Source organism: Peromyscus leucopus, chromosome X (assembly GCF_004664715.2).
Source record: "Peromyscus leucopus breed LL Stock chromosome X, UCI_PerLeu_2.1, whole genome shotgun sequence".
NCBI lineage: Eukaryota > Metazoa > Chordata > Mammalia > Rodentia > Cricetidae > Peromyscus > Peromyscus leucopus.
Window position 1 is genome coordinate 41893365 of NC_051083.1, and position 72089 is coordinate 41965453.

Genomic DNA, 72089 nt, shown 5'->3' on the forward strand with positions numbered 1-72089 from the left:
TCTCATTTGTATATATTTTTCTCAACTTCTAAACTTCTTTTTTATTTATCTTATATTTTAAACATTTTGTATAATTACTTTTTTCCTTTTTATTAGCATATGTTGTACAAAATAATGGATTTTTGTTATGACATTTTCTTGCATGTATATGATGTACTTTGATAATACCTCTCATTCACCTTGTCCCACTAGCTATACATATTTGAAGAAAACAACTCATCACCCCAGTCACTTTCCCATTTACTACACTCACTCTTCAAGAAAGCTAGTCACAGTGGTTCTCAACAGGGATTCAGACTACACAACTGTCTATATCTCAAACTATAATGCTGAAACCTCAGCTATGTGCAATGATTTTTTAAAGGATAAACTGAAATCATATACCATTTGTGTTTTCTTTCTTTACTAAATGGGCTGAAGAATGACTTACACAGACAGTGTCATTGAATAGCTTTCCCTCAGTGTAGTACAAAGGTGATTCCATTGACATTTTAAATTAAGAGAATTGGACTCAATAATTTTTGCTACTAGCATAAGAATCACTGAATCAGAGTCTGTGTAAAATGAGACCAAGTATCTCCATGATGAACTATTGTCCTTGATTTGCTTGGGAAGTTTAGAAAACATAATTATATATGATTGTTGAATCCTATCACATGAGCTTCTCTCTCTGATAAAGCAGAGTCTTAAACTTTAATTTGTACAAAAGCATTTAAATCTCTCCTTTTTGTGATTCTTCCCAAATATTAGAAAGCACTATGGTAACAATGGTAGTTAATACCTTCAGAGTTTAATTGGTGGCAATCTACATTGACAAGGAAGGCAAGAGATACTGATGAATGTGAAACTTCATGAGGTACTTTGAGAAGTACTGATTTAATTAGTATTTATTACATTTGAGAAGACCAACTAGAATTCATCCTCTTAGGCCTAAGAAAGAATTAGGTCTTAGATCGAATTCCAGATTCTAAACTCAGTACACTACAACATGTTGTTGCAGACGAAAATGTGTTGCTATTTTCTTCAGTGATGTGTGCCCATCTTTACACAGTAGATGTCCTCAATCAACTTGCTGAGCTAATAAATGATTTCATTATTTGAAGTAAGCCTCTTAATCTTGCAGTCACATATCTTCTAACACAGTGAAACAACAAGAAGGAATATGTAAAAATTTACACTTGGAGAGTAAGACATTTGTGATAGAATTAAGAGGGATAATATGAGCAGCTCTGAAACACAGTGGAACATGGTGGGAGGAAAAAGAAAGTTCTAATAAAGAGGGTACAAGACAGAAAGTCTCTGTGTATCCCCCTTCTGCTGACTATTGCAATTATGAGCAACCACATGGGAAACCCAGAGTTTGAAGTGAGGGAGTGAATGAGAATATAAATATAAATGAAGCAGGATTATAGCTTATTCCTTTCTCACACTGTTATCTGCACTTCCCCTAAGCACATGTGAATGTATAATCTCACATTGTCTGAAGACAGAGAGGGGACCATAGCATCAAATTTTGTTATGTTAGATCATTTCAGCTGTGCATGGAATTCTGTGCCCCTTCATATAGTTCAAGTGTTCCTTTGCACTTATGTTTTGGAAAAAAGACCTTCTGTGCAACCTCAACAGCTGGAAGAAAAGCCTGCCTGTAGTATGTGGTGTTGCTTTCTGTATGGGCTGCTGCCATCAACAAATGCTTTCAAGGGGGAAGAGTTGTTGCCTGAAGAGATACCATCTGTTCTGCCCTTCCCTCTAGAGAGCAAGATTTGTTATGTGGACATCACAATGGCTCCTCTCAGCTGCTTCTGGATCTTTGCCTGTATCTTATGGAAACAGATATTTTCAGAGACAATGCTTATAAAATGGATTTGGGGGTCATTCAAGATAGGAAAAACTTTTTTTCCATAATCACTAAGTCCTGTGTGAAAGATAGGGGGATGTAATGATTCACTTCATTCATTTACAATGAATCATATTCATGTAACATCATTCGGAATGTGCTATCCCTCAGAAAAGTTAAGTAGGTGTTAGTTCTTATGTATTTCCCACTATAGAAACATTAGCTGCAATCAGAATATATAACATGTCAGAGGAAATTACTTCCACCATACAAAGATCTGCACTGTATGGGACCCTACTCAGGTCATAACGATTCATGTTAAACCTGAGTGTACCATTTCATTTATAACTGTTCAAAGTGTTTTTGAGTGGCAAAGGAAACAGGCGGTACTCCTGCTTTTCAGAAAACAGTTTGCAGTGATTTTTGTGGTTGATATGTAGCCAGCAGTAACTGTTTAGAACATCTACTGTATTTAGAAGCCTTAACAGTTTACTAGGCATCTTCACATGTTCTATGATTTAATTCACACAGTGAAATGGAGTGACTGGGCACATTTTCTGCTTTTTTGTAAGATGTACGAGGTTTGACACCTTTACAAAATTGTCAAGACAACCCTACCATTGAGTGGCAAAGAAGACACCACATCTCTTTTTTTCAAGTTATACATTTCTCACAAGAACAGCATGTGATTTACAGAATGGAGGGAAAGAAAGTCCCACTATTTTCAACAGGATGCTTCAGTGTTCTGAAGTCTTGTTCCCACTGGTCTTTGTTAATAGTTTCTCAATTGATTTGATTCAAAGCAGTGCTTCTCAAAATGTGGTCTCTTAAACAGCAGCAGCAGCAGCAGCAGCAACCTTATATTATTAAAAGTGCAGCATTAGACCTTTTCCAGACTGATGTCCAAGGTTCTCTGTTTCAACAATACTAAAGGTGATTAAGAAACTCTAATTTAAAAGATATAGTCTTGTGAATTCTCTCCATTCCTTTAAACAGTCATCCTCAAATATAGACTTTAGTTTGAAATCATTTTTTTGATACATCTTAATCATTTTCTTGTCATTTGGTGCATAAAGAATTTTTCTATGTGAAATTTGATTTAAAAAATCAGGCAAAAATGCAGTGAGATTTTATTGGATGAGAAAGGTGTTGGAAAAAGTGTTATTGGAGAGTGATACTAATCTATGAGACTGCTGAGGACCTAAAGTCTTAGTATTCATGGCTGGGAAGGAAAAAAAAAAACAACCCAAGGAAGTGAAGAAATGATTGAATTCTAATTTACACTTCCCAGTTGTCTCTAAGACTAATTATATCATGTCAGTTATTTTTTTTCAAAACAAATAAGCCTTCTTTAAAATTTTGTGATAATTGCAGCATTCTGGTTTAACAAATTAATTGATTCACTCTAGTAAAACAAAACAAGAAAAAAGATAATGAACAAATTCTAGAGAAGACACCATTTATGTTAAGAATTAGATACTGTTTTTAGCTGTGTACAGAAGTCAGATGTAATGGTCTGATGGAGGCTCTAGTATGTTTCTAAATCAGTTTCCACAATGCCTACAAAAGTAGAACTTGGGGTTTTGTCTGGGTTTGGAGAAAATAATAGTGGGAAGCAATCCAAGAACTGTTTGATTTTCAAGAGCCCAATTTGTACAGAAGGCACCTTCTTTCTGAGTATTTTCTAGTCATCCACTCATTTCAGTAGTACTCATCATAAAATATAATAGCACCTACCAAAAGCTTTGTTCTTTATAAAAATCTATATCATTATTTTTTTCATCCAAGAAACAAAACCAGAAACATTGCATTACTATGCAGCACTGAAATCCCTTTTGCTGTATACTATGGTTCACCTTTTGGGCAAAATTTGAGTTTAGCTGTCAGAGGACATTTACTACAAACAGAAGAGCTCTATCTATTCCAGACTCTTACTTTTCTAATGCTGAAGAGGAGTCATTTAATGAGTAAGTTGTGTCTGATAGTACAGGTCACTCTGTTTTGCTTGTTCACAAGGAAACTAAATCTTTGTACTGTTTCCAATTCCAAGTAGATGAATTGTAATAGAATTCTGATACCAACATCCTGGACATAGCGACATGGTCTGTCAGAGACAAGGACAGAATCTCTAGTTAGTGGAAAAATACAGACCCCCATAAGACAGGGAACTAGATCATCTTACAGTCAGGTTGCCTAGCAACAGGACATTGAGTCAGAGCCCTTGACCCTTTCTCCCTGTAAACATCATATACAAACATCCTGTTAGCTTGCCCCACCTTATGCAGATGACAGCTTCTTGCTCCCCCCACCCTGCAGGAACTATATAAACCTTTCTGGAAGGAAATAAAGTTGCACCTTGATCAGAATCTAGACTTGGTGTGTTTTCCTTTGTATCTCCTGTCCCTACATTCCCTCCTTAGTGTGATCGAGAACCCGTTGGAGCCCTGCAGGTGGGGCAACTGGTGCCCAACGTGGATGAAACCACCCCTTGAGGATTCGGATCGTTGTCTCCTGGAGGAAGACCAAGGCCTTGGTGAAGTTGTTGGATCCCCCTGAAATCCCCCTGTTCAGGACACAATCCTGGAGGAGAGTGGAGATGACACAGGTAAGAAAGTGCCGAGCCATGGGACAAGCAACATTGTCACAAGATTTATTCATTTCTGGCCTAAATGAGTCCCTCAAGATACAAGGAACTAGGGTAAAAAAAAAGACCTTAAAGCCTTTTTTTATAAATTACATTCTTAGGGTCTATAAACATTCCCCTGACATACAAGAACTTATTAATATAGGATAAAAAATCTTTAAAAAAGCCTTTCACTCCCCCTCTACCTGCCCTAAGATCCCCCGAGCGCTTTCTCGAGCGCCTTCAGTCTGTCCCTCAGATCACGACCTTCGCTCTATGGAAGAGGGGACGTTCATGACTTTTAAACCTAGAAATCCTCAGGAGTCTGCTCCTGTACATCTTTATCCATCTCTTAACAATTTTACCTCTAACTTCCCTCTAGACCCTGGCGAGAAGGCCTCTCTAGAGGGTTGGTCCGAGGGTAGTGGTGTTTAAAATTAATTGATCACAACCAGTTGCAGATTTCTTTGTTCCTTCTCCACTCCCACTACTTCACTTGAACAGCTGTCCTTAAAAACTTGGACGCTAAAGAAACAACTCCTCGGCACCCCCCTTTATGATACAAATGCAGCACAGGTGAAATTCCCTCCTGGCCTCCTGGCCCAGATTAAAAATGTGGGGGTCTGGGCCTGGAAATGCCTGCCCCAAAAGGGTTCAGCTACCACCTCATTAGCAAAGATTCCTCAAGGCCCTGGTGAATCTTTTAGTGACTTTGTTTCTCGCTTAAATGATGTAGCTGAGAGACTTTTTGGGCCGAATGAACATGAAAGCACCTTTGTTGAACACTTGACCTTTGAAAATGCAAACTCTGCCTGCCAGGAAGTCCTCTGCACTCATCAAAACAGAGTGGACCTGTCTGAATATGTCAGACTCTGTTCAGGTATTGGTGCCCCCCATGCCATGGGATTAGCCATAGGTGCTGTCCTGAGGTCTTCACAACAGCCTGGGGCCTGCACCTGTTATTTTTGTAAACAATCAGGACATTTTGCTAGGGAATGGCTCCAGACAGGTCACAGCCTCAAGCCCTTAGCCCAGCTGGCCTTGGAGGTGGTTCCTGGGACTGGGGTGCTGGAGGGGCCGGATGCTTGCTGTTGTGGAGGGTCGGACCTTAGTGGCACTAGGGGGAGGTGAGCTTGTGGGGCCTTGGAGGGGGCAGGGGAGGGCCTTTCCACCTTGGCGCCTGCTGGCTCCTTCATTCATGGGGAGAGAGTCACAGGGGCCTATGGGGGGGGAGGAGCCTGGGGGGAAGCAGCCTTCTGATTCTCATAATGTGAGGTAGGAGAACATTCAGCATTAACACCATTGCTGATCATCACAGAAAGACTAAATCCTGTTAATGGTGCCATAAAAGAGATACACTCTGCTCCCAGATGTTTGCTGGAAGGCCTGTTTAGAGCTATAAATATACCTGATCTGCCCAGGAGAGATAGCCCCTCTACTGAGGAAACTTCTTCTGTTTTAAATGCTGTCCCTCCAGGAAGCAATCCAGGCTATTGTCCTCACCCACAGCAACCCCCACCAGCCCTTTAGCTCTGTTATCACTATGCTCAGAGTTCCTGTGGGGGGACAGTGGGAACTTCACAGCAAACTGTGTTTGAGACCTTTCACACAGTATCCAAGTTCCATAGTCAATCACATTCTGGACTGAGCAGGGACACTGCTTGTCACAAATCCAGTCTGATAGCAGGGGTCATGTTTCCAAAGGCAGTGCTGAACTTTCATCCAAAGTGTCAGAAATGCTTGTTGGACTTGCTGACCTTGGTGCCACAGGTGGTCATAGCCATGTTGGGCAAGATTGACATAGCCTGTGGTATTGGGGAAATTATAAAGGCCACTCCACGTAGTTAAAGGAAGATTTATTTAGTGGATGACTTACAAATGAAGGAATAGATAGGTTGCAGGGGTCTGGGAAAGGTGTATCGCAGTCCAGCGGTGTTCTCTGGAGCTCTGCTCAGTCAACCTCCACCATCCAGGGTCCAGGAACAGAGAGAGCGCTTGCCCATCCAGGTCTCGGGTCTCCAGATGCCTCCCTTGGCCCCGCCTCGTAGGCGTGACAGTTGCCAGAGTCTCAATGGGGGTTGGAACTTCTAGAACCAAGGTGGAATAGCTACCCACTACATCTCCCCCTTTTTGTCTAAATAAGAAGGTTCTAAACTAGTACAAGACTATATACAAAGGAATGGTTATCAAATATTGTCCAGGAATAATGAGGGATAATGACCTAGATAAGATGGAACTACAACCAATGCAAACAATATCAAGCAAGAAACACATACTAAAATCCAGAGAAGTATAGAGCATAGGTAAATGGCATGTTATAAAGATCATTCCAAAAGGTGTCCTATCCTAAATAACCTGAATCTAATACTTAATATGTTCTATCTAAGATATTATATATACTAAGTTGTAACTATAACTGCTAGTCTTCAATCCCATCAAAGACCTGAGAAGGAACATAATGGTACCTGAGAAATGGAAGATGGATTCAAGCAACTTTCGGGAGTCTTGCAAGAGTAGACAGAGACAGCTGGCAGCCTGGACAGTCACCTAATGTTTCTCAGCATTGTTGGTGCATTCAAATTGGCTACAGGCCTAGAGTATCTGACAGACCATCTTCAGAAGCAGGAATTCTGAAAGACCATCTTACCCTGTCTTGGCAGAGTACAGTGGTCGCTTTCCTTGTGTCCTGCATGTCCAGGAAGGACAGCATTTCATTCGTACTGTCAGCCATCAAGGCAAGGGCAGTTCTTTGCCCAGTAGGCCATTTTGTGCCACGAAGACAAATTTCCAAATGGAAATGTCTTAGAAGCCCAATATTTTCTCTGAATCAAATTAGCGCAGCCAAGAGCAATTGTGTCTCATGTCAACAGAATTCTAAGTTATTTAAATGCCATATTCTCTAGGTCTATGAAGTGTTTGAAGATTACCTGTCCATCTGACCTATGTATCTGTAAATCTGGCTAACCTAACTAATGTAACTATAGAGATGACAGGCATAGGTGACTATAAATCTATAAGTCTTATCTACTGAAATAACCTAAGGACTAAGGCTTCATGTAAACAAGGTAAACAGTCTATAAGCAAATGTATGGTGAAGAAAGATGACTTCAAAATTGTGACAATACACAAGATATTTATAACAGAGGTATGAATATATAGTGCAATATGCAATATGACAATAATCTTAAATATATATCAATATACCGAATATCCTAAACAGAAGTAGAACATACATAAAGTATGACAGATATAAATTTACATTTGTATCAATATAGAAATATTTCAAATAAGAGTAGAAATATATGTACATTATAACAAATATAGTTCTGTATTTGTATCAATATACAAATTATCTTAAACAGGAATATAAAAATACTTTACATTTGTATCAACATATAAGAATCCATAACAGTACAAGTTACAGTGAAAATTATCTAAGGTTGCTATTTTACTAAATTTGTTTACTAGTATATACAATGATCTACCATAATATCTTATACCTATCCATTCCATTTTTTTCCTTTTTTTTTTTAAGGAGAATACTGAGTTTAATATTTTCTTCCACCCCCAACCCTATAACCATCATCCACAACCCTGAGAAATATGAAACCTAAGGGAGAAGGGGCATCGTTTTCTTAGAATTGCTTCCTGCTGTTTAGGGGGTGATGTTATCTCTGCTGGGTAGTGTGTGAAAGCTCAGATAGTTAAATCTCAGTTAAACTAACTCTAGGTTCTGCAGCAAGTCTTAGAGTAATGGGTATGATTGTCTGAAATTCTGACAAGAAGTGTAGTATGATGATGATTACCATGGCATCATTCTGGATTGGGTAGAGTTGTTGTTGTTGGGGCCCCATCTTCCTTCTGGAGACTTCTGAGATTGCTATTGGAAAAACTTATTTGTTATCAAAAATGGAAGGTTTGGATTTAAAGAGGACATAGCATGTAAGAAAGGATTCTGAGAAATCAAGAGTAAGCATGGAGAGAATTAGAATTTAGAAGACAATGGTTCCTTTTTATTGGTTTCCTTCTCTCCCACACGAGAGGGCTCTTCTGATACGGGACTGAGGAATCTCTCAAACTTTTCTTTAGCAATATGCTTGTGTTTAGAGAAGGAGTGAGCCAATTCCATCTCCAAAGCCAGCTTGGCTTATAATTGAATTGGAACCACAATTTTACTATATTGATAGAGGGATAGATGTTAGACAGTGAGATTTTACCATGTGTAGATTGGTACCAATAGATTCTTTCCTTCTGCAGTAAACATCTGGATATCTAAGGCCTTATGATTTTTGGAAGATGGGTATTTCCGTTATCCTTGAAAGACTAAAACAGAACCCAACCCCAATCTTTGATTGTTAAATTTTTCTTACAACTTGTAGAGATGTCACATTGGTGGATGATCTTTTACTTCTCTTCATCAAGGTGTTTTTCCTGTTCAAATCGAATTTTTATTAATTTTGTTGGTATCCATAGCTTTTCTTCTCCTTCAGAAACAAAGGAAAAACCCCTTCCCCAATGTGGAGCATATCCAGGTTTCCATTCTGAGGTCAGCACATCCTTGAAATAAACTGGTTGGTTTAGCTCAGGAGTTTTGTCTGTTGTCCAATGTCTCTCTGCAGCTGTTGTTCCTTTCTCATCAGCATTGAGAAAATTCAAGGTTAATAAAGCACTATGCAGTCTATTTCTAGGAGTCATTGTTACCTGGTGCTGTTTATTTAGCATATCCTTTAAGGTTTGATTGGAATTTTCTATGACTGCTTGGCCTGTGGGATTGTGTGGTATACCTGTAACGTGCTTTATATTGTAATAAGCAAAGAATTGTCTCATTTTATTGGAGACATATGCTGGGGCATTGTCTGTCTTAATTTGTACAGGTATTCCCATGATGGCCATAACTTCTAATAGGTGTGTGATCACAGAATCAGCCTTTTCAGAACTCATAGGAGTTGCCCATTGAAATCCAGAATAGGTGTCAATGGTGTGATGTACATTCTTTAATCTTCCAAATTCTGCAAAATGAAACACATCCATCTGCCAAATTTCATTTCTTTGTATACCTTTTGGATTGCTCCCTGCAGGTAATGGAGTTTGGTTATAGATAGAACAAGTAGGACATTTTTTCACAATATCCTTAGCCTGTTGCCAAGTGATGGAGAAATCCTTCTTCAAACCTTTGCTATTTATATGGTATTTCTTATGAAATTCTGAGGCTTCTAGCACATTACCTATTAGTAACTGATCAATCTCATCATTACCTTGTGCTAGAGGTCCTGTCAGACCTGTATGGGATCTGATATGTGATATATATATATATATATATATATATATATATATATATATATATATGATCCCTTTTTCTGATGATTTCCTGCAATTGTATGAATAATGATGTTAATTCTGTATTATCAGGAATAAATTCAGCAGTTTCAATATGTAAAACAACTCTCACTGCATATTGAGAGTCAGTGACTATATTGAGGGGTTCTGTGAAGTCCATCAGTACCATAAGAATGGCATACAGTTCTGCCTTTTGTACAGAGTTGTATGGACTTTGTACCACTTTACTTAAGTCTCCTGATTTATATCCTGCTTTCCCTGATTTACTTGCATCAGTATGAAATGTGAAGACTCCAGAAATTGGCTTTTGTCGTACAATGTGAGGAAGGACCCATTCATTCTTCTTTATGAATTCTATTCTCTTACTTTTGGGATAGTGGTTGGTAATCTCTCCCAAAAAGTTACTGCAGGCTCTCTGCCAGTATTCATTATCTTTCCATAGTGATGAAATTTCCTCATTAGTTAAAGGTACTACAATTTCTGGTGGGTCCATTCCTGTCAACTGGCGAAGTCTTAATTTAGCTTTTTGCATCAAATCAGAGATCTTTTTTATATAAGTCTTTAATTTCTTATTTGGTTTACATGGTAGGAATATCCATTCCAATATAATATCTTCCCTCTTCATCAAAATACCTGTTTGGGGAATGTCTGGAGGGGAATATGACAAGAATGCATTTAAGTTCTGGATCCACCTGATCCACATGTGCTTCTCGAATTGTCTTTTCTACTAGAGCCAATTCCTTCTCAGCTTTGGCTGATAATTCTCTTGGACTATTTAATTCTTTGTCTCCTTCTAGAGTATTAGCCAAATTTTGTAGTCCATCTTTGGGTATTCCCATGATACCCAGTAAGTTGGAAATGCTTCCTAATAACTTTTGAAAATCATTTAGAGTCTTCAATCGATCTCTCCTTAGTTGTACCTTTTGGGGTCTAATTTTTTGTAGCTCTATCTTATATCCTAAGTAATTAATAGAATCTCCTCTTTGTATTTTTTCAGGAGCAATTTGCAGTCCCCAGCGAGGCAAAACTGTTTTCACTTCTTCAAACATGCTTTCTAATGTATCTAACTTTGGATCAGCTAATAGGATATCATCCATATAGTGATAAATTATGGATTGTGGAAACTTTATACGAATTGTCTTCAATGGTTTCTGCACAAAGTATTAGCACAAAGTAGGACTGTTTAACATTCCCTGTGGGAGGACCTTCCATTGATATCTCTTGACTGGCTGAGAATTATAACTAGGTACTGTGAAGGCAAATTTTTCTCTATCATTTTCTTGTAAAGGTATGGAAAAGAAGCAGTCTTTTAAGTCAATAACTATTATAGGCCATTCTTTGGGTAGCAGAGAGGGCAAGGGCATCCCAGTCTGTAGAGATCCCATTGGCTGAATTATTTTATTAATAGCTCTCAGATCTGTCAGCATTCTCCAATTACCAGATTTTTTTAAATAACAAATACAGGAGAATTCCAAGGGCTGGTAGATTCTTCAATGTGTTGAGCATTTAACTGCTCTTGAACCAGCTGTTCTAAAGCTTGTAGCTTCTTTTTTGTCAAGGGCCATTGTCCAACCTAGACAGGTTTATTAATTAGCCATTTTAAAGGTAAGGCAGTTGGTACTTCTGAGAGTTCAGCAGCAGTTGTGCTCTGTTTGTATATAGCCTGAATGGTTGGTGACTGTTTTTTATAGCATGCTATGATATTATTCCTAGGAACATGCATTGGTCTGTATTCCTTTTCTGAGAGTGTAGGAATTTTAATCTGGGTATTCCACTGTCGTAACAGATCTCGGCCCCAAAGATTTACTGCTATATTTGCTACATATGGCTTCAGCTTTCCTCTCTGTCCTTCTGGCCCTATGTATTCAACCCATTTCGAACTCTGTTTTATCTGAGATAGGGTGCCAATCCCTAACAGTTGGACATCTACCTGTTGAAGAGGCCAATTCGGATGCCATGATTTTGGTGTAATTATAGTCACATCTGCACCTGTGTCTACCAGGCCCTCCAGAACCAGGCCATTAATTCGAATTCTAAGCTTTGGTCTTTGTTCATTTATGGAAGTTTGCCAAAATATTTGTTTTATAGTGTTCTTTGTAAACTGTGATCCATCTATTAGAGCTATTTTATCATCCACAGCAATATAGGTTTTTACCTTATGCTTTGGTTTATTCAGTTGTCCTGGAGAGGAATTTCTTCCACAGTGGCTGGGAATGTTCATACTACATTTGATTTGGGGGCCTGCAAGAGGCCCCTGAGGTGTTTCCCACCAGTAAAGGGTTGCCTCGTATATCTATTTTTGATCTGCACTCATTGGTCCAATGTAGGCCTTTGCCACACCTTCCACATAATCCAGGAGGTGGTTGGGGTCTCCTGTTTAGGCTATTCCTAAAAGGAGTATTACTTCTAGGAGTACCCCACGTACAATTTTTACTTATATGACCTGGTATACCACACTTAAAACATTTGGTAACACGGGGCCTTCTTTCACCTCTGGGATTTGTCTCTCCTATCCAAGCCTCATTATTGTAGTTAAGAGACTCAACACCATTAGTGTACTGAATCCATTCTTCCAAAGGAGCTGATCTGATCTTTAGTGGTGTAAGTATTCTTCTGCACTCTGCATTAGCATTGTCGAATGCCAAGGATTCAGTTAATACTTTTCTTATTTCTTTATCTGATACAGCTTTTGTTATAGCTGTGTTCAGCCTTTGTAAAAAATCAATGAAGGATTCGTGCAGTCCCTGAAATATCTTTGTGTATACCTCAGTTGGTTTTCCAGGTTCTGGAATTTTTTCCCAAGCATTTAGAGCTGCTGAAAGGCATAGGGATATTGTATGCTCATCATAAGTGGCTTGTACATTCCTGTCAGCAAAACATCCCTCACCAAGTATTTGATCTTGGGAGATCACAAAACCTCTGAGTTTACCTTGTTGTTCTAAATTTTTTGCCTCTTCTCTCAACCAGCTCTTCCACTGCAGCTGCTGGCTATATTCTAGAACAGCTGAAATTAACTGATGCCAGTCATCTGGGATGATTCTATGTGATGTATACCATGAATTTAACATCTGTCTTACGTATGTGGAATGTATCCCATACGTAACTACTGCTTCCTTTATATTTTTAAAGTCTCTTGTTGAAATTGGTTATAATGTATATGTCATATATGGCTCGGGGTGTGTGTCATCTGCTGGCATCTCATGGACAATAACAGGATAAGCCATTGTATGAGAGCCATTTGGAGATGTTACAACCTCTATGGTCTTGACCTTCTGCTTATTAGTTCCCTTGTCATGTTTACTGAGAGTTTCTTCTAGGGCTTGCAAACGAGCACCTAGGGTCTTTTCTAGGGAGTGAACCTCCTCTCTTGCAAGGGACTCCAGATTTCTCATGGAATCATAGACATTTTTATTTTCCTCAGAAGCACATGATTCCATGGACCTTATCTTATCAATTAATGATAATCTTTCTTCCTTATGTAGTGTCTGAGTAGCCATAACTTCACTCTGGAGAGTTAGTGTTCTATCCATTAGATATTCATATTTATTATCAATAAAATCAATTTTGGGTACAAGCCTGTTTCATAAATCCTGATTAGCAGATTCTAGAGAAAGAATCTAAGAATCTTTTCCTGTAAGTCTTCATTACTATCTTTTTTTTTTTTTTTTTTTTGGTTTTCAAGACAGGGTTTCTCTGTGTAGCTTTGTGCCTTTCCTGGGACTCACTTGGTAGCCCAGGCTGGCCTCGAACTCACAGAGATCCGCCTGGCTCTCCCTCTCGAGTGCTGGGATTAAAGGTGTGCACCACCACCGCCCGGGTTTTTTTAATTTTTTTTTTTTTTGGTTCTTCATTGCTATCTTTTGAAGAAGATTCCAGAAAGAGAATCTTTTTCTGTAAGCGTTCATTGCTATCTTTGAAAGCAGATTCCAGAAAGAGATTCTTCTTCTGTAAGCCTTCATTACTATCTTTTAAAGCCTGTATCAGTCACAATGACTCATCTTTCTTCTTATTATTAAACCAGTGTTTGAACACTGTGTGAATTATTACGATGAATTCCAAAATGGTACAGGCCAAATATGCCTGAGGAAGGTCATATATTTCCAGGATAATGTAATTCATCATACAGGCAAAAAGGTTTTTAAATTCTTGTGAGGTAATGTTTTCGGCCAAATTACAAGAATTACTCAAAATTTGTTAGTCAATTTTAAGATGTAAAATTATCAAGTACTTTTACTTGAAATAAAACGCTGGTTTGCTTATCTTACCTTTTCATGGTATGGGGGGTGTAGTAGCGCTTCTCAACCAGCAGGCGGCGCTGGTACAGATCCAAAGCAGGGCCTGCTAGCAACCTTGGCTGGCAGCAGCTGGAGGCAGTTGGCGGGATGGCTGGGAGCCAGGAGCTGGATACCTCACTCGCAGCGGTTTTTCACTGGTCTCGGGGCTAAACTAGGGAGCTGAGACCGGACTAGCTGCTCCCCTTTTCGGGAATGGAACTGTGTAGGCGTTCCCTGGTTATATGGAACTTTGCAGGCCGGTTTAGGTACCCGCCAGTCAGGGAGGAGGCTGAGGGCAGGAGCCGCCCAGGCCTTTGGAATTTGACCCACGTGGGTGCCAGATATTGGGGAAATTATAAAGGCCACTCCACGTAGTTAAAGGAAGATTTATTTAGTGGATGACTTACAAACAGGGGTCTGGGGAAGGTGTATCGCAGTCCAGTGGTGTTCTCTGGAGCTCTGCTCAGTCAACCTCCACCTTCCAGGGTCCAGGAACAGAGAGAGAGCTTGTCCATCCAGGTCTCGGGTCTCCAGATGCCTCCCTTGGCCCCCGCCTCGTAGGCATGACAGTTGCCAGAGTCTCAATGGGGGTTGGAACTTCCAGAACCAAGCTGTAATAGCTACCCACTACACTGTGCCTGGCAGGTAGCACAGCAAACAGGGTAGCACCAGAGATGCCACTCAGGGCACTTAGGTCGCTTCCAACTAGACTAACCTATTATTCCTCAGATCAATTCCTAGATCTCTAGGAAGAGAAACTTCACTGAGACGACTGCTGTGATGGGAGCCTGTTACTGCCATCACCTTAGCAGTCCTTCTTGGGGTTGGAGCAGCAGAAACAGGCACAGAAATTGCCTCTCTGGTCCTGTTCAACGAACATTACTCTGAGCTTCACTCGTCTGTACATGAGGATATTGCCCAATTTCAACAGGGAATTTCTGCCCTCGAGTCATCCCTTTCCTCCCTTGCTGAGATAGCTTTACAGAAGAAGAGAGGCCTGGATCTCCTCCTTTTACAACAGGGTGGCCTTTGTACTGTGCTCAAAGAGGAATGTTGCTTCTTTACAGACCACACCGGGGTAGTCAGAGATAGTATGGTAAAGGTTAGAAAAGGACTAGAAGAAGAGAAAAAGAAAAGGAGAACAAAATCTTGGGTGTTTCTAGAATTGGTTTTCCAACTCCCCTTGACTAATGACCCTTCTTTCCTCCCTCCTACGACCTGTTGTAGGCCTGCTCCTGGTCCTTGCCTTTGGGCCATGGGCACTTTCCTGGCTCACTTGGTTCATCCGAAGCCAAATAACAGACCTGCTGACCAGGCAGATTCAGGTTCATTACCACTGCTTTGATATGCAAGACTCCAGGGTTGAAATTTCCCATGATGAGAGATGCCCCACACAGACCCCTTCACTCAGGGGAGGCTGCACCTGTGTGGGAAAAAGGCTCACTCAAGGCATGATTGGAATGCAGCTGGGATGCACAGGCTGGGGACCATGGTAACCCCAAATCCCGAGAGCCTGGATTATATGCCCTGTAGCATAGTGGTTGTGCAGTAACAGCCTTGAGCTTACTCATTTTTGCTCCCCCAAAAAACTGCACGGTCCATTGATTCCCACACTATGGGGACGCCTGTGGCTCTGGAGAGACATTCCCTCTTGGACCTTTTTTCGCAACTTTTAGAGGGATAGAGCCTCTGTAATCCTCCATGCAAAGCCTCTTTCAGAGCCCTCCTTTTAGACCATTCGAACCTGGTTTAGGTTGGCCCTTAGATTTATTACTAAGAAGGGAGAGATGTCAGAGACAAGGACAGAATCTCTAGTTAGTGGAAAAATACAGACCCCCATAAGACAGGGAACTAGATCATCTTACAGTCAGGTTGTCTAGTAACAGGACATTGAATCAGAGCCCTTGACCCTCTCACCCTGTAAACATCCTATACAAACATCCTGTTAGCTTGCCCCACCTTATGCAGATGACAGCTTCTTGCTCTCCCCACCCTGCAGGAAATACATAAACCTTTCTGGAAGGAAATAAAGTTGCACCTTGATCAGAATCTAGACTTGGTGTCTTTCCTTTGTATCTCCTGTCCCTACATTCCCTCCTTAGGGTGGTTGAGAACCCGTTGGAGCCCTGCAGGTGGGGCAATGGTCCACAGATTTAAGGGGTCAGACCCTCTTAAACATCTCTTATTTCAAACATCAATGGCAGGTGTCAAGGTCTCAAGGCCCACCCTTCTGCTGAGTAACCATTTATGAACTTGAGAATTCCCCTGACACTCAAAGTTACAGTTTTAGAGATTCAGTAGGATGACTCGTAGAGCTCTTGAGAGCTCTGAAATAACAATCACAACTTTATTTAAAGTGGAAATACAGGACAAGATGTGGAAGTGTTCTGATTTACAAAGCCTTCTTGAATAGTCAATGGCTATCAGGATCCATATACATCAGTATATGTGTTAACCAGGAAACTCCTCTGAAACTCAGTATCTAGGGATTTCATTTGAGTTTCATTACCTAAGCAGTTGGTTTAATCATTGGCACATGTCTAAAAGCAATTTCTAGCCTCTCCTTTCCAAACACTTTAATCATTTAGCTAGCCTTATCTTGATATTATATAGGCATCTACCATGAAATATCTGTCTCATTAATAAAAGGAAAAAAATACCTGTTAATCAAGGAATTCTAGAGGATTTGAAGTTCAATTGCAAGATCTGGAGAAAAAATCGCAGGCATATTCTTGTTATAATAAGCTTACTTTTTGAAGACAAGCATACAACATTTAGGGAAAATAACTTTATTCAAACAACATATCTTTAGAATCAGAGACAAAAATTTATTTATTGAACAAATTGATATAATCTCAAATTACTCAGAATAAAGTTGAGACAGTGACAGACAAGGGCTCTTATTTCATGAGCTTGAGCTTGACATTTTTTTTTTTTGTTATTTTTTTTTTGAGACAGGTTTTCTCTGTGTAGCTTTGGAGCCTATTCTGGAACTTGCTCTGTAGACCAGTCTGGCCTCAAATTCACAGAGATTCACCTGCCTCTGCTTCCTGAGTGCTGGGATTAAAGGTGTATGCCACCAATGCCAGGCCTGGAGCTTGACTTTTTTTATTGCAAAAGGGAGCGGTAGAAAATGAAAAGAGTAAACAAAGGTAACAAACAAGCTAATTCCAGAAACTAATGGGTGTCAAAAAAAGATCAAAATAATGTGGAAAAATAATGAGTAATTGGACTTGAGTTTTCACAGATTTTACTGATACTATTTGAAATGTCTTTAAAATTAGTAATCAATGGCTTGTATGCTATGTATATATAACTATGTTAGTTTTTAGTCTATTTCCATAGAATCATTAAAAATCATTTAAGGGCAATAATCTGTATTATACTATTTAATATTTTAGTATGTAATAAGAAATTGTCTCCATTGGTATCCTATTATTATTGTCTCCATTGGTATCCAATTATTATTATTTCTGTTCAGCAATAGATTATTTGTTAATTGGAAAATTTAAGGTTTTAATGTTGTTGAATAAATTTGTATTTTCCATTGTTCTTCATTCTGCCTTTACTTAAATGAGGACAGGAGGTATAGAGAAGCCAAGACCTTGTATTTAGAGCAGTGAGCCAGTTTAAGACTATGGCTACTACTTGTCTTCTGCTACTTATTAAGAATTCTTAATAATGTCATACCTACCTTACACAGAAATTTGAGGTGATATGTTTACTGAAATGCCTACAGGGTTAAGTTTCATCTACTTTCTCATAAATATGATATGTGTAGCACAATATTATGCATGACTTCTAATTTGCCATTGGTAGTAAGGACACAGGGGAAGAGACCAACATTCCTTTACCTATTGCTATTTGGGAAATAGCCTAATATTTGAGTATAATCAAATTGCTCTTTTTCAGCTGCAAGTGTTTTTTAAAGAGATTGGATTAAAAGCTAATTTTAAACGGAATAAGTAGGTTAACATATTTATTTAATTAAATTCCATTTGGTAACATAAAAATAGTGTGCTGTTCAAGAATAAGGGTGAGTTGTAAATTTTGAGTTATGAAATTTTACTATATATATATATAACTCTACCCAGTTTTTAAATACAAATTGGTTGAAAGATATTAAGATAATGGGAAGATTCATGGTATGCTAAGAATTATCCTACCTCCTTTGAATTATTCTTCTTGTTACTATCTTCTGATTTTGATCAAATTTTTGAATCTAGACTGTCATTTTTTCCATTAATTTTTAGCTTCCAGGAACTTAATTTATTCATATAATAAGATAGGTATCTGCAGTACAGACAAAACTGTACTTTCATACAATTATAGGCATCACAGTCAATAGACTATGAAGTGATTGAAGAGTTTGTGCTGGAATGTCAGTAGGAAAACTGGTACAGTATAACCTAGGTATTTGGAGATAGCACATAGAATGAACTGACTTAGTTAATGTCATGAGCAGATATTCTTCAGTGACTTTAAGTGATTAAAAACACTTTATGTAACCCAATCATAACAAGAAAACATAGTTCAGATGCAATTATAATAGGCTTACTTACATAGTACACAATTCATAGTTGCTTGATTACTTGGTGTGCCACTGCTGATACAAAGATGGCTATATATGGCTTAAGGGAGTATCCACTAAAAAAGAAAGAGCTCTTTCTACTTACTGTATATGCTAATACAAAATTTGTAAACTTTCAGACTTTCAGTTAAGTGACTTCTGTATCATTCTGTATTTAGTATTATTTAAAATGAATTAATTTAACTATAACGTTTCTGAAATAGATGAGCATTAAAAGTAAAATAATGAATATATTGAAAAGTATATTTTACCATTTATATTCTAAAAAGTTATTAAATTGTAGAAATTGTATAAATAAGTAAAAGAGGAATTATTTTATTTATAAGTCATACTTTCTACAGTACAGTTAACTTTTTCCTAACTTACAATTATAAAGTTCATATTAATGTAGATTAGAATTCAAAAGTAAAAAGAGAAGTGATATGTAAGCTTTTTTCCTTCAATATCTTTCTAATTATTACTTCAAAAAAGGCTCACATAGGCCCAGCCTGGGCATAAGTGAAGTAAATACTGATGATAATATATAACATGCGTTAGCCAATGCCAGTCAGAGTACTCACCAAAATATGAATGATGAAGAGGATATGTAGAGAATACAGAGTACAAGTATAAAATTTAGTGATGTGCAAAATGTATTTTGTATGAATAAATTTTAATGAAATTAAAATGATTGACTTTGACCAACAGAGGATCAAATCAGTTTCTCCTATTTGACTTCATTAAAACAACATACCATGAGGGGTGCTTTGAAAGTCATAGTGTATGAAGTTACTTAGTTTTCAGTTTTTGATGACTTTAAAAACTGATGAGGTGGCTTAGCATGTGGAGGTGCCTGCTTCACAGACTGACAATATGTATTTTATTCCCCAGGAGAGAACTGACTCCTGAAGTTTGTCCTCTGACTTTCACATGCAAGCCATGGTATACATGTGCACACAGACAGACAGACAGACACATACACACACACACACACACACACACACACACACACACACACACACAGAGGGACACACACGTGTGTGCAAAAAAAATAAATGTAATACATTTAAATTATGCTTAAAACTTTATGAAACAGACAAGATAGTATTTTAAACTATCAGAACAGTTTTCAAAAATACCACAGAAAAACCTGTTGTACACTTGTGTACACAGTGATATCATCTCATATAAATATGGTATGACTGTTAAACTAAGAAACTTATGGATATCCAATATTGGCTACAAAAATGAGAAACCTTGTGGTATTAGTAAATATTTTGAGTAAAAAAAAATAAGAGTATAAAATTCTTTTTTTTGCTTAAAATTTATGCAATAGTTTTAGCACTAACATCATACTAATAAATCAATCAATGACTGAATGAATAAAAATTATGACAATTATTGACTGAGTCTAACATTTTTGTTATATTTTTCTATTTTATTTTTTGTGTCAGTGTTTTCTCTGCATGTAGGTATGTGCACTACATGTGTTCCTGGTACTTGTCCCTGCATAGCTCAAAAGAGGGAACTAGATCACATAGAACAGTGTGTGTGTGTGTGTGTGTGTGTGTGTGTGTGTGTGTGTGTGTGTGTGTTTAGGGGGTTGAGAGAGGGAGAAAGGGGAAGAGTGAAGTTCAAACACACATACAAACACACAAACACACATATACAGAGAGAAATAGACAGATGGATAGACAGACAGACAGAGACAGTGTTAGAGAGAGACAAGAGATATTACACAGATTGGCTCACACTGTTGTAGAGCCCCACAGGCTCAAGATCTGTAACCAGAGATGAAATAAACATTAGAGCAGAAATTTTAAGATGGAAATAGAAAAACTAAAAGAAATTAAAGCATATATTGGTCTTTTGAAAGTATGAAAGAAGTAACAAACTTTTAACTAATATTCACCAGTAGAAGAGAAAAAAGTGCAAATTATTAATTATTCCCCAAAACAGAAAGAGAAAGAACATTAATCAATTTGTTTTTTGAGGCCACAGTTACCCTGACACCCAAACTGCATGACTCCCCATCAAACAGAGAGAATTACAGACAAATATCTCTTATGGACATAGATATAAAATTCTCAATAAAATACCTGCAGACATAATCCAAGAACACATCAAAGAAATCATCTACCATGACCAAATTGGCTTCATCCTAGAGATGCAGGGATGGTTCAACATATGTAAATTCATAAATGTAACCTACCATATAAACAGACAGAAAGACAAAAAATATATGATCATCTCATTAGATGCAGAAATGACCTTTGATAAAATCCAACACCCCCTTCATAATAAAAGTCCTAGAGAGATCAGGGATACAAAGGACATACCTCAACATAATAAAAGAAGTTTATAGCAAGCAAGTAGCCAATATCAACTTAAACTCAAATCATTTTAATTAACATCAATAACAAGACAACATTGTCCATGCTCTCCATAGCTATTCAATATAGTACTTGAAGTCTTAGCCTAGAGCAATAAGACAACATAAGGAGATTAAGGGAATACAAATTGGAAAGGAAGAAATCAAGGTATCTTTATTTTTACATGACATGATAGCATATATAAGTGACCCTAAAAATTCCACCAGGAAATACTTACATTTGATTTGATAAACACTTTCAGCAAAGTAGCTGAATACAAGATTAATTCAAAAAATCAGTAGCCTTCATATATACAAATGACTTGCAGACTAAGAAAGAAATCAAGGAAATAACACCTTTCACAATAGCCTCCAATAATATGAAATATCTTGGGATGTCTCTACCCAAAAAGGTGAAAAACATGTATGAAAAAAATTCAAGATATTAAAGAAAGACATTGAAAAGGATATCAGAAGACAGAAAGATCTCTCATGCCATGATCTGTAGGATTAATACAGTAGAAGTGACCAACCTATGAAAAGCAATCTAGAGATTCAGTGAAACCCCCATCAAAATTTCACCAAATATTTCATGGATCTTGAAAGCATGTCATTTTTTTCTTTATATGGAAGCACAAAAATTCCAAGAGAACTGAAACCTAAATAATAAAGGAACTGCGAAAGGTTTCACTACCCTAGATTTTGTGTTGTCTGACAAAGCTACTGTAATGAAAACAGCATGGTATTGGCATAAAACAGACATGTTCATCAATGGAACTGAAGTCCTAGGCATAAATCTCCACACCCAGGGACACCTGAGTTTTTATAAATAAGCCCAAAGCAAGCATCTTCAACAAATTATGCTAATCAAACTGGATGGTTGAATGTAGATTACAAATAGATCCATATTTATCACCCTGCTCAAAAGTCAGTTCCAAATGGATGAAAAACTTCAACATAAATCCAAATATGCTTAACATAATAGCAAAGAAAGTGGGGAATAGCACTGAATTCTTTGGCACAGGGAAGACTTTCTGAACAGAACTCCATTACCTCTAGCAATATCAAAAATTAATAAATAGGACCTGATGAAACTAAGAAGCTTCTGCATGGCAAAGGACACCATCATTCAGACAAATCAGTTGCCTACAGAAAGGGGAATTTTTTTTATCAACTCTACATTTGATACAGGGATAATATCAAAAATATGTAAAGAACTAAAGAAGCTGTATATCAAGTTAAAAAAAAAAAAACACAATAAAAATCTAGGCAGTGGTACCGGGTCTTGGGCTCATTGCATGAGTTAGCTGTTTGAAACCTGGGACTTATGCAGGGACGCTTGGCTCAATCTGGGAGGAGGGCACTGGACCTGCCTGGACTGAGTCTATCAGGTCCATCTCAGTCCTCGGGGGAGGCCTTGCTCTGGAGGTGGTGGGAATGGGGGGTAGGCTGGGGGGAAGGGGAGGGGGGCAGGAAGGGGGAGAACAAGGGAATCTGTGGCTGTTATATAGAACTGAATACTATTGTAAAATAAAATAAAATAAAATAATAATAATAAATAAATAAATAAATAAATAAATAAATAAAAAGAAAGGAACGAAAGAAAGAGAAAAGAAAACAAATTGAGTTATATCTAATTGAATTGTTGGCTAAACAGGTTTCCATGGAAATTCCCAAACAACTCAAGTTGTAAGTTGCTTTCCTCAAACGGAGAGCCAGGCCCCATTGCTGAAGACAATATCTGCACTACTCCTTGAACATAGAGAAGTAGTGGTGGAGTTTATGTAGAGTCTTTACCCCTATATTCTAGCATTTTGGGCATAGGAAGAAAATCCACAGTTTACCAAAGAGACAAGTAAACCCTAAGCCATCCTCAAATGCTTTGAGCTACATTAGTGTCCTGCCTGAAAGTTATGCTAATACAAACAGAGGCGCAAAACTTGTGGGATTAATCAACCAACTTCTTAATTGATTTAAGTCCTACACCATGAAATTGAACCCATACCTGACACTGCTTGGGTGACTAAGAACCAGAGACTAGATAGCATAGGTACCTAGTGTATAACCAAATACTAATGTTCTATAAACCAAACAAGCAAACAAGCAAAAAAATAAAATGCAATAACATGACTCCTAACAATATTCTGCTTTACTCATAGGCTAGTGATTTGCTCAGAAATCATCATAGAAGCTTCTTTGTACAGCAAATGGAAACAAATACATAGATGCACAGCCAAACAATATGGAAAAAATAGGAGACCTTGGAACAGACAGCCCTATATTGGAGGTCTCCATCAAATCCCTCCCCTTAGGGCTTAAAGAACCACATGGAAGAGGAGGCAAAAAGGGTATAAGAGACAAAGGGGAAGGGCATTGAGGACACCAGGAAAATGAGACACTCTAAATCATTATGGTCAAAGGGCATATGAACTCACAGAGACTAAAGCGTCATGAATTGGGCTTGCATGGGACTGAACCAAGTCCTATGCATGTATATTTTTTCTTCTATTTGGTGATGTTATGGGAATCCTGAGTGTGAGAACAGGTGGGTGCCTTCTCTTAGTGTCTTTTCCTTCTGTTTGTCTTACGATAGTTTTTGTTGTATCATATTATATTTTTATTATTATCCCTTAGAATCCTATTTATTTTCTAATGAGAGAGAATGGGTGAGTAACTGTAAGTTGTAGAGGAATGGGAAACTATAATTAGGATTTATTCTATAAGAAAAAAATCTATTTTCAATTATAGAGAAAAATAAAACTAATGCTAGGATACATTATGTGAGAAAAAAATCGATTTTCAATCATAGGAAAAAATAAAACTAATACACATTTTATCAATATAACTACCCAATATAAATTATAACATACTCTTGAAAAATATTTAAGCATACAAAGTCAATATTCAAAATAAGTTCTAATTCTACATTCTAGCAAATGACAGTATAGAAGTACAAATAGACAAACCCACAGTCAATATGATCAAGAAGAATAAAATACATGATAACATGATTAAGAAAATGTTTAAGATCTGCATTATGTAATCTATAAAATGCTGCAGAAAGAACTTAATTATCTGAATAAAAGTACATATCCCAATCTCAAATATCACAAGAATTAGTAATGTTAGTGTGGCAAAATATCTCAAAATTATTGTGATGAACTCACAATTCTGTTAAAATAACAATTGTATTTCATTGGCAAAGTTGATAAACTAATACTAAAATTCATATGAAAACAGAAGTAAAAATAAACTGAATTTCATCTGTATAAGAAAATAAATTAGAAAATCTGTAGGAAAATGGATGGATCTGGAAAGCATTCTATTAAATGAGTGGACCAAATCAGAAAGACAAAATTGAATGTTCTCTCTCATATGTGGTTCTTAGTTTATAATGTATGTGTGTATATGTGCATATAAATAGGAGTGCTGTGAGCAAAGGCTTAGAAAGGAGACTAAGATGGGGTAAAATAAGGATGCAGAGCAAAGCAGCAGGTACGAAGGGAGGCAGGAGGACACATGAGACATGAAAACATAACAGAAAATGGATATGTGATGATGTAAGAGGAGCCATGGAATAGGAAAAAATGGGTAAGAGTCAACTAAAATAATTGCTTCAAATTTCCTATAGCAACACATAGTATACTTTGTTAAGTTAAATAAATAATTAAAGATCACATATTAATGACCCGCATTTCTAATTTCCTATACTCCTTATAAAAGTATAAATATCAATAGTGTGTCATCAGCATAAAGACAGACAGATGTATGAATATAATGGGGACTCAATAAATAAGTTCTGAAATATATGCCCAATTGATCTTTTGCAATATTTGAACATATTTTGAAATATTTATGATATACTCCAATGTGAGAAGATAATTTGGTTTTCAATAGATGAAGATAGGCAGAAACAAATGACTATATTTTGGCACACTTGTCTCATACTACACACAAAAATTAACTCAAAATTGACAAGAGACCTAAATGTAAGCAGCTAGGTCTAAAATTAGATGTCTATGACCTATACAAAAAATATGAGTAATATATGTCATGTGATCTTTCAGCCATTATTTCTCTTAGATGTAGTACCAAAAAGAGGTAGTAAGATAATCAATTTTTAAGATGGAACACATACAATCTTAAATTAAAATATAAAACTTACTATAAAGGAAGAGAAAAGTCATAGTATAGGTCTTGTTTATGCTACTACATTGTTGAGTTTTTATAAGTACAGCTTCCCTGACATTTATAGATGACACTAACAGATGTTCTGTTTCTCTGGCTGTTACAATCATTTCACTATCTACCATTTTGCTATGTTCTCTGGACATGTTGCAGGGGTTGTGTTGTAAATATATCAACTTGGTTTGGCCACCCTACCATCAATTCTCTGTATTTTGATCTGAAAAGGGCTTCTGTTATGGTCTCTGCCTGCTGCAAAAAGAAGTTTCTTTGCTGAGGAAAGGTACACTTATCTATGGGTATAAGAGTAAGTATTCAGAATGCTGGTGGAAATTATACTTTTTTTTAGGAAAGTGGAAGAAGTAGGCACTGCCCTAAGAACTATGACCACACCAGCCACAAGTAATTGGTTGAGTTTTCAGTACCAGGTATAAATTTCTTCTTATTGAGTTAGCCTTAAGTTCAGCTAGATGACTATTGGTTACCCCAAAGATGTAGATGGCACATTGACACACTGGGGGATATTGTGCCATGCTGGTCATTGTTTTTTTTTTTTTTTTTTTTTTTTTTTTTTTTTTTTTTTTTTTAAACATTACAGCTAGATAGGACTAATGATTGTTTTTATCCTTTGGTAGCTTCTGACTTAGCAACTTCTTTTGCTTTGAAGAGACACCATAAACAATGTAATTTATGAATAAACACTTCAGGGCCTGCTTACAATTTCAGAGGGCAAGTCCGTGACCATCACGGTACAGAGTATGGCAGCAGACAGGAAGTCATGGTGCTGGAGCAGTTGCTGAGAGCTTACGACTTGATCCATAATCAGAGACAGATAGTGAGACTGAGTCTAGAGTGAGTTTTTGAAACCTCAAAAACCACCCTCAGTGACACACCTCCTCCAACAAGTCCACACCTCCTCTTAATCCTTCCCAAAACAGTTCTACCAACTAGTGACCAAGCATTAAAATACAGGGGCTTATGGAGCCATTCCCTTTCAAACCGTCACTTTGCATAGCACTTTCAGGTGCTATGAGAGCTAGTATTCAGGGAGGAGGCTTCCAGATCAGTTGGATTCCTTCAAGTCTTCTGTCTGAAGCAACTGAATATTACCTTCAATTTCCATGAGGCAAACATGGGAAATGACAATAGCATATATTATTTGAGGAATCTTATTGTGTCCCCTGACCAAAAACTAGAAGGGAGGTTTCCCATGTTTGGCCTGAAGACTATAGTCAATGGCTCTGGTGGTTTAGCTTCAATTAGTTTCTGGGTGTGACTAAGTAAACATGAAATAATGTATTTCCTTAGGTATTTTCAAGCATCCCTAGAGTTATTTGTCCTCCCTCTTCCTCACCCTCTGTATCACCCTCCTTCTACCTTCCCAGTTAAATAACCTCAGTTTTTCTAATACCCTTTTCATAGTGCCTGCTTCTTAGTATTCCTTTACTTCAAACTGCCCTATGGTCTCCTTTTATATTTTTTATTTCTGTAGTTGCTCCAGGTTATATTGACAAATTTGGATTTGAAATTCCAACATGGGTGGGGGAAATCTCATAGGCCACATTCCTAGATGAAGAGCTACAGTCAGTTAATGGCTACTGCAAGGAGAATCAGTGTTTTCTAGGAATGAGTTCCTGATAAGTTATCCAATCCCAAATTATAAGTCCTAACCACATATGCATAGGAGCAACAGTAAATGGACTCAGCTGGCTGTATTGATGTATATGTGTGTGTGCATTCATGTTCATGTGTGTATGTAACAATAGTAATTAAGAAGTCATGAACTTGGGAAGGAGATACAGGGGAAGTTGGAGTGGGGAGAGATAGAGGTTGGAATGATATAAATATAGTACTTGTGTATGAATTTCTCAAAGAGAATTTAAAATAAGAAGAGAGAAAGTCTAGCTACAGATTGAAAGCAAATATTTGCCAATAGTACATAAAGAAAGTAACTTAAATCTTTAATGTGCCTGGTAGCTTAGGCCTGAAATCCTAGCTACCAGTGAGTCTGAGGTTGAAAGACCATCATAGTTGCAAGGCCTCTTAAGTGTTACAGATTCAGTTTAGTATCTGGCTGAGAAACTTAGTGAGATCCTGTCTTAAAATGAATACAATAAAATAATGGAGGAAAATATACTTCAATAGTATAGTGTTTCTCTCAAATGTGTCAGCATCTGGGTTGAGTAATTTTTACCATAGAAACCAAACAAAGGCAAACCAAAACCAACTCTGACAAGAAAATCTAGTATATAAAGGACAAAAGCTTCGAGTGTACATTTATCTAGAGAAAATACAAGGACATCTATTAGTATGTAATTATTCATTAAGGAAATGTAATATACTCTTTCATATATCCATAAGTATAATAATAACAAAAAAGCAATTATAAATGTCTACAAAACTTTGTAGAAATTCAAAACAGATACCTCGGAGTGAGGTTGCTGGTAAACCTATTTTTAACTTTTAAATAAGTAGAAAATGATTGCCCTAGCCTTACAATTGTATATTTTCAAAGTCAATGTAGAAATTATACAAACTTGTAAAGATAAGATTAATATAAACTACTTGTTGGGTACAAGAGTGTCTATGAAGCTAAACCTAGAGATATAAGACAGTTTACAACAGCCTAAAAGCAAAAATTGATATGTACAAAAATGTTAGCATTTTGGTATTTATTCATATAAAATGGAAAACACCTGAGTAATATCTCTAATTACCTAATAGAAACAAATTTTAAGTAACTAGTATGTAATGGCAAAGCACTGGATATGATGTAACACCCAGGAGAAGCCTGCTAGTGCTTCCTTCACAGTGCTGTCTTTTGACCAAATATTTCTACTTAGCCAAATCCATATTTTATCTTATTTGTGTAAAAAAAGAGTTGCAGGAGCTTTATTTGGAATAGGTTAAGCAGACATGTTTCTACATAATGCCATATTTCACCTGAAGTATTGTAGGAAAATATGCTAAACAAAAATATGATAAAATATTAAACTATGGAAAGAATCAGAAAATTCACTATTTTTATTTCAAATCAGATTGTTTTTGTGAGGTTTGTTTGGTCTTTAAGTATTCCGGCACCACTGCCAACACCAGATTGCAAACCTTCCAACATCCAGTGCACTAAGGAATCTACATTATGAAGATGCACTCATCTTCCCCCATTCTTCATCACCAATAGTAAGATGACATAGACCAAGGCATGACAAATCAAACACCACTAGGCAAACACAAATGGGAGGTTTAGGATGGTAACAGAAAAGGATGAGAAGACTCCAGTGGGAATGGATACTTATGGAATTATTTCTTGCAAGGGATGACAATCTGAGGCCGCAAAGCTAATCCTTTTTATTCTTAAAAATTAGTCATTCCTTGAGAATGAGTTGATTCATGTTCTTTCTATCTCTTAAAAAAAAAAAACACAATAACAAAAATAACCCAAACACACACACACCAGATTGAGGGAGGGAGGGAGGAAGAGGGAGATAGAAAGGGAGGGAGGAAAGGAGAGAGAGGGAGAGAGAGAGAGAAAGAGAGAGAGAGAGAGAGAGAGAGACAGAGAGACAGAGAGACAGAGAGACAGAGAGACAGTCCAGTTTGTGGAGTCCAATTTGTATTGGCTTTAATTGATATCCCCAGTGTCACTCCATTGAATAAAACACATTTTTTCCTTTCCAATAAGTTATCAATTGCAAGTAGTTTCTTGTCTAGAGGAGGAAATCTGTGCCCACTTTCCTTGCTCTCTATAGGAATTGTGCCTGTCTGAATTTGTGGAGAACTTGTGCATGCTGTCATAGTCTATATGTGCATCTGCCCTGCTGTTACTGGCAAACAACAAAACAATGCTGTTTTCGTGAAATCATTAACCACCTCTGGCTCTTAGAATTTATCTGTGCCCTCTTCTACATAAATCCCCAAGCCTTGATGGGAGGAGTATGTTAAGAGTCATTTACTTCTAACACTGCATTAAGTGTTAGTTTGCTGGGACTTCCTAAGTTTGTGGTGGAAATCAGCCACAGCTGGATAGGCATCAGGATCCATTGGCCTAATAGAGAGAGTGTGTAGGTTCTGGGAACTGCAGTGCTGAATCATTCTGACAGATGGCTTGTGACTAGATTTATGCAGAATTACTTCTTGGCTAGCAGCTCTGTCTACTATCAGCAACACTGATAAACTAATTTTTATCTAGCAGGTCAGGCAGTGATAACAGTGATTCTGAGGTCTACAGGGGTGCCTTTGAGTAAACTGAGATGACACTGGTATATTGGTTCTCCCAGAGGCCATCTTGCTTTGATGATACACTGCCCATTTTAGAGTGGCCAAGCCACGGAGGAGTCTAGGTATTTACAATTGGCCCTGGTGTGATTATGTTTCTTTTGCCATCAGCAACACCTCAGAGCTCCTAGGAAGGATATTTCTCTACTTTGTTCAAAACAGGCAATATTATAGCACCCCAAGGCTTATAGTCCTACTGAGCCTTAGCCCATTAATACTTACCTGATGCTCAAATCAAATTTTCTTTTCATTGTTGATTATATATTACCTAATAAAAATTTTAAAAACTAGTCATTTTGAGTATTGTGAGTTGTTTTCCTATTTCCATCTGTTTCCATGTTTAAACTATTGTCCTTGGTATCTCTGTAGAAATGCATGTCCTTTATCAGGGCACCCTACTTGTTACATTTCATATAGTTCAGAAATAATATATCCTTCAGCAAGTAGCTTGCGATGTAAGTCAATTTACTAATTTACTAATTTTTTTTTTCTTATAGAAAATCATCATCATGCAGTTGGAGAGTTGGCTCAGTAATTCACAGTACTTGGTACTCTTACAGAGACCAAGGTTTTGCATCCTGCCCCCGACTTCCCTTCTGGACCAGAGCCCCCCGGCAGCCCCTGCAATCTCCATGCCCTGCCTCCACGCCCATCTGCCTGAGACTCCAGCCACTTCCTGAGACTTAGAGACCGGCCCCCAGCTCCCATCCTGCCCCCGACTTCCCTTCTGGACCAGAGAGAGGGCTCCCATCTTGCCCTGGAGACTTCCCTCCTGGACAAGATCTCACATCCAGAGACCAAGGTTTCATTCTTAGCACCCACACTGATTCTAACTCCAGCTCCACTAGATCTGATGACCAGTTTTAACATCCACGGACAACTGCATACATGTGGTGTACATACAGAAAAGAAGGCACACACACACATGATTACAAGTTTAGAGCAGACTGGGATGTATAACACTCCCATGGTCAAAACTAAAAACATGCATAATGATTAATTCTGCTTATTTCTTTAAGGTGGGAAGGCTGAGTTTGAACTGCAGTTCCACTGTCACATGGAGTCAAACATGGTAGAATTCCCAGTACACTCTACATTCTGTTTTATACATGCTGAATAATGAAGTGCTCTGAAATGAAGGAACTTTTCTTCCACACTGCAGGATGGCACAATTAAAGGAGCATTGTCTCAGATGAAGGATATTTCCTCAGAGCACAAGAAACCCAGGGATATCTCAAGGCAGAGGAAGCACCCCAGCTCAGTAGTAAGAGAGCCTTGATTTCAGGCTTAGCACCTATAGCATCCTCAGGATCCTTTCACATATAGTCCTCTCTTCAGCAACAAAAGAGCATAAAGGCAGTCAGCAGCACACCCAGCACTGGTATTGGCTGTAGGCTGAAAACCAATCAACATCAAGAGCTTGTCTGTCTTTGTTAAAGTGAACTTCATGGAAATGTTGACAGGAGTAATTGTGATTGTGTTTCATTATGTGAGGAATGTATGTGATTCATATATCAGAACTTTAAGCTGACTGCGGTAATCAATCACATCTCCTTTTTGCCTATAGAAAACAAAAGCTTCTTTAAAAGGATTTAAAAAAAGCAGTCTGCCACATCAATTTTTTTGAAAGAGCTATTTATTTTCCTTCATGTGTTTGCCTGTATGTGTATATGTGTTCCTCATGTGCCTAGTGCCTGCCAAGGTCAGGAAAGGTTGCTAGATCTCCCAGAACTGGACTAATAGACACTTGTTAACTATTATGTGGGTACTTAGAAGAAGACATGTCTTCTGAAAAAGTAGCCAGTACTCTTAATGACTGAACTATCTCTCCAACCCCACTGCTCATTTACTTCTATATAGTAATTGAAATGGAGTCTCACTCTACAGCCCGGGCTGGCTTACAGCACAGGGATTGTAGCCTAAGCTGGCCTCAAAGCCATGACAATCTTCTTGTTTCAACCTTCCAAGTGCTGGGATTGGATGTATGAAGAATCATACCTTGAGTACTTAATTAGATCCTAATTTACTATATATTGGACAGAGTTATTTACCTGGAAGGTAAACATACTGAATAAGAAAAATAAATAACTCTGTCCAACATTAATAAAGATAGGTCATCTATTTCTAATGGAGCATCACTACATCAAGGATGGCATAATGACATGAAGTGGGGAAGGAAAAAAGTACTGGGCAAATTTACAGACAGTATCCTGATTTTGATGAATTAAATAGATGACATCAAGAAGATCTTATAGGCAGAGTGCCTAGATCAGTTCCATGCAGGCTCCCTGGTTGTTGGTTCAGTCTTTTTGAGACCCTATGAATCCAGGGTAGTTGGTGCTATGTGTTGACTTGTGATGTCCTTGACCCCTCTGGTTCCTACAATCCTTTCTCCACTCTTCTTCAGTATTCCCTGAGCTCTACCTACTGTTTGGCTGTGGGTCTGCATCTGTTTCCAATAGTGGATGAAGCCTCTTTGATGACAATTGGGAGGCACCAATCTATTAGTATAGCAGAGTAATGTTTTGATGATAGCCATGGGAGCACCTGACCTTTCCTGAACAGAAATGGAGGAAGAGTGAATTGGAGGGTGGGAACAGAGGGGGTTGTCGGGAAGGGACTGGGAGGAGAGAAGGGTGGAGAAATTGTAACCAGGTTGTAAAATTAATTAATTAATTAAACAAAAAGAAGATCTTATGATTCTAATAAACTTTACTTCATTAAATAAATAGGGATATTTTTAAAAATCTAGAAAGACATTTTACATGATTTTCCAGAAATGAAAGCAAAGCTGCAAAAAGAATGTGCTGTTGCCAAACTGAAAGACAATAGATTTTCATCAGATTCATATTATATTTAGCCACATAGACAGTTAGTTTTTAAGGATCCACACTAACTTAAGCACCTATCTACTGAACAAATAAATAGTTACAAGTTTAAATTTCTTATTTAAATAACTTCTGAATTAAGTTTAAAAAGAATGTCTTTTAAAAGTATCAATGATGTTTTGACTGCATGACTTCATAAGGTTTGTAAGATTATAAGGATCCTTGTAGTCTTAACACTTTTAAGTTAAAGGTTGGAAAAGAGTAAATACAAGTGATATACAAGCCAGCCAAAATTCCCTTGTAGATGAGGTAGGTCATCTCCAGGCCTTATTCCCTACTGAGGAGCTATTGGAAGTAGCTACTTGGAGGAGGAAAAATTGTTTTGGAGGAAGATGTGACAACTAGTAGGTTTCTCATGCTCCAGTGGATGGCCCCACACTCACACACATCTCTCCAGTTATGCGACTAGACTTCTGGTGAGTTACAACACATATGTTTACTCAGCCCAGATAGGGAACCCTTGCTAGATCAAATTACAGATACCACGAAGTTCCAACTTGTTGAACCAATGAGTTTTATTGGGGTTATTTACAGGGTTATGGGTGAGGGATTACTTACAGGAGCAGAAATGACTCAAAGAAAGCTACATCACCAAAGCCCACCCCAGCATGAGTGACATCTCACAAAAGGTGGGAATTGGAGCACACTTCACAACCTGCATGCAGCTCAGGAAGTTAAAGAATGCCTTTCCCATGTCATTCAGTTGGTCTAAACCTCTCCCAGGCAGCTCAGCTGGTTTCTGCTTTTTCCAGGGAACTAGACTGGTTTCAAAAGTATCCTTTGTACTTGACTTGTCTGAGAGTGGCACTAGGAAGTCTTTATTGTTTACACTTGGGAGGAATGTGCCTAGCTAATTTGGTCAGATTCAGGACTTCCTGAAGCTATTTGGAGTTTTTTTTTTACCTTCTGTCTGATTTCAGGAGTTTTTTTGCAGGATGGAACATTTCAACTTTGAGGGAACTCTTACACAATAGCAGCACCAACTTGATTTATTAGATTATAATAACTTTATTTATTTATTAATTAATTAATTAATTTATTTATTTTTAGACAAGGTTTTTCCGTGTTATTTGTTTATTTATTTATTTTTTTTTTTTTTTTTTTTTTTTTTTTTTTTTTTTTTTTTTTTTTTTATTTATTTATTTATTTACTTATTTACTTATTTATTTATTTATTTACTTATTTATTTATTTATTTATTTATTTATTTTCGAGACAAGGTTTCTCCGTGTAGTTTTGGTGCCTGTCCTGGATCTCGATCTGTAGACCAGGCTGGCCTTGAACTCATAGAGATCCGGCTAGCTCTGCCTCCCACGTGCTGGGATTAAAGGTGTGCGCACCACCATCTGGCTATAATAACTTTAAAAAAAAAGAAGTATAAAAAGAAATACCCCAATGGTATATTGATGAGTATTAAAAAATAACTGAGCTATGGATCTGAACAGAGTTATCAAGAGAAGAAATAATTATGGCTGAGAAATATCAGTAACATTTAAGGAAATGTAAAGCAAAACAACTTTGAGACTATCTTATTCCAGTTGGAGTAGCAGTGATCAACAGAAGAACCAACAGAATATTCTGAAGATGATGTAGGGAAAATGGAATCCTCATCTGTTGATTGCAAACTGGTCTAGCAAATCTACAGCAGTGTGGAGAGTGCTTACAAAGCTAAAAGTAAGTCTACTATATTCTAGTCCTCTTCATGGTACCTTTCTGGTTTCCTGACTTCTACAAGTACTCTAATTTAAGCACATATAGCTAAAGACTGAAAGCTAGTACCCGCATATGAGACAAAATATGTGGCATTTTTCTCTGCGCCTGGGTTACTGAACTCTGAATATTTTCAGCTCCATCCATTTACCTGAAATCTTCATAGATTTTTAAAGCTGAATAAAATTACATTGTACATATGTACCACATTTTCATTATCCATTCACCAGCTGATGGATATCAAGGTTGTTTCAATTTCCTTGATATTGTGAATAGAACAGTAATTAACATGGATAAGGAAGCATCTCTATAGTAGGATATAAACACCATTGATTATATTCCCAGAAGTGGTATAGTTGAGTCATATGGTAGTTTTATTTCTAGATCTATGTCTATATTAAGTTCCATAGTGGCTGTACCAATATTCACTCAAAAGAGTGATTAAATATTCCAGTTCCCCCATATCTACACTAGCTGATAAATTATCTATTGGAGAAAGTGGTTTTGTTTAATCACCTGCTATTAATGGTTTGATTTTCATCTGTGTTCTTAAGTCCAATAAGCTTTATGCAAAATTAGGTGCACCAGAGTTTGGTGCATATATGTTTTGGACTAAAATGTTTTTTATAGCTAATTTTCTCTTGGTCAGGATTTTTAGAAATGCAAACATAATTATATATTGAAAACTTCATACAATAAATACTTAGCATATTTTAGTGCTTATTTACAATGGTTTTGTTTTGAAATTAAACCTTTATTAATGTAATTATAGAAATAAGCAACAAAATATTTTATGGTATATTAAAGTTGTTACAAGAAAGCCGCTAAATATTTGTTTGCCCATTTACAATGTTTATCATATATCTTGTAGTACACAACGTAAAAATGAACAAAGTTGTTATTTTCCCAATTACAATATTCTAAGGAAACAATTAAGCACTTATTATGCAAAAGATATTATACTGGACATAAGGGCTATAAAATATGGTTAAGACATTGTCTATGTTATCAAATGTCTTATGATAATGCAGTCAATTTTTCTATGTGTTCAAAAAGTATTTAAAATTTGAAAACTATTCTGAAATAAGGGTATGAAGATATTCTGAAATTTTTCAAATTTCTTTTGTTTTATATTGTTACCTGAAGGAGCTCTGCTTCTTTTCTATTATCTATGGATTCAATTTTTTTTGCAGGGAAATTGTGTTATTTAGGAAAGAGAATATATTCATATACATACATTTTTGTCCTATTTTAAGTGAAGAATTGAGAGCCATGTCTTTAAAATAAAAATAGATAAATGAATGAATAAACAAACAAACAACAAATAAAAGGACAATAGCCAAACTATTTGTAGCAATAGAATTCTGACTCAAAAAGAATGTATCAGCCCTTGGAAGAACCTAAAGCATGGCTTTTGAGACAATAAGTCCAGAATGGTCAGAACATGGTTAATCAAAACAAATTTACTCATAGTTTTTCACTTTCTTACAACTTGGAGGCTAATCAAGAAAGTTTAAAAAATGTTCTCTTCCAAGTCACCCATTTTTGACTTTCCCTTATCAGAACCTCAAGTCAGAGCATGCATACAAATTTTTCTTTCTGTAAATTACAAAGTTTTTCAAGTACTTGTTTGTCTTGAGTCTCCACGAAGTTCAAGTGATATAATGGCTGATTCCTTCCCTATAGCAGTAGCTGAATAATTAATTATCCTCTACTTACTCAATCTGGAGTAGCCTTCACTTGTTTCTACACCCATTTTGGGATTTCTGAAAGACGTAGGTTGAAATTTTCTGAAGGATTCCTGTTAAAAATTTTATTTTCAATGGTTTATGCTAAAAGACCCGATTTCAATGTTCTATCTGAAGTTTATTTTTTTCTTATTATTGTTTTGTTTGATTTTGATTTCATAAAAAAGCTTTATAGTAATCTCATGGTGAATGATGTAAAAGCATGGTACATTTCTCATTCCAGAGGGTAAATTACTCAAGTAGAGTTGGTTATTTCATTGGAATTCTCATGTTGTTGTTTAAAGTATTTTTGATGCACAAAGTTGAAACTATATTTTGAAAGAATAAAATTTGAACTAGTAAACCTGACTGTATCACAAGGATACTTAGTGTTTCTAAGCTGCCTAGATCAGGTTAAGGCATAATGAAATGCCACATTTGGAATAAGCTGACAAAATATTTCAGTATGCCAGAGTCATTCTCTTAGTTAACCTTGAAATCTTTTAGTCCAGACTAAGCCAAAGGAAATCTTTTAGTCCAGACTAAGCCAAAGAAACTACTGACTCTGATTTAGAATAATATATTTGAATAATATAAACAGCACATTTTCAGTCATTTATTATAGGTTAAATTATGCAGATCTTCTCTTAGTAAATACCTACTGAAAAAATGTAGATGAACTGACATTTTTAAAACAATTCAGTTATCTTCATTAATGTATAAAGTAAAGACAAATCTATACTAGATAAAATAAAATAGGCAAAGAAAACTTTACTAGGGCTTTACTAGGGCTACTACAGTACTAAATAAAAAATAAAGTAAGTCCCCTAAACAAAAGTGGGAAGGGCTTTAAACCTGGGTGAGCTACTGAAGAAATATGAGAATATGTCAGGCAAGCGACTGATTAGTGTGCAGATTTTGGAGCACATTGTGGAGCTAATTCAGTTATTTCTGAGTTTCCCTTAGATCTTTCTACTTTACTTTTTCTATTGAGATTAAGACATTTGTGTTTTCTCACTGGTATTCATCAAATTAGACTTCTTTGTTCCCACAGAGGTCAGACATTGATGTACTTTATCATATTTGGTGTTTATATTTAAATGCATTGTTTCAAGATTATTAGAAAGGTATTTCCTGAGTTGTGAAACTTATGAGTCAGAAAAGTCAATACATTTTAGAAGAAAAAAAAAACTTATAGTTGTAAAGTTTTCTAGAATATACACCCCAAAAGAAGGTAAAAGGTCTAGGGAATAAAATCTGTCTAAAATTGTGATGAGCTGAAGGGAATGGTAAGATTGTATTGGTCAATAGATAATGCCAGGACAGGCTTGATTTTCTATTCTATTCTTGAAAAATACGATCCAAGTAACATTTGTTTCTGTCTGTTTTGTCTAGCTAACACATAAGGAAATTATGATAGTTCGTTGTCAAGAAGGAGTTCCCTAAGAATTTAATAAGAATGATATCCTGAAGGCAATATATTTAACGAATTCTGATATTCATACATAAATATGTATAATGGATGGTAACTTTAGGAACTACTCAAAATGGCCAGCACAAATCACTATCATCTAGAATTTATTCTTTACATAATTTGACTATTTTTTTAAATTAAAATATAATTACAGAATATTCTCCCTTCCCTGTCCTCCATACAATTTCCCATGTTTCCTACACCACTTGTCCCCTCTCTAAGTCATGACCTCTATATCTTTGTAATTGTTATACACACACACACACACACACACACACATATATATACATACATATATATTATATACAGATACATACATATTACCTGATCACTTCTTTTAGTGTTACTTGTATGTATGTTATTATATTATTTCAAGACTGACAACTTAATGTTTGATAACCAATTAGAAAATTTGTTAGGAACATAGCATGAATGTCCTTGCAACCACAGATCTCCAGAGAAACCAGGAACGTTAAGCACACAGGATTGTTGTTCCAATGGGAAAAATGAAAAACCTGTTCTTCCATGTAGAAATGTAAGAATTCAAAATGATTAACAGTCTAGTATTCTGCATTATTTGTTGGGCCAGACCATATCAAGCTCTTACAACAAGACCACAGGTGGCTAGTAATCTAAATAACCCTTATATCTAGTGGCTGTCCCAAGGTCCCACAACCAGGACCAGAGGTAACTAATATCCTAAATGGTCTCTATGTTATCTGTGTGGCTGAGACCAGGCCAGACCCTTAGGTCCCCTAAGTTAGTACAGGTCACTTATCTCGAGAACCCATCTTCTTAGAAGAAATGAAATGTACCCTTAGTTGAGTTTCAATGAACACAATGCTTCCTTGTACAAGGAGGATTGTATTACACCAGCAATTTTTTTTTTCCAAATTGTACTGGGCTTAAATACATTGGGAATAAACTGCCTGTTATTTGACTACCTGAAGTCTGATCCAGGTTAATGAAGGCAATCTGTACCACGTTTTCATTCTTATCTCTTTGCAGGGTTCCCTTCCCCGTATGACAACTGCAGGGACCCCCCCTCTCAGAGACTTATCTCTGAGGAAGATTATTTCTCCCACACTCAGCATTCCTTAGTTGTCTGTAATTCCATTTATGGGCAGGGCCCCATAAGATTTCACCCTTTCATGTTAGCATGTCTATTTTTGATACCCTTATTCAAGTCTTGTTTAGGCAACAATTTTGTTAAAGAATCATAGATGAAACTTCCCTGCCATTTCTAGAAAGCACAATCTCATAGCAGATTTTCTCATCCTCTGCCTCTTAGAGAAACTTTTAGAGCACTACAATACAAGAACACCACTTTAAAATATTGTGCACCCTAATAAACTTATCTGCGGTAAGAGACAGAACAGCCACTAGATACAAAGGCTAGAAAATGGTGGCACTCACACCTTTAATCCAGCACTCCAGAGATAGAAATCCCTCTGGATCTCTGTGAGTTCAAGGCCACATTGGAAGCGGCCAGGCATGGTGGCACACACTTTTAATCCCAGAAAGCAAGCCTTTAATCCCAGGGAGTGATGGTATAAAGGAAAGATATATAAAGTGTGAAGACCAGAAACAAGAAGCATTTGGCTGGTTAAGCATTTGGCTGGTTAAGCTTTCAGGCTTCTAGCAGCACAGTTCAGCTGAGAGCCATTCGGATCTGAGGACTCAGAGGCTTCCAGTCTGAGTAAACAAGACCAGCTGAGAAGTTGGACAGGTGAGGTTATTTGTGGCTTGTTCTGTCTCTCTGATCATCCAGCATTTCACCCCAATAACTTGTAGTTAGAGTTTTCCTGCCTTGCCCACAGTCAGGACAAATCTTTGTCACCCGCCAGTCCCATAGCCACTGAGACCCAACCAAGTAAACACAGAGACTTATATTGCTTCAAACTGTATGGCCGTGGCAGGCTTCTTGCTAATTGTTCTTATAGCTTAAATTAGTCCATTTCCACAAATCTATACCCTGCCATGCGGCTCCTGGCTTACCGGCATTTCACATGCTGCTTGTCCTGGCAGGCAGCTGGCAGGGAGTCCGTCTGCCTTCCTGTTCTTTTATTTCTCCTCTCTGTTAGTCCCGCCTATACTTCCTGCCTAGCCACTGGCCAATCAGGTTTTATTTATTGATCAATCAGAGCAACTTGACATACAGACCATCCCCCCCAGCACAGCCAAGTGCAGACCATCTCAGACACCTGCACTCAGGCCTGTGGTCCTAATCATCCTCTATGCGGACCTGCTGGGTAAAGCCATAAGGAACCCGAGAACGGGCTCCCACAGGACAAAGAGAACATCCCACAGCAATAACTGGCCCCGGGTTTGATTTTATTAATAAGACTCTCTAAGATTCCTGCTACACTGTACATTTCATTTTCCATCAACCACATAGTGATGGGAGTTTATGTAGTTCAGGTACCTATATGAGCAAATGAAAACAGTTCATTAAAACTATGGCATAAAGCGAGAGTAAAGTCTAGTTTGGTGTCTTGAAGCAGAGATTTGGGAATTTTTCTAGTATTTATTAACTCTGGTGTCAAAGAAGTTCCTAACTCAGATTATTAATTGCAGTTAAATGTTACATTTTTGAAAGCACATTTTGCAACTGAGAAGATTGTAAAGCTCAGTTTAATCTACTCTATTTAGATTTAATCCTTTGTATTATTTATGTAAAAACAGATCAACAGCAGCATCTCTTCGGAGAATAGATGAAATGTTAGTTTAAAAAAGAACATATTTTTTTTTAACTTGAATCAATCAAACAAAAGCTTATATGCAAGAAGTTTCATACTGTAAGCCTATGTCCTGAATACACCTGGTGCTGGCTAAACATGGCCCTAGAAGTACAATAGCTCATATGCAATCTTGCCCTTTGGCTGGTGGATATGTTTAGGCTATCTTTGAATACCAGATGGGCCCAATCTATGCTCAAAGCACATGGATAGCTCAAATTAGAGGTGACAATATTTGCAAATAAATCGCCTCAAGGAAGAAAAGTTAAAAATGATGTTTCTATTGGAACCTAATTATGACTTGGCATATTCATAGAAGTTTTACAGTGAAAATTTTGATTGATGGAGAATTTAATAAATCTTATTCTTTCTATGATGTGTCACTGTACAACATAGCTCTCACATCAAAAGTAATAAGAGATGCTTATTCTTGAGCCAAATAATAGTTGGCTGTGCCTAGAATATGGATTCAGGTGGTCCCAGAAAAGTTTTATAATGGAAACAGTTTCATGAAGTTTTACTTTTTGTCTATTATATTATTTTTCTCATTTTTATTAGTTCTTTAAGAATTTCATATAACAAATTTTGGTCATATTTACTCCCTCCTCCAACTCCTCCCAGATCTATCACCCATTTCCTACTTGCTTAACTTTGTGGGTTTTTTAACCCATCAAATACAGATTATTCTGCCCATATACTCATGTATGTGTGGCTTTCACTGGAGGGTGGTCTACTCACCAGGGGACACATTTTTTAAGGAAAACTGCCTCTACTAGCAGCTATCAACTGCTAATTGCTACTTATCTAGAGATGGGACTTTGTGCCCATCTCCCCTGACCATGTTGAAATTTTGTCTGGCTAGAGCCTGTATAGCTGACTCAATTTCTGCGGAGCCATTTGCACAACTGATCTGTTACATCCAGAAAAGACTATTTTCTTGTAGCCATCCACTACTTATGGCTCTTACACTCTTTCTACCCCCTTTTCCACAATGTTTTCTGAGCCTTCTGTGCAAGGCTGTAATATAGATATCTCATTTGGGGCTAAGAATTCTGCAGTCTCTTATTCTCTTTACATTGATCAGTTGATAGTCTCTGGGTTAATCCCTGTCTAGTGCAAGAAGGAGCTTTTCTGTTGAGGGTTGAGAGATCCTTCAAGCAATGGGCATAACAATATGCATAACTTCTAATGAGTCATTAGAAGTCAGTTTAATACTATAGTCATTTAGCAGAGTATATTAGTTTATTTTCTATTGCTGTAATAAAAAATGATAAAGACAACTTATAAAAGAAAACACTTATTAGATTTACACTGTTAGAGGGTTAGGGTCCATGATGGTTCTCCCCTTGTGCTTATAATCTGTATATTCACAGGATATTGTCCCCAATAAATGTCTCAGGTATAGGTTTCATCTTGTAAAGTGGGCCTAAAGTGACACAGAAAGAGACTGGTTACTCCTGTAACATGTGTGCCCCCATCAGTGCATGTCTTGGCAGGCTATTATTGTTGTTTCTCACAGGGTTCACAGCTAAGTAAGCTTGGTGATTTCTTTTCTCTTCTGGTAGTTTTCACAGAACCTTCCAACCATATGAAAGCTGGAGAGTAGGAATGAAGTTTTCAGGTGAATATAAGTTTGAATACTTCATGTTCTGTGTCTCAGAGTATTATACATTCAGCAATAGGGTGCCCATGGAACTTTCATGAAGTTTTTATAGTCACAGAACAACAGTCATAAAGTAAGGAACATTTCAAATAGATTTATGTAAACATCTAGTAGGTAGGCAATTTTCTATTATAGTTTATAAATGCTATCTGAGGACATTACAACTTTTTTGGTTGGAAGAAGTCTGCTAATACATCCTAAAAGGTTTTCTCAGCATTAAGAAGGTTGTAAGTTCAGACACCAAGATAAACAGTGACCGGCAATTAAGTGAGACAAAGATACTCTAAGATAATTCAGCTCAGATTCTGTAGCGTTGCAATTCTCCATAATCAGGAAATTCTAATTTGTCCATCACCTTTATAAAGTCTTGAACATAGATGTGGCCTTCATGAGGGAACTTCAATTCATATGAGTATTTATTACTTTTGGATTTATTGTAATTCATAATACCTTGATGTTTGCAAAACAGTAAGATATTTTTTAAATGTTATTGATAATAAAGATAATGATGATAGATGTAATAAATGTTTTGTTTTCATTACTACTACTACTAATAATGATTGAATCATGAAAATTAAAAAGATAGAAAACCTTAGGTATTGGTAAAGTCAGATGCCTAGATGCCAGATAGAAACAGAATCACTAGCAACCAGGGAAGTATGTCTCCACTAGAACCTAGAAACCCTACCACAGAAGCTCCTGGGTAGTGCAACATAGCTGAAGCACAAGATAAACACCTTAAAAAGGGACTTTATGAATTTGCTAGAAGTTCTGAAAGAGCAATTGAGTAAATCCCTTAAAGAAATGAAAACACAAATAAACAGGAGAAGGAAATGAATAAAACCATTAAAGATCTGAAAATGGAAATAGAATTAATAAAGAAAACTCAAACTGAGGAAAATCTGGAAAAGCAAAATTTAGGAACTCAAACAGGAACTTCAAAGGTAAACCTCCCAAAAGAATAGAAGAGATGGAAGAGAAAACCACAGGCATTGAAGGCACAGTAGAAGAAATGGATACCTGTGTCAAAAAAAATGTTAAATCTAAAAAGTTCCTGGCACAAAACATCCAGGAAATCTGAGACACCATGAAAAGACCAAACATAAGAATAATAGGAATTGAAGAAAGAGAAAAAAAAAAAACTGGTCAAATAATAGGGATAGCACAAGGAGAAGAAATCACAGAAAATATTATTAACAAAGTCATAGATGAAAATGTCCCTACCCTAAAGTAAAAGGTGCCCACCAAGATACTAGAAGCATTCGGAACACCAGACTATACCAACAAAAAATTCCCCTTGACACACAGTAATAAAAATGTTAAGCATACAGAATAAAGCAAAACTATAAATGCTTCAGGGGGAAAAGGCTGAGTACCATAAAATGTAGACCTATTAGAATAACATCTGATTTCACAATATCTGTCCAGTCCCTTCCTAAAAGCCAGAAGGGACTGGATACATATTCTGCAGACTCTAAGAGACCACAAATGCCAACTGAGCCTACTATACCTAGCAAAAATTTCAATCACAATAGATGGAGAAAATAAGACATTTCCTGATAAAATGAAATTTAAGCCATATCTATCTGTATATCCAGAGGCACAGAAGGTGCTGGAAGATAAACTGAAACCCTACAGAGTTTAAGCACACCCAGAAAAACACAAGAAGCAAATAATACCAGGCAAGCAATTCAAAAGCAGGGGAAATACACACACACACACACACACACACACACACACACACACACACACACACACCACCACCACCACCACCACCACCACCATCACAACAACAACAACAACAAAATAATAGGGATCTACAAATACTGCTTATTGATAATCTCTCAATATCAATGGCCTCAATTCCCCAATTTAAAAAAAAAAAAACTAACAGAATGGATGGAAAAAACATTTTCATCCTTCTACTGCATCAAAGAAACACACCTTATCATCAGCAATAAACATCACCTCAGGATAAAAGGATAGAAAAAGACAACCTAAGTAAATGGATCTAAGAAGCAAGCTGGCATAACCATTACAATATCTTATAAAATAGACTTAAAACCAAACTAATCAGAAGAGGAAAAATCCACCATGATGACATTTTAATTCTTATCATCTATGATCCAAACACAAAGGCACCCATGTTTGTAGAAGAAACAACTTAAATCATATATTGACCCTCACACACTGATAGTGAGAGACTTCAATAATTCTGTCTCACCAATAGACAGTATGGAGTCCACAATAATTCAAAAACATTAACCACCTACCCCACTTCCTCTCTTGCATGAAACTTGTCCTATATTCTCTGCAGTTATGAGAACAGTAAGTTAAAAATTAAGACAAGACCCCATCTCTGTCAAGAGCTGTGTTAAGATGAGCACAGACTTGTGTAAGCAAGCTTTTACAAACTTCCTGTTAAGCTTATACAAATACCTTGTTATCACAAACTGCACTACTAGTTGTAAAATTTTATCACAAGTTGTAAATTTCTGGAATGTACTGTCACCCAAGGCTTAACCTCAAATTGCAAAAATTCTTTCTTATATCACCCATGACCCCCCCACACTTGTGATTTTTGCTTTAAAAATGGGCTACCCCCCCTGTTTGGGGTCTTGGTGTCTGAACCCGTCCTGTTTATGGCCCTAATTAGAAGTTCTGGTACCCCACAGTGATGGAATAAAGTTGCCTCTGTTCAACTAACTTACTTAACTCTTTGTGTGACTCCCAGAACCAACAAGTGGTCATTCAGACCGACACTAAACAGAGGATTGCTGGGGCTAACTGATGTTATAAACTAAATGGATCTAACAGATATTTACAGAACAGTTCACCCAAAACCAAAAGGACATACCTTGTTCTCTGTGCCTCATGGAACATTCTCCAAAACTGACCACATACTCAAATACAAAGTAAGTCTTAGCAGATACAAAAAAAAAAATAATAATTGAAATAACTCTCTGCATCCTATAAGACCATCAAGGAATAAAACTGGGTATCAACAACAACAGAAAGCCTAAAAATTCATGGAAACTAAACAACTCAGTACTGAATAAAAAATGGATCAAGACAGAATTTAATAAATTAACGACTTTCTAAGATTAAATGAAATTAGTAAAAAGCATACCCAAACTCATCCCTAACACAGAAACAATTTCCAACTGACAACCACTTGCAAATGAGAATTTAGTTTCCTTCCAGGGAGAATAACTGTGAAAACAAACTACTAATAAGTCTGCATGCCCAGTAGTAGATGCCCAGCAGGAAATTAATTCAACCGCATTTTGGAGGTTTCTTGTCTCATAATTCTGCATTCAAGATATATATATGTGTGTATATACATACATACATACATATATACATATACATATATGTATATAACATGTATACACTATTTATTATATACAGATATGTATATAGTAGATAATATAGTTATATATCATATGTATATATTATACATAATATACATTTATATTATATACATTTCTCTTTTTTACTCTATATGTCCTTTCCATATATATTATTGCTTCCAGTTTAGTGTTTTTTTAACTGGATTCCTGAGTATATAAATAAGTGGATTAATGTTTCTTGTGACTACTCAGGCTATTTTTCTTCTGTTCATTTGTTTTGCCAATTCCAATGTGTTAGATTTTGTTTTATCTTATTATATTTTATTATTATCCATTAGAAAATTGGTAGATTTGGATGTGAAGGGACATGAGGAAGATCTGAGAGGAGTAGAAGGAGAGGAACCCCTAATCAGGATATATTAGAAAAATAATCTATTTTCAGTCAAAGGGAAAAAAGACTAATCATTCTTTCTTATTTTACATTTCACTCATTTTCCCACTGTTCTTAGGTAGTCTGAAATTTTTAACTGAAAATACTCTGTATCCTCCTTTTCTCAATGAATACATTATATTTTTGAATACAAAATATTTCAGATACATGTATTTTCATTCTTAAATCTTTTGGTACTTTAATCCATTACCGTTTCTAAAACTTCAAGTTCAAAAGAGTATATTAAGACTATACTTCTTTTCTTGCCTGAGATTGAACCTAGGACTTCATGCATATTAAATGAAGCACTCTGCAGCTGAGCTCTTTTCTCATTTTAATACATTATTTTCTTCTTTTTTATTTTTTTATTTTTATACAGTGCCTCACCACTTTGCCAACGCTAGCTTTTAATTTGTGTTTCATGTACTTCAGCTACTTGAGTTTCAGGGATTACAGACATTCATTAGAGTGCTGTACTTATTTTTAATATTTATTCAGAATTATTTATAAATAAGTCCATGCATCCCCTGTATGTAAAAATACAGTCTGGGTTTCTGCATGCTGAATTCATGCAATTAATAAATCTGCTTGAAATTGAGATCACATCCTCATGTTTTCCACTTGAGCACATAGAAATACAACTAAATCCCATAATATTTGACTGTCCATTTATTTTCCTTTAGCTCTAAATTTAGTTCAAAATAATATTAAAAAGAACTGAACCTGATACTTCTGCACCAACATTACTTAATGATGTGTGGTAGGAAGCATACCTATTTTTGGTTCTATGCCTCAGGATTTATTTCTGTTACAGTAAATTTAAAATTTCAGCATATAGGTCTGTCCTAGAAAGTAGCATCTTTTAAATCCAATGTACAAATGCTTGGAAAGATGAGATAATTGGAAACTCAGCTTATTTTGACATTGGTATTAGCTAAGACTAAGTGGCTTTTTTTCTTTAATCATTTAATCTTTTTGTCAGCAGAGTCTGTTCTGCTAGAGCTGAGCTGGTTCAGAGTAAGGTCAGCCAGAGGCTCCCATTGTTTATGCTTACTGAGGCCAACCGGGCCTGAGCCAGTTGAAAACCTACCCCAGTATAAATTGGGGCAAATCATTAAATCAATACACAGAGACACACAGGAAGACACACAAACACGCATACACATGCATGTACATGACCTATAAAAGTATTGCAATGTGATTTCTTCAGCCCACACTGTGCCAACAGCATGATAAAATATCAGCTCTGTGTTTCTATGGAACAATTCAAGCCAACAGAGTGCTAGATGACCATTGAATAGAAATTATATTCTCTTCATCCAAATTAGAGATATTGGAGAGACAGACAAAGAAAATCAAGTGGGAATTAATACAATTAATGTTTTATTATTGCTAAGGATGAATTGGTGGATATAGCATAGATATGAATCTACATAGGGATTACTAAAACTCTATGTGAATTTGACAAACCTAATTTTCAAAAGAAAGTTTTAGAGAAGCTCATATGTAATTTTGCTCCAAGTGCATACATTATCCTGTCTTGCAATTCCACCAGTAGAGAATCCTTTCCTCATTGTGGTAGCTGATATTGTGCATCAATTTGTCTAAAGGTTACCCAGATAACTAGTTCAGTATTATTTTGAGTTGTCTCTATGAAAGTGTTCCTGGAGATTAGCATTGGAAAACAGCAGACTGCATAAAGAAGACCTACCCATAACAACAACATCTTTGCGACACAGTTCACTATCCAAACCACTGAGGACCCAAATAGTCTAAAATGAGGGAGAAAAGGTAAATTCACTTTTTCTTTACTGGGACGTCAATCTTCCCTGGCCTTTGTACCTTGGCACTTTGTTCTTAGGCCTGTGGCTTCAGACTGTGGGGTTTTAACCCTAGTTTTCAGGCCTTAAGGTTTGGACTAGGAACTGTACCACCAGTTTTCCGGTTTGTAATTGTCAGATCTTGGAATTTCACAGCCTCTATAATTGTGTATATATCAAAAAAGAGCTCTGGAAAATTGTCCTCTGAAATCTAAACAAACACAGTGATTAAATAAATACATGTAAAAATAACTTTGTAATTTCAAATGAATTTTATAAATATTTAAAGTAGATGGATTTAGAGACAAGTCTGGTCCACACAGTGAGTTTCAGGCCAGGCATAGATACATAGTAAGAGACTTTTCAAAAATACACAGAATGATGCCATAAAAAGGGGTGGGGCTAGAGAAAAGGCTCAGCAGTTAAGAGCACTTGGGGCTCTTACCAAAGACCCAGGTTCTGCTCCTAGCATTCTCATTGCAGCTTACTAACATTCATAACTCCAGTTCTATGGAATTCAGTGCTATCTCCTCTGGCATCTGCACTCATTAGGCACACACATATATATGTGTAGGCAAAACCTCTTTAGACATAAAAATAAAAGTACGTTAGTCTTTTTCTAAAAGATAAAGGTACTTTTCTACCCTGCCAGATCCTATATAACCTTCTCAAGAGTCTAGCTCAGTGGATCACTCTGTGCTTGCTCTGCATGTAGGTCATCCTTGTCTGGATACCTCTGCGTGCACTATAGCCAATGTTAAGGATTCTACAAGAACCCACCATGCCTACTTGTATATGTGCCTTCCACCCTACATGTGTCTCCCACACTGCATCTACCCTCCCCATGCAGCCAGATCATATACATCCTTCTCCAGGATCTAACTCAAGAAGTCTGCTTGACCCTCCCTTCCATGCACTCTTTCCAACCATCCAGATCTAGACCTGGTCCCATAGGCAGTCCCCTTACCTAGTGTGCACACTTGCTTAAACCAACCTCTAGGCTTCTTTGAAGTTCTTCTCTGCTAGTCCCCAACACACAGACCCTTCCATGACACATCCAACTTCTTTGTCCAGCCATATCTCCTCCCACAATCCAGGGTTAAACCAGGCTGCACACAAAGACAAAAACCACATGATCATCTTAATAGATGTAGAAAATAAACTTTGACAAATCCAACATGTCTTCAGGATAAAAGTCCTAGAGAATATAGGAGTAGAGAAGTGCTTCTCAACCTGTGGGTCACGGACCATTTGGAGGTCAAACAACATTTTCACAAGGTTTGCCTAAGCCTATCATAAAGCACATATATTTACACTAAGATTCATAACAGTAGCAAAATTATAGATACAAAGTAGCATCAAGTTTATGGTTGGGTATCACTATAACATGAGGAACTGTATTAAAGGGTCACAGCATAAGGAAGGTGGAGAACCACCAGATTAGAACAAACATACTAAGAAGGAGATCATGAACATACTCTTATTCCCAATAGCCTCAAAGAAAATAAAATATCTAGAAATAATCCTAACCAATACTTGAAAGACCTCTAAAATAAAAACCTTAAACATCTGAAGTAAAATAAAGGAAAGACACCAGAAAATGTAAAGACATCCTATGCTCATGGATTCATAGAATTAATATTCTAAAAATGACTATTTTTCCAAAAGCTATTTACAGATCCAATGCTACCCCAACAAAAATCCTCACCTCATTCTTCACATAAATAGAAAAAAACAAAACAACAACAAAAAACTATCCTACAATCAATATAGAACCATAAAAGCCCCCTGACAATCAAAACAATAGAAGCAAAAAGAACAATGCTAGAGGGATTACCATTCCCTTCTTATGATAAATAAAAACAATATGACACTGGCATAGAAATAGACACATAAACCAATGGAACAAAATCAAAGTCTCAACTATGAGAAAGTGCATGTAACTTTAGTCATTTCATACTTGACAAAGATACCAAAACCATAAGCTGTAGAAAAGAAATCATCAACAAATGGTACTTGTAAAAGTGAATGTCCACATGTAGAAGATAGGAAATTAGACCTGTATCTAACATCTTCCAAAAAAACCAACCCCAAATGGATCAAAGACCTAAACATGGAATCAAGAACACTGAAACTTCTGGAAATAAACATAGGCAGTACAATATATAACACAGGTATAGGAAATGAATTTTTAATAGGACTGTCTTCATTTGCCCAAAAATTGAAGCAAATAATTGATGAGTGAGACCTCATAAAATTTCTATACAGCTAAAAAAATAAAAATAAAATTTGAGTGAAGAGAAGCCCACAGAAAGAAGAGAATATTTTCCACATATTCATCTTACAGAAATTTAACATCTAGAACACATAAATAATTCAAAAATCAAAGAGACAAACAAAAAATACCATTTGAAAAATGCATCTAGGACCTGAACAGAGCATTCCCAGAAGAAATATCTCAAAAAATTTTCCATAGAAATTAGGGAAATGCAAATCAAAATAACTATGAAAAAAAATTTCATTTTATCCAAGTCAGAATGACAAAGATCAACAATACAGTCTACAACAAATGCTGGAATGGATGTGTGAAAAAAGAAAGCCTCATTCACTCTTAGTGGGATTGCAACCTGGAGCAGCAAATAGGGAAATCAGTGTTGAGAAATCCCAAAAAACTAAAATCTGCCATATGACCCAGCCATACAACTCCCTGGCATATGTCCAAGGAACTCTAAATTATACTACACAGATACTTTCTCAGTCATGTTCATTGCTGCTTTCTTCCTAGTAATTAGGAATAGGAAAAAAAACCTAAATGTCCTTTAACTGACACATATATAATGAAAATATGGTACATATACACTATGGAATACTATTCTTCTATAATGATAAACAAATTCATGAACTCTGCAGGTAAACAAACAGAACAAGTGAAGGTCAAATTGAGTGAGGTAACCCAGACAGAGAAAGACAAGCATCACCCTTTCTTTCTCATCTGAGGATCCTTGCTCCAAATCTTTAGATGTGAATATATACTCTGGAGAAATTGCAGAATCCAGGAAAGTTTTTTTTTTTTTTTTTTTTTTTTTTTTTTTTTTTTTTTTTTTTTTAAGTGGTCATTGCTGGTATTTGGGGCCTAGGGTATCAATAGAGAGTGGGTTATCAGGGTATAAGTGATCTGGTGGAGAATATGGAAAAAACAGGATATCTTTGATTAGGGAGGCAGAGAGAGTTATAAACAGAATAAGGAGGGAAGAGGGCAAAATAACAGTAAGAATTTCTAAAATGAGCATAAAGAATCATACTATTAACTATCTATCTAAAATACATATAGTATATATAAATCAGCATATAAATATACATATATAGTTTACATGAAAATTTCTGATCTGAGCTAACAATTGCCCCTCTAAAAGCCAAAGGTCATCTAACAAAAACCCCAAATCAGGCATGAGGATTTGTCTTAGGAGTTGTTGGTCAGGGTGGTTCTACACTCTCCCAAAACATTATAGATTATTGCAGTTGTATTTGGTTTTCCCCAGAGGTGGAAGGTAAGTCCCTATTGCTGAAGATATCATGCACTTGAGACATAGGGCTCAGAGTCCTTTGATCTGAAGCTGAACCGAAAGCCTCCTTCCTGAGAACCAGCATCATCCAAACTTCTAAAAGAGGGAAGTAACCGATGGCACTACCCAGTAATAATGCCTAAGAACTAGCATGGAAAGAAAACTACCGAGCAGTGCTTCTCAACCTCTGGGTCACAACCCCTTTGGGGATTAAAAGGCCCTTTCACAGGTGTCACATATCAGATATTCTTCATATAAGATATTTATGTTGTGATTCATAGCAGTAGCAAAATTACAGTTGTAAAGTAACAATAAAAATAATTTTATGTTTGGGGGTCCGCATAACCTGAGGAATTATATTCGAGGGTTGCAGCACTAAGGGAGTTGAGCAAACTTCTCTAAAGGTTCAGCGGTGGCATGCATACCTTGGTAAGAACCAACAGGTTTCTAAGTGGACTGAAGGCCCACTCAACATGAAGGAAATCATGCCTGGTACCAGAAATCTAGTCATTAACCAGGGCTAGTGAAGTCATGGATTTTGGACAAAAATCTACAACTGCCACTTACTGAACATAACACTACATTATAAATATTTGCCCTTGTACCCAAAGATAAGTATAGTTTTATCCCAAATTAAGGAAACTTCAATGGAAGGATATCCTTACAGAAAATCAAAACCAATCAAAGGTCAGAGTTGTGGAGCCTGGTCCCAATGGATACGTCTATAATACAACTTTTTGCACCTAAGGCTGAGAGATCATTGTGGAAGAGGGTGGCAGAAAGATGGTATGAACCACAGAAACGGGGAGTTTGCTGTGAGACTGTGTCTCCTAGTAATGTTGAAAGTTACAGTTATAAAGTTTCACCAACATGATTGCCTAAAAAAGCTCTCAAAAAGATCATCACAATAGATACAGTAAATTGGATGAGGGAAAGCCCATGAAGCCTCAACACTTCACAAAGAACTATAGACTATGGTGATATTTTATTTGTGCTGAAATGTGATTATATTTGTATATTAATGAATAAAGTTGCCTGGAAGTCAGAGCTAATAGCAAGTCATAGCAGAAGCTGAGTGGTGGTGGCACACACCTTTAATCTCGATCACATGACAGACTGATCTCTGTGTGTTCAAGGATACTGCCAGCATGGAGACACACGCCTTTAATCTCAATATCAACCATAGAAGACCTGCAGGTCTGTATAGACAGGCAGTGACAAGGAGGTCATGTGTTTGGGTTTAAACCAACGAGAAGGCAGAACAGAAAGTCCTTATAAAGACAAACACACAGGAAGTAGGTCTCTTTCTGAGGGGAAGGACGACAGCAGCAGTGAAGGGTAAGAAAGGGTTTTTAGTATCAGCTCTTAGCTACCGCTCTGACCTCTTGGGCTTTTAACTTTACATTTGGCTCTGTGTTTCTTTTTTCTTTTCTTTTCTTTCTTTCTTTCTTTCTTTCTTTCTTTCTTTTTTTTTTTTTTCGAGACAGGGTTTCTTTGTGTAGTTTTGGTGCTTTTCCTGCATCTTGCTCTGTAGACCAGGCTGATCTCAAACTCACAAAGATCTGCCTGGCTTTGCCTCCCGAGTGCTGGAATTAAAGGCGTGCACCACCACAACCTGGCTCTGTTTGTGTTTCTTATTTAATAAGACTGTTACATCTACAATAGACAATTAAATGCTGAGAGTGGGAGAAACGTATTCCCCAGAGAAGTTCATACCAATTGGTTGTTCAGTACCAAATATTCAGCCCTAAGCAAACATACAAGTAATATTACAAAGGCTGGGAAGGTTGTACTTATGCATTTACAAGTGTGTGTGTGTGTGTGTGTGTGTGTGTGTGTGTGTGTGTTTACTGACAAGAAAACACTATATATTTAAAAAAGAGGGAGGGATATATGTAAGGGTTAGATGGAGAACCATGAAGGAGAAAAAAATATAATTATATTATAGTCTCAAATACTAATATAAACAATATTTTTTTAAAAAAAATGTAAAATAGACAATAAAATGTTCTCGTGGTGAAGCAAATGGAGGCCTATTTATTAACTCATATTCTTACAAATTTTCATAGAGTTCTGTTCATATTTCTTCAGGCTCACTGATTTTTTTCCTCGATCTATGTCCTGTCTAATGATGAACCCATCAAAAGTAGTCTTCATTTTTTGCTGCAGCTTTAGTTTTAATGTACAGTACTTTTGATTGATTCTTGCTTTTTTCAGTTTACTTACATTACACATTTGTCCTTTTATTAAGAAAAAAACCACTAAAGTAGTTCGCATTGACCTTCTATCAACTGATCAATTATAGTTGAAGTATTCCTGTTGTTACTAGACTGTTACAACAATTTTACAAAGAACAAAGAAAATTGTGTTGAGAAGCTTTTGATTCAGTGAAAGCAATGTTGGAATTTCTTTTCTATCTTCCCACAATGATGATAAAGGTGATGCTCTGTACTCTTTAGTCTCAGATATGAATTCATTAAAAACATCATTTAAAATGCAGACCAAAAGTAATCTCTGGGCCATTGTCTCTCTCTGAATCACACAGTGATTATAGTCATGAGCCAAGAAACTAAATACACCTGGCTATGATTTTGAGGAAATGGTAAAGATAGACAACAGCCTTGGTATGAATCCTCAGAGCAGTTTAACCAGTTGCGTAGGACACTGGAATTGAATATCAAACACTTTTTCTATGCTTTTAAATTATATTTTAAATATCTTCTAAGTTTTTCTTGGGCTATATATATGCGTATATTCTGGGATATTACTTATCTATAATCAGTACATATTTATATCAGTGACTCTCAAATATACAGTCCCATAATTAACACTATTATAATGTACCCTATTCTTCTTAATTATGACATAGATTATAAATTGAAATGTAAAGTAATAACAATGTTGTAGACAAATAAAAACAAAGGCTTATGTTTATATAACATAAGACCTTTTGTGTCTAACCTTTCATACAGAATGACCCTTTATGTCACCACATCCCAGATGCTTTATCAATTTACTACATGTCTGTGCAGCTACTCTGCACTTAGCAGATTCATTGAGTCTTCTGAAATGTCCCTCATACAAAGTGTGACAAATTGGATGAGCATCACGTATTATTTTCTCATTGTTAAGAGAAATATATGAAATTAGTACTATGCTAAAATATCTCCTTCAGGACATGTTTTTGGCTCAAAATTCTCATAAAACAGGAAATTTGACTAATATTTGGTTAAATTAAAAAGGTTTTGTTAAAGTTAAGTATAAAAGAAATTGCACACAAACTTTATAATATAAATAATTATCTACATCACCATATATAGGATGAGTAGTGGATAGAAATTCCACTACAAGTCCATTTTATTTTACTGTAGACACAAATATATTTAGGAAAATTTTCTTGGAATTCTCAAAAATTTTGCATTACTGAACAAGTTATAAAAGTGCTACAGCAACATAAAGACCCAATTCTTTTAATCTGAATGAGGTACAGATATAAACAAAATATTAAATTTACTTTTATGTACATTCAGACTTACATAGAAAGGTCTCCAGGTGTCTTTCTAGTTATTTCACTTAACTAAAGGAACTGGTAATCTTCAAATACACAGATATAATAGTGGCTGTCAGTGTAAAGCAGGGAATCAAGGCAAGAAATAACTCTGAGTCTGTGTTATGAAATATATCTGATTCAGTTTGATTAAACTTAGATGTATACAGACATATTGCCAGTTGTTATAAAATGATACCAGAGGTTAGAAATACAGTATTATGACAAATAAATCTGATCTATAACTGACAATATTTCATTTTTTAAAAAATTTCTTTATGTAGCACAGAAAGTGAAACAATCTCTGTCTTGTCCTTTGTAAAGAGAAAACTTTAATCACTTACAACATCTTCATGAGTACTCCATATTTTAAGAAACTTTCTTGAAAATATTTTAAAGTTTTTCAATATTAGAACATGTGTCAGAAAGCATGAGGTTACCTGTACAGTGAAGCAATGGTTCATGACCCTTCATCCTCACAATGCAGTTCAGGGGCTTGAAAGGACTGAATGTGGAAGACTGTGTGTGCAATCTTCCTTTACACTGTGTGAGTATATGTTGCTGTGGTTGGGTCAATAAAGAAGCTGAATGGCCAATACCTGGACAGGATAAGGTTAGGCCAGAAAATCAGACTAAGGCCAATGGGAAGAAGAAGGGTGGAGTCAGGAGTAGTGAGAAATGCAGAAAGAAGCAAGATGGGTATGCTGTACTGATGAAAGATATCAAGCCATGTGGCAAAGCATAGATAAGAAATATGGGTTAACTTAAAGTGTAAGGGTTAGGTAATAACAAGCCTGAGCTATTGGCCGATATTTTATAATTCATATAACTGGTGAATAGGGAAGAAAAGTCTGCCAACAACTATGTATTGAACTTTGTCTCTTTCAATTAGCCTTTGAGATTTGAGGTCTTAAAATGAAGTAAATGTGTTTTTATTTGCGCTTCTCTAAAAGAAAATGCAGAACATAAAAATAAAAGTTAATATCTAAGTCTTTTAGACAAGCTTTTCTATTACTATCTCCTCAAAGAAAGGAACTACATTTTTTTTCTTTTAAAGAATATCAGAAGCTCACAGATCATGCACTGGGCTAGGATTAGAAAGTACAAAGTGTTCCCTTTCTCCAACAAACCAAACAAACAACAAAACAACAATGAGAAATAAAGAATTTTGGTTACAAGGCATGAAAAATGTCCCTTAATGATCTTCTTTTCCTGTTATCCAGGCAGTTGTATAGTCCCTATACTTTTGAAGCCTTCTGTATCTGGATTACAGGAAACAACACAAATTCTTCCTTTGTGTCCTTCTTCATTTTAGGAGAGCATGCAAGAGAGCTTACAGAGAAGCCTGTGTGAGAAGCAATGAAAACATCCTGCCAACAGCTAGTATTGTTTTGGTATAAATGTGAATGGTCAATTTTGAGCCACCTATGGGAACACTCTAGCCCCAGGAAAGCACTTTCATATAACATCTTAAAATACATAAGCCTGAAATTATTTAATTAAATCGTTTTGAATCCAAAGGACAAAAATAATTTGTAGAAATCTCACATTAGTGACTTAACAGCATGATTGAAAGCTCTAGAACAAAAAGAAGCAAGCACACCTAAGAGGAGTAGATAACAGGAAAAAATCAAACTGAGGAATGAAATGATAAAATAGAAACAAAAACAACAATACAAAGAATCATCTAACATGATAAAGTAGGCGTCATCCCAGAGATTCAAGGATGGTTCAATAAACAGACAGATGGTTCAATAGATAGACAGAAGGAACAATGGAAGCAAACTGAAGACACATATGTCAATCCATAGGACTTTGGACACCTGATTTTTGACAAAGAAGCCAAAATCATACAATGAAAAAAAGAAAGCATCTTCAACAAATGGTTCTAGAACAACTGGATTTCTTCCTGTAGAAGAATACAAAATGGTATCTGTCACCCTACACAAAACTCAAATCAAAGTGGATAAAACACCTCAACATTAATCCTGTTACACTAAACCTGGTATATGAGAGATTGAGAAAAAAATCTGGAACACTTTGGTACAGGAGACAACTTCCTAAATAGAACTTAAGTAGCTCAGACACTAAGACTTATAACTAATAAATGGGACCTCTTAAAACTTAAAATCTTCTGAAAAAAAAAAAAACACTGTCAATAGGACAAAATGACAGCCTAGATAATGGGAAAAGATCTTCCCCAACCCCACATCTGACAGAGGGCTGAACTCCAAAATATATAAAGACTCAAGAAACTAGACATAAAAAATCCAATTAAAATGGCTGAGATATACTTAAAGAATTGTTCAATATCCTTGGCCCTCAGGGAAATATGATGGAGTCTGCAAGATTATGCAATATATTGCAGCTGATATTTAGAAGGCCAACCCATTAGAAATGTACATATCTGATAGAGGACACAGGGTGATGAGAATTACTGCCTTTTGAATAGATATCTGTCTCTTACTGTAAATCTTTTATGTGATGCCATTGTTTTCCCCCTTATAACAACTTTGGGACTTTTCTCACAACCTTGGCAGTGTATTACTTATCTGTTGGGTGAAATTATTCCTGTGTACTAATGGAAGGATGACTTCTCCCCACTGTGTAATTCTGGTGAGAAAAATAAGTCACACAGTCAAATATTTGTTCCACAGTCTTATAAAAATTTAGAAGTCTGTTCTCTGCAATTATCTTTATGGCAGGACAATTTGTACATATGAGGTATTTATGTAAAAAGTTCATAAATTGGAGTTCCACAGATAGACTCAAGGATACAACTGAAGCATTTGTTGAACAAAAGACTCTTTAAGATAAAAAGAAGAGTGCCCTGAAAGCACCCTGCCTGCAGATAATGGGAAGTGCAACTCAGCTATCCCTGCTTTTACCTCAGGGGGCTATTAACACAATTGCCTATGTTTATTGATGCAAGATTTTAGCTTAGGAGACTAACTGTTTAGTGAGGAGACAAGAACTACAGCCCTCTTGACTAAGGACTCAGTACATTCAGTCAGAGAATTTGTGGAGTTGGAAAGGTGAGTAGTGGCTGTAGCTTGTTCTTTTGTTCTCTCTGATCTTTCAGCATTTACCCTAATATCTGGCTCTGAGTATTTATTATAAGACCATTTAGGATTCATGCAACATCTGGAATCCAACTGTTGGGGCACTAATTCATGAAAAAGCCAATTGCCTGTGGCTTTGCAGCCACTGGCTCAGGCTGGAGGTACACACAGCTGGAGTTCCTACCAACTAAATTTTTGTTGGAGCCTCTCTGCAGCAAACTCCATAGGCTTTTGAACTCTCAAAACCACAGGAGTTAGCCACTTTTGCACATTTTCCCTATGCAAGACAGCTGAGTCCACAGACACAAGCCCAGGCTCAGGCCCAGGCTCAAGCTCAGGCACAAGTACAAGCTCAGGCTCAGGCTCAGCCTCCAAATATGCTGGAATTAGCTGCTTTTGCACAGTCCCCCATGCAGACTGCTGGCTCTATGACTTCTCCCTTCTCCTGGTGAGTTGTTACTTTCTCTGGGTCCCCTAGTTGAGCTGCTGCCACACTGTCATCTGAATCATCATTATCATCATACTTGGTGAATCAATTGGGATTTTTTTAAAGAGGGAATTTTTTTTTAAAGACAGATTTTTTTTTCCCACATTAAAAAATGGGAAACATTTTTACAATGAAAAGTTTGGTCTCTATTTGACTATAAGCTAGATGGTCTGAAAATAGAACAATTAAATGAGAGGATAATTAACTTGGATGGGATTGACATAATGTCAATTATAAACATTACTTGTTTGATCATTCTCATTTTATTCCTAAGAAAGTTGATTTATATGAGTGCCAAGTTGGTTGATATGAATGCCAAAATACAAGTCTTAGAAAAACTTATTTAAACAGATCATAGAGATATTCAGATTAGACAGAGGGATTTAAGGACGAACCAATTTCAGCATTGCATTATAATTTTACAGAGAAACAGCTATCCTTAATTTATCCAGTAACCTTACAGGAACTGCCAAATGATAGATATTCCCAAGACTGTGTAAAAGCTGAATGGACTCCTGTGCAAATGTTAGATTTGAGGCAATTCAAAGAAACAATAGTCTCATATGGTATGCATTCATCTTTTATGAAGCAGATGTTAAACTCATGGTCAACTTGTAATAGAATTATCCTTCAAGCCTGGAGAGATTTGTTTACAGCAGTCTTAGAGGCTGGTCCCCAAATACAATGGAGGACCTGGTGGAAGGATGAAGCTAAGACCATGGAACAATGGAGTAGGACTAGAGGTATTGAAATCTGCCAAGAACAAATGCATGGAGAGGGCAATTATGCTGATATACAAAAACCATCTTTATATTATGACTACACCCTAGCTTTATGCTGCATGGCAGCCTTGAATACTCAGGACAGAATTGAAGAAGTATGAAAGAAAATTGAGTCATTTACCAAAGTTATACAGGGCCAAAAATAAACCTTCACTGATTTCTTAACAAAGATTGACTTCAGCAGTAAATAGAATGGTACCAAATTCAGAAGTTTGACAAAAAATAATTGAATCTCTGGCTCTTGAAACTGCTAATGCATGATTTAAAAAAAGGTAATTAGGCTGTTAAAGGCAAGATTAGCATCCTTGGAGGAATGGATCAGAGATACAAATAATATTGAATCTCGTGACCATGATGATGCTTGGATAGAAGAGGTGATTTCCAAAGGTTTGAAGAAAAATAGCAATGTCAAATGTTTCGATTGCAGTAAACAAGGTCATCTAAAAAGAGACTATAAACAGGGCATTTCTAGAAACAATGATTTTTCATGAAATAATTCCAACAAAATGCCCCTCCCTTCTGGATCATGCAGAAGGTGTTGCAAAGGCAGACTTTGGACTAACAAATGTAGACTAACAAGAGACACAAGGTAACTGTTTGCTGTTAAAAAACACTCCAAGGGTACTTTTGAAGTCCTCCATGTCAAATTTGGTTCAGTTGTTTCCTATCATCAGGGAGGAAACTCTTTCCAGGAGCAATTAAAGAACCTAATCCCTATTGTAAGAAACCATACTGCTCTAGGTGATAGAACACCTTTAGAAAATAAACAAAAATTTAAGGAGAAACCATAAATCAAAATTGATAAAGATTAGATTTGGAAACTCCCCAAAGTTAGAGTTGTGGAAGGGTTTTATTTTTGACTTTTCAGGAAAATAAAAACAACCATCTTGAGGAATGTAAAGACCTTTGGACATATAAGCATCCAAAGAAGAAGGAAAAAATGACCAAAAAAGAAATAATCTGACCTAATGCAATCTCTTAAGTCTCCAAAAACATGATGGGATCCCAAAACTATGATTCCACATGGACTATGTTAATGCCACTAAGCTGACAAACACCACTTAAAGATTGGCTATGGACTACAAAATTCTCAGGACAATTTCAAGATGGCTAGCTGAGATGATCCCACCTCACAGATTGCTGTATTTTCTCATTATGTAGAGAATGGACAACAAATGACACAGTTATCTCTCCCAGGACGTGACAATTAACCAAAGATTTACTTTTCAGGATCCCCGAAAGATGCCTTTGCCCCCAGATAGCAGGAAGTAAATTTAAGAACATGACATCCACATTCCCAAGAAGTGGGGTGGGTGATTTTTGGTCATTCAATGAGTTATGGATATTTGTTTTGGTGGTTGACTACAAGTTGTTATTGGTAATGGTCAGGTAAAAAGCTAAACAAAGGAGATTAGATTCAGGGTTCTTGTTTAAAAAAAGAAAAAGAAGAAAAAGGAGGATATAGATATTATAAGATAAAAGGGTAGATTATTGAATCTACTCTGAAAAGAAAAAAGGGAGAATATAGATATTATATGATTAAAAAGGTAGATTATTGAATCTACTTTCAAAAAGAACCACTTTTAAGACAGTTGATTGGCTTGATCTGTTTGGGAGGCATCTAGGCAGTGGTACCAGGTCCTGTGCTCATTGCATGAGTTGGCTGTTTGTAACCTGGAGCTTATGCAGGGATGTTTGGCTTAGTCTGGGAGGAGAGGACTGGACCTGCCTGGACTGAGTCTACCAGGTTGATTTCAGTCCTCAGGGGAGGCTTTGCCCTGGAGGAGGTGGGAATAGGGGGTGTGTTGGGGGGAAGGGGAGGAGGGCAGTAGGGGGGAGAACAAGGGAATCCGTGGCTGTTATGTAGAACTGAATGATATTGTAAAATAAAATAAAAGGAAAAAAAATAATGGTTACCTGGAAGCATAGCTAAATAAACCATTTCCTCAAAAAAAAAAAAAGAATCTGTTTTAAATATTTTACATTGGATTGGATTTTTGTATATTGCATACAAATTGTGTATATTGATACAAAATTGAGATTTTTTTGTTAGAACATACTGTACAAGTATTTCTACTCTTGTTCAAGGTATTGTACCTATATAGTTCATTTAATAATATAATGCAAATTGCTAGTCCTTGAAAGTTATTATTACCAACTAATTAGGATAAAAATGCAGGTTAGTAGTTAGTCACCTATTACAATTGAACTTGTAGTCATGTTAGTTGTATTTTCAAGGTCAAACAGAGATATAATTTAGATAGACAGTTCATCTTCAAACACTTCACATATCTACAGACTATGGAATTTAAGACATTTTATTAACATTTTTTTTTTTTTTTTTTTTTTTTTTTTTTTTTTTTTTAATGACAATGAGACATGTCTGCTCCTGGCAGCACCAATCTACTTCAGAGAAGAAGATGGGCATCAAAAACTCCATATGGACATTACTTTCTTTGTAGGAAGTTAGCCACTAGGCCAGAAAATGCCCTTGCCTCAACTGCTGACAGTATGCTGATCAAATGAGATAAGCAGGACACAAAAGAAAGGACTACCAAACTTTGCCAAGACAAAGTAGGACAGCCTTTCAGAAAATCCTGCTTCATAGTTGAGTCTGTCAGAAATGTTAAGCCTGTAGGCCAAAGATGGATGCCCCAACACTACAGAGAAAACTTGGGTGACTGTCTAGGCAGCCAGGTGTTTCTATCATTTCTCATATCTTTTGGATATTGCTTGTTTGCACTTCCTGCTTACTTAGGTAATATTATTTCCTTCTTGTGTCTCTGAGGGAGTTGAAGACTAGATAGTTATAATTTTCCTTGCTAACAAATTGAGAAAAGAAGCTCACTAAAGAGGTGTAAAGTAAGTTTGAAAGACATCAAAAGATAGTTTTGGGTTGGTAATGCAAGTTAGGATAGACTGTGATTTAGGTACAACATTTTCAACTCACCAAAATAAATAAATAATGGAGTATTTTCTCTGAATTTGTCAGTTGTTAATGGACTGGAAATTGTTAATATAATTCTTGACTATATATATTGTATATAGTTACTATAATTATTGTATATAGTTTTCTTATATTAGTTATAAACTTTTATTATTTTAAACAAAAAAGGGGAAATGTGGTGATATATTTTGTATCAAATAAAACTTGCCTGAAAATCAGAGGACAGAGTCAGCCACTAGATTAAACATAGATGCCAGGCAGTGGTGGCACACACCTTTAATCCTATCACTTGGGACACACAGATGGATCTGTGTGTCCCATCTGGCCTTTGGAGTTTGCCCCACGTGAGCACCAGATATTGGAGAAATTATTTTGGCCACTCCACGTAGTTAAAAGGATATTTATTTAATGGAGTAACTCACAAATTAAGTAATAGGTAGGTCGCAGGGTCTGGGGAAGGTGTTTTGCAGTCCAGCAGTGTTCTCTGGAGCCCTGCACAGTCCACCTTCACCGTTCAGTGTCCCGGCACAGAGAGAGAGAGTGCTGGCCCATCCAGCTCTCAGGTCTCCAGGCGCCTCCCCTGGCCCCGCCTCGTAGGCGTGACAGTTGCCAGAGTCTCAATGGGGGTTGGAACTTCCAGATCCAAGCTGGAATGACTACCCACTACAAGATCCAGTAAGACAAACATGGGATTTGCTCACTCATACATAAGTGGTTATTAGCTGTAAAGTAAAGGATAATCATGCTACAATCCACAGCCCCAGAGAGACTAGGTAACAAGGAGGGTCCAAAGGGAGACAAGTGAATTTCCCTGGAAAGGGAAAATATAAAAGATCTCGGGAGTAGACTGGGAGCAGGTGGAGATGAGAACATAAGGGTTCTGGTTGAGGTATAGATGGAGGGGAAAAGTAATGAAATAAATGTCTTGATCAGGAGTGGGGAAACCTGATTCAAGAGAAACTCTCATGTATCTACAAGGATGACCAGAGCTAAGACTCCTAGCAATAGTCGCCTGAGCTGGCCATCTTCTGCAATCAGATTGGTAACTACCCCAATTGTTATCTGAGAGCCTTAATTCAGTAACTGATAAAGAAAGATACAGAGATCTACCATCAAGCACTGGGCTCATCTCAGGGAATTCTGTTGACAAGAGGGAGGAAGGCTTGTATGAGTCAGGTGGGTCATGGTCATTATAAGGGAACCCACAGAAGCAACTCTACAGCTCATGGAGGTTCATTAAGACTATGGGCTGACTGCTAGGGAGTCTGCATGGGACAGGCCAAGGCCCTCTGCATATGTGTGACAGTTGTGTGGCTTGGTCTGCTTGTGAGACCCCTGGCAGTAAGAGGAAGGCCTGTCCCTAAAGCTTTGGCTGGCGTTTGGGAGCCTATTACTAATTAATGCTCAGTTGCCTTGCTGAGTCTTAATAGGAGAGGAGCTTAGTCCTACCTCAACTTGATAGGCCATGGTTTATTGACATCATGGGAGACCTGGCCCTCTCTGAACAGAGGTGGAGGAGGAGTAGTGGATTGGGGAGGGAATGCAGAGTGGAGGTGAGGGGAGGGAATGGGAGAAGTGGGAGAAAAGAAGCTACAGTTGAGATGTAAACTAAATGAAAAAAATAATTAAAAAAACTCTAGTTGAAAACTGCATGACCTCATACTGGACCTGTAACACAGTCCTCTAATAGTAAAATTTAGATTAGCATTTCTACACAGAGCTATGGAGTTAAAAAGCAAAGCAAAAATCATAGCTCTATTCATTTCTTTTCCTTATTAAAATTCTTAATATTTGTTCAACTTTTCCAAAATTGATTCTTATGACTTCAACCTTGTATTTAAAGGCTTTGTACTATGTACAACAGTTTTTACTGCTTAGTTTCAATGATACGTGTTTCTACAATGTTGGCAAGATTTCATATTTTTCTATGTCTATTCACACCAACACAGAGTTGTTTCCATTTGTATACTTCTCTTTAACTCACCACAGACTTGTTTCAATAGTAAATATTCTTCATATTCTTGACATTTAGAATTACTATTTCCGACTCATACTTAACCCTGATACCATATTTTCAATATTCAATAGCTATTCCAAAAGTGTGTGATCACTCAAATGGTTCTTTTTAGTCTCAGAAAATTAATTGCATAACTTATAAAACTTATAAAGCAACAGTAACTATAATTTTTCTTGAGAATATTCATTTTTATTAAATTCATAGGATGATAATTTATTGTTATTTTAATGCAAAGAAGAATGTCAAAATAAGTTTCAGAAACAAAGACAATTATACTGAAAAATATAAAACCTTCATGGAGAAAATTGAATAGTATATAAATAGTTGTAAACCTATCCCATTTTCATGGATTGGAAGACAAAACTTTTTTTTTCAAGACAGGGTTTCTCTGTGTGGCTGTAGAGCCTGTCCTGGAACTCACTCTGTAGCCCAAGGTGGCCTCAAACTCACAAAGATCAGCCTGGCTCTGCCTCCCACGTGCTGGGATTAAAGGAGTGTGCCACCACCGCCTGGCTGGAAGATAACACTTTTAAACTCAGAATATTATGTGATTGTAGTGCTGTTGGTGTAATCAAACCTACTGCCAATTATAAAAACATATAGCACTGAGGCATCAGAATGGTTCAGCCAGTAAAAGTTCTTGCTATGAAAGCAAGAAAAACCTCCGTTTGAGCATCAGAATCTATGTAAAAATGCTTTGTATGTAATTCCAATGCTACTTGCTGAGATTGGAGTCTGGAGACAGAGACCAAAATAGATGTCTTTCCTTAAAGCATGGTGGAAGAAGAGATTCCAGTCATAAAAGTTGTCCTCTGACATCCACTTGCTCGTTGAGACAGGAGTGTTTAAATTCATTATGAATTTCATTCATAAATGCACACACAGACTCAGACACACAAACTCATATACACACACATACATACACACACACTCACTACTCTACACAGCACTAAAAATGTACAACAACTATAATTATGGTACAGAATATAATATTTGAAAATGAAAACCAATACTTATGGCATTGGTTTATATATTTACTATATATATTGTGCTCTATGTTCACAGTTATTTAAAAATTTTATTCCTATATTTTATAAATAATTTAGTGTAATATAAAATATTATGTGGGCAGCAGTCTCATACATCTTATGTTTGTCATATCTTTTAATTGTAGCAAGCACCGCATTGGTGATTGACATATGGCATAAGTTTAACTTTGATGTTCATACAATAATAAAACTACCTTAGAACACATTTCTCCCAATACTTCTACATTGTTAAATAGCACATAACTGTATCTGACACCAAAATCATAAAAAGAAAAATATAGATAAATAACATTTTATAAAAATATTTAAAGGTATAATCAATAATAGAAGTAAAAAATGAAAAAATCCAGAGAAGTAGAAAATATTTGTAAATAATATGGTCAATAGAATTCTAGCAATGAATATATTAGTAATTCCCAGAACTCATTGACAAAAGGAAAACAATCCAGTATCAAAGTAGGCACAAGACTGGAAAGATATTTATGCAACAAGGACACAAAAAAGTAATCCGTGTCACTAGTTACTTAAGAAAATAAAAATAAAAACCACAATGAAAGATCATTTGACAATCACTGGAGTAGCTCTAAAATAATTTGAAAAAATAATAATAACATGAGTTTTAAAAATTGTGGAAGAATTAGATTACTGGTACACTCCTTGTGAAAATCAGAAAACAATGGGTGACCATGTAAAACAGTTTAGAGGTTGCACAGTAATTTAAATATATACTTAATCTTAAACTCCAGCAATTTCTTTCTGTTTTGAAATAGTGATTTTTCTTTTTGAGGGCTTCATACATTAGCCTTGTATTGACATATTCCACCATTTACCCCTTCAATCTTTTTGGTGACCCAACTCCCAAATTCATGATCTCTTCTGAAATTATTATTTTTACATGTTACATATGTAATGTACATATATATATATATATATATATATATATATATATATATATATAACCTAATTAAGCCATCTAGCTTTTTGTTACTTATGTACATGTCCAAGCCAATCATTTGCTATTAGGCAACTTTTGTGTATTTTTTTTTTGCTCCTGTAGAAATTAAAGTGAATATTTTATTCTTTTAAGGAACAATTCAGTGTCTTCAGTATGTGTAATATATATATATATATATATATATATCATAAATTTAAGACTCCATAACTGGGAAATCACAAGTTTCATGGCAGCCCAGATTATATACCAAAATTGTAGGCCCCCATAAACCTACAGAAGTGAAGAGTTAAAACTCCTACACTTTACTATTTAATAATATGAAACAAAAGAAAGGGTGTTCTCTACTATAGTGCTCTTTTCATATTTTCAAAGTAGTAAGCAGATCTAACACATTATAAACTCAGGAATGAATTCTTGCTCAAATCAATAATAAATTTATGATTCGCTAATATGATCTTCCAGTTTTTAGTGTTCTCTGAATTACCACTGTAAGTCCAACTTCTATTTCTACATACATTTTAATTCTGACAATCATTATCACCTGTCTATCATTAAAGGATACTGACCATCCCAGAAACTTACATGGGCACTTAGAAAAGGCATGTGTGTGTGTGTGTGTGTGTGTGTGTGTGTGTGTGTGTGTGTGTGTGGTTTTTTGAGACAGGGTTTGTCTGTGTTCTCTATGTAGCTTTTGAAGTCTATCCTGGAAGTTACTCTGTAGACCGGACTGACCTCGAACTCACAGAGATCTGCCTGCCTTTGCCTCCCAAATACTGGGATTAAAGGCATGTGGCACCGCTGCCTGGCTCATTATAATTTTTAAAAGAATGCACTTCAATTAGTTTTGGGTCCAAGGAGGTCAACGTTTATGTGTGGATATAGTCATCAATTTGCTAAAGCTTCCTTTTATGGCCCTGTTTGGAATACCCTTGGTGTATAAGTAAAAGTGATGGGTGTATATAAGTGTGTGTGTGTGTGTGTGTGTGTGTGTGTGTGTGTGTGTGTGTGTGTGTGTGCACCCATCTGTATGTGGATCCTCTTAGAAAATGTGATTTAAACTTGTAAATATAAATTTGATGGACTATTGGGTATAAATAAAAAAAAAGTGTTGGGACGACTTGGCACTAAATGGTGCCTTTATTTTTCCTGCAAATGAAATCTAGGCAAAACACAGCAGCAAACCAAGACTATGATTCACAGACTGTGTGATTCACTGAAATTACCATCTGTCCCTTGAAAATTCTAAATGAGTGAGGAAACAGCTAGATCTATTTGCTGTATGCTCACATAAATTCTCATTCTCAATATTCCATTCTACTTTGAGATAAACACATAAGAAGCAAGAATTCCCTGGGTTCACAGATTCTGTCACTTATGAATTTGAGGTAATAGAGAAGTTAATGATCACTCTTGAAAAAAATAAAAAGATTCCATTTGTATGGAAAGAACATCACAAAACATTTGTGCATGTGTATATTCACAGCCACATAAAATCAGCAGGAGAACAATTTGAAGTATTACATATATAGGTTTATTTCTATTCTCTTTACTTGACACAGAGCTTAGTCAGACCACCGGTGTTTATTGAAAATAAAAAAAAAATAAAAAAAAACAAGAAATGAAAAAACTTAGTTGTACAACGTTTTGAGGAAAATCAATATATTTTGTGCTCTCTTAAATTAATAGGATAACCTAAGGTTGCAATTTTCATAACTTATATTCACAATTAGGTATAAATTTTTTCATGTAGCTTCTAAGATCTGAATCTTTTTTCACATTCTAATTTATATTAGCTTATTAGAAGTATACACCATTATTATGAAGAGAAACCAACTATACCCTTGTTTTTTTTATAGTATTTATTATCACAGAACAGTGTTTTGTGACAAAGCTTTCATGGGGGAGTTTCTATACACATCTTTAATCACCACAGATAGCCCATGACAGACAGACCAAAGTACAAATTACTATCAAAATGCAACTTGGTGAACCAATAAGCTTTATTATTTATTATTTACAGGGTTATGGGTGAGGAGTTTCAGAGAAAGAGAGCTGCATCATCAAAGCTCACCTCATAAAGCTGACAACCTGGAGCACACTGCATAGCCTACAGATAGTGCAAATACTGGCAAGCATCTTTTCTAGGCTCCTCAGTTTGTCTAAACCATTCCAGGAAGCTCTGCTGGTTTCTGCTTCTTGCAGGCAGCTAGTCTCATCTTAGAGACTCTTCTTTTGTAATTTGGCCTGTCTGAAAGCCTTCTTTGTAGCTTGGCTTTCTTTGTCTGAGAGGGACTCTCAGCTTTTATTATTTACTCTGTCAGGGAAAGGCTTAGTGAATCTGGTCAGTTTTAGGGACTTCCTGAATCTATCTTGGGTTTGTTTATCTTTTTGTTAAGAGGCTTACTTTAGCATAAAATATTCTAATCTTTAAAAAAAGCTGTTATACAACAAATGGACAAATATTTATAATAATACCTTGACAATTAGATTTGTTTTTTGAGTTTTGTAAGGTGGCATAAACATTTTATTATATTCTCAGAAAATTGAGACATAGATTATAAAAGCTGGTGTTACTTTCTAATTATGTGCTGTTATTCTGCTTCCAGTAACTATGGAATAGATTGTCGATGTGGTTAATATGATTCAGATAGCTTGTTACACTGCAGTGATTATTGGCAGCACATATTTGAATTCCTAAACCAATGTAATTTCTAACTGTAATCTAAATACTTATCCTTGTACTTGCAGATAATTGCAACTCTAACTCCTCTTCAAATGAGTTTATTTTAGTAGCAGGCAGAGGATATCTCAGAGATCCATAATTGGTCAAAATGTGGAGAACAATTGAGTATTGGGTATCCAACTCCAACTGATAAATCTACAATAAAACTTCTTTGCCTTAGACTGAGGGAACATTATATAAAGGGGGTCAGAAGAATTGTAAGAGCCAGAGGAAACAGGAGGTTAGAGATGTCAGAATCTTCTAGTCATGTCAGAGATTGTGCTCTTATGGAATATCAAGAATTTGATTGCCTATACAATACCAGACTAATGAACATACAAGTCAGCACACCCACATGGATGTAAATTTTACAAAGCCCCTGTAGATGAAAATCAGCAGCGAATCAATGACTGATGAGAGATGAAAAATCAAACTTCTTTGGTTATGAGTCCTCTGATAGGAAATCCAGTCCCAAATGGTCGGCCCTAGACACATGTACATAAAACCAACTATGGTGGTATTCTATTTGTACTGAAATGTGATTTTAATTGTATGTTAATAAATAAAGTTGCCCCAGGGTCAGAACTATTAGAACCATAGCAAGAGCATGGCAGTGGTGGCGCATGCCTTTAATCCCAGCACTTGGTAGAAGAGCTAGGTAGATCTCTGTGTGTTCAGGGATACAGCCAGCATTGGAGACATATGCCTTTAAGACCTGGAGGGCTGTACATACAGGCAGTGACGAGGCAGTCACATGTTTGGGTTTGCAACCAATGAGAAGGCAGAACAGAAAGAGTATGTAAAGTCATACACACAGGAAGTAGGTCTCTTTCAGAGAGTTAGGAGCACCGCAGGAGGAAGGGTAAGATTTTAGCTCTGCGCTCTGACCTCTTGGCTTTCTCTTTTACATTGGTTCTGTTTCTTATTTAATAAGACGGTTGGTTACATCTACAACCAACCCTAAATGGACTTAGCAAGTTGACATTAAAGTGTTTCTTAAAAGCACAAGACTTCCATTTTGGATGTGTTATTATAAATAGATGCAAGATCTCTATTACAGAAATCCAAGAACAAGAATACTGATAACACCTATATTAGCTTTCTAAAATTGCTTTCATATAATGACATTAAGATAGGTAGAACTGAAATCAACTACAAAAAAATCAGTGAAAGTAACTTTTTGTTTTTAACTGATTTTGTAAACAGTCTATCATGTGTGTAGCAAGAATCTTAAAAGGTCTTATTAATAAAAACAAACCCAGGAGCCAGATATTGGGGTGAATGCTGAAAGATGAGAGAAACAGAACAAGCCACATCCTACCTCACCTTGCCAACTTCTCAGCTGATCTTGTTTCCTCAAACTGAAAGCTTCTGAGTCCTCACCTGAATGGATCTCAGCAGAACTGCTGCTAAAAGCCTAAAAACTTAACAGAACTGCTTTATATACCTTTCTGCTTCCTGCCATCACTTCCTGGGATTAAAGGCATGTGTCACCATGCCTGGCTGTTTCCAGTGTGGCTTTGAACTCACAGAGACCCAGATGGATCTCTGCCTCTGGAATGCTAGGATTAAAGGCATGTGCTATGACTGCCTAAACCTATACTTAATATAGTGGCTGTTCTGTTCTCTGACACCCAGATAAGTTTATTGGGGTGTACAACATATCAACCACATGTGTATGTGTGTGTTTTTGTGTGTGCATGTATGTGTGTGTGTTTGTGTGTAATGTAATCATGTGTGCCCACCTGTGTGTAAATGTGGAGGCTAGTGATTGGCAGGTGATACTGGATATCTTCCCTATCTAATTCCTCACTTTACTTTTTGAGACAGAGTTTTTCACTGAACCTGGAACTAGCTGTTTCTGCTTTCTTTTCTTTTCTTTTTAAAAAGAACTGTAGTATTTGATTTTACCCTGCCTGTGGGCTATCTAGTCTCAGGTTATTGGTTACCAAAGTGTTGAGTATGGGTTTCATCTAGTGTAATGAGGTTTCGGCCAAATTAGATATTGTCTACTTACTCCTCCAAACTTTGTGCACAAGCAGAATTTTCAGGCAGGACACCATTGTAGATCAAAGGGTCTGTGGCAGGGTTGGCATTTACATTTCTCTTTTGGTAGTGTGTATAGTACTTTCCTGTACCAAAGATAGTAGAATGTAGAGATAAATGCTCTATGTAGACACCAGGTTGACTTTTCCATGTTCAAAGAGTTGTGTAGGTGTTATCTTTAGCAATGGGGCCTTGTTTGCAGTTTGTAGAGAGCAACCTATAGTCTTGGCAACAGCCTGGGTTGTTTGGGGCTTCTCATGGAATCCCCTTGGCCAACACCTCAATTAGGTAAAACCTAATCCTTATACAGAGGGCTTCATTTGGTGACAAGCGATGTCCTGTTGGTGATATGTCTCTCCTATTATTTGGCGATTTTATTTAAATCTCCTTCATATATGTATGTATTATAGGAAGGTTATATTCCATAAGGTTTCCCTACTACCTCCCAAATGACCCTTAATATTAACTTTCCCTCCCCCTACTCCCTCCTTACTCTTACGTCTCCCTCTCTACTTGACCCTCCCTTTCAAATCCCCTCCATTCTCTTCATAGCTATCTATTCTATTTTCATTTGTTAGGAAGATCTATCTGCCCCCTCACCAGTCCTTTACTCTCTCTATATCCTCTGTGGTTTTATGTATTATAGTTTGGTTATGATTGACTTAACAGCTAATATCCATATATAAGCCAATACGTACCATATATGTCTTTACAGATCTCAGTTACCTCACAAAGAATTATATTTTTCTAGTACCATTGACTAATTAAAAAAATTCATTTTAATGGCTATATAATACTTTAGTGTGTACATGTTCATTTTCTTAATCCGTTCTTCTGTTGAGGAACATCTAGGTTATTTTATAATTTCTGACTCTTATGAATAGATCAGCAATGAACATGGTTGAGCAAGTGTCTTTGTGTTAGGATGAAGCATGCTTTTTGTATATGCCCAAGAGTAGTACACCTCCATCTGAGGTACATCAGTTACTATCTTCTTGAGATATCACCACAATGATTTCCATAGTAACTATACAGGTTTGCATTCCCACCAGTAATGGATGGGTTTCCCCATGCTCCACTTTCTTGCCAGCATGAATTATCATTTGTTTTATTGATCTTAGCCATTATGACAGGTGCAAGATGAAGTCTCAAAGTAGTATTCATTTGCATTTGGATATGAAAGAACAGAGGGAGGGGTAAAGGGCAACAGTTAACCTAAGTGCTTCTCTGGCTGGAATCCTATATGGGTTCCCAAGGAGTCAGGAATTATTAGTCTTTTTTTTTTTTAAAGATTTATTTATTTATTATGTATACAGAGGAGGGCGCCAGATCTCATTACAGATGGTTGTGAGCCACCATGTGGTTGCTGGGAATTGAACTCAGGACCTCTGGAAGAGCAGTCGGTGCTCTTAACCTCTGAGCCATCTCTCCAGCCCGAATTATTAGTCTTATAAGGAGAGATTTTGTTTAGAACATATTATGAACCTACAGTGTTCTAAACAAAAGCAAAATCATGAAAAGTATTTCATTTCCAGTAGTTTGGTTTTGGAAGGGGCAGGCACTGACACTTAATGGTAAAATACAGGGCAAAACAGTATACATTTTTGTTAAATGTCAATTGTTGGATTTTCTCCTAAA